General features: G+C 44.9%; 3 protein-coding genes across 3 annotated transcripts; 1 reads left to right on the top strand and 2 right to left on the bottom strand.

Moving 5' to 3' along the window:
* Positions 1-42,920: 42,920 nt before the first annotated feature.
* On the bottom strand, positions 42,921-45,336 carry LOC123428379 (small glutamine-rich tetratricopeptide repeat-containing protein 2). Its single transcript, XM_045112577.1, has 5 exons — positions 44,839-45,336; positions 44,680-44,729; positions 44,464-44,551; positions 43,291-43,407; positions 42,921-43,200 (listed from the first exon to the last, which is right to left on the bottom strand). Exons 1-5 carry the CDS (start codon positions 45,271-45,273, stop codon positions 43,144-43,146), a joined length of 747 nt encoding a protein of 248 aa, XP_044968512.1. The 5' UTR covers positions 45,274-45,336; the 3' UTR covers positions 42,921-43,143.
* Positions 45,337-45,447: 111 nt separating this feature from the next.
* On the top strand, positions 45,448-47,438 carry LOC123428380 (ubiquinone biosynthesis protein COQ4 homolog, mitochondrial). Its single transcript, XM_045112578.1, has 3 exons — positions 45,448-45,542; positions 45,912-46,095; positions 46,726-47,438. Exons 2-3 carry the CDS (start codon positions 45,916-45,918, stop codon positions 47,230-47,232), a joined length of 687 nt encoding a protein of 228 aa, XP_044968513.1. The 5' UTR covers positions 45,448-45,542; positions 45,912-45,915; the 3' UTR covers positions 47,233-47,438.
* Positions 47,439-47,613: 175 nt separating this feature from the next.
* LOC123428377 (vacuolar protein sorting-associated protein 41 homolog) lies at positions 47,614-54,924 on the bottom strand. Its single transcript, XM_045112576.1, has 19 exons — positions 54,492-54,924; positions 53,567-53,836; positions 53,300-53,479; positions 52,625-52,888; positions 52,418-52,550; positions 52,237-52,327; positions 51,977-52,079; positions 51,331-51,434; positions 51,121-51,214; positions 50,343-50,498; positions 50,190-50,252; positions 50,005-50,070; positions 49,590-49,790; positions 49,379-49,456; positions 49,176-49,295; positions 48,989-49,069; positions 48,820-48,905; positions 48,415-48,496; positions 47,614-48,333 (listed from the first exon to the last, which is right to left on the bottom strand). The coding sequence occupies exons 1-19, from the start codon at positions 54,750-54,752 to the stop codon at positions 47,935-47,937; spliced, it is 2,832 nt and encodes a 943-aa protein (XP_044968511.1). The 5' UTR covers positions 54,753-54,924; the 3' UTR covers positions 47,614-47,934.
* Positions 54,925-72,089: the final 17,165 nt, after the last annotated feature.

The following is a 72,089-nucleotide window of genomic DNA, read 5'->3' as shown; positions in this document are numbered from 1 at the left end:
AAACTAGCATGACAGAAATTCCCGTGTGTCCTCGGGAGCGTTTTTCCTCCTATAAAACTTTGTTCAGGCTTGTCCCTTGCTGCAAAAGGGATTGGGACACTTGGTGCACCGCTGCTACTACTTGTTACTTGTTACTTTTTGCTCGCTACGTTTCACCTCGCTACACAATCACTTGTTACCGCTACTTTCAGTGCTTGTAGTTATTACCTTGCTGAAATCCGTTTATCAGAGCCTTCTGCTCCTCGTTGGGTTCGACACTCTTACTTATCGAAAGGACTACGATTGATCCCCTATACTTGTGAGTCATCAACCGACGCTCCAGAAGATTCCCCTTTTATTCTGTTGTGTGACTTATTTGTCTGTCGCATTCATCATCGCATCATTCGCATCATCAGCATTGCATCGGCACTCTGTTGCCGCCAGTTTTCAGAACTTGCATCCGTTAGTAGTTGCCGGTTCTCTTCGTTGACCGTTTTGAGCCCAAACACACTCGCGCGCACTCGCGACATCGTTTAAATATTTGTTTTTAAAATTGTCCAGGAAATATGCTCGAATTGGGTCGAAAATTGGCGTGCGGTCTTATTTTTATGTAGGTAGGCCGCCTGCCAATTTTCGTCGCAATCAGAGTCCGTTTGATAGCCGAGCGGTCGACCGTAGTGGCACCGTCACTGGGTTATCGTCGGACATTTTCGGTGTTTTAAATCTCTGTCGCCGGGTCGCACCATTTCCCTCTCGTCTTAAACCAACACCCACTCTACACGGCCCAACCAGCACACCGTGCCAACCCTGCGACCGGGGACGTCCGATCGCGATCGCGCGGTCGAAATGGGCCTTGAAAACCCCAAACCCTAGCCAACTCTGCTATAAATGGGCATTCCCACGTCCAAATCGGGCAGCCCCAGGCCTGCCTCGGGATCCATGCACCCCCTCAAACCCTAGCGCTGACTCTCCTCCTCCCTCAGCTGCCAGGCCCATCCGGGCCCATATCCGGCCCTCCCCGGGCCCGGGTCACCTCGCCGCCAGTCGCCCGAACCTTCCGCCCGAAGCTCCTGCCCGACCCCTTGTCCAGTCGGTTGCTACGGCGACAGAAATCTTTTGTTGTCTCTTGAGCTTGCTTTGGTTTTTGCCTTGAAGAGGAAAGGGCGATGCAGCACAGGAGCAGTAAGCATTTCCCTCAGTTTGAGAACCAAGGTATCAATCCAGTAAGAGAATCGCGTCAAGTCGAGAGTAATCTTGATATCATTAGCACAAGAAAACTTCACAACACAAAACTTAAACAGAAACTCGTAATATCATTAGCACAAGAAAACAAACTACCACCTTCTTAGGTACTGTAGCAATCTTGATTTCTATTTATATTGGTGTTAGATTACTGTATTCTCACTTTTCCATGGCTAATACCCCCCCGATACTATCTATAGTTTCATCAAAAGAAGCAACCAACTCAACAAAAACAAAATCTGTCAAAAACAGACCAGTCTGTAGCAATCTGTATACTTCGTATACTTCTGGTACCTCAAAAATTCTGAACAATTATGACTGCCTGGGCAAAAGGCATATCAACCAGCAACAAAAAGAATCAACTCAAAAGCTCTTTGTGAATAAAAACGAAAAATAATCTCGTGAGCGAAAAGTTTCTCTCTTTTTCCAGCAGGATCAATCAACCATCACCAAGACTGGTCATAAAGGTTTTGCTTGGCCCAAACATAAAAAGAAACACAAAATACACTATCATAACAGAATTATGATGGTGTGGACGCAACAAAACAGAAAGAAAAAATAAATTCATTGGGTTGCCTCCCAACAAGCGCTATTGTTTAACGCCCTTAGCTAGGCATAAAGCGATAGAATCACGTATCGTCATATTTGGTGCTCAAACCATAAGTAGCGTGATCACTCATGATCTTCAGGTCTTCATATTTCTTACTAGATGATTCACCACTACTTTTAGGAACAAAAACAGAGTTGGTGACTTTATTGTGGGCAAAATTTGGAGTATTCTGCACAGCAGCAAAAGCGGAAACCAAGTTGGTTATAACATCCTCTAGTTTGCCAATCCTAGCGGAGTCATGACCTAGTTTTTCGTTAACTATGGGTTCCTTCTCCTTTAAATTTTTCAAAACCATTCCCACCTTGGATCCGTACTGAGTGATTTGATTGTGGATCTTTTTATCCAAATTCTCAATAAGTTCGATCGTAGCAACTTTATTTTCAATGACATCCAGCCTACGCATCACATGTTCCAGAGTTAAGGTAGTTCCATTAACCATGAGTGGGGGTGAGCCTACCAAATTTATTCCAGCTCCGTAAGAATCAACGGTATGGCTACCCAAGAAATTTCCGCCTACGATGGTGTCAAGAATATATCTATTCCAAGGAGAAATACCCACATACAAACTGTGAAGTAGGACGGTAGTGGATTGCTTATGAGTAGATCTACTCTGAGCATTGCAAATCCTATACCAAGCGTCCTTTAAGTTTTCTTCCTCAATTTGTTTGAAATTGAGAACTTCGTTCTCGGGAGTATCGTTCGAAGTGGTGGATCTAGCCATGAGGACAGATAGACTATCCCACACAAACGAACAGAAAGCAAGCGAGAGAAAAGGGTGAACGAAAAAGGCAAATGAAGAAAAGGGCAATTTTTTTTGTAAATTTTTGTTTTTCAGAAGTGGGGGAGAGGAAAATGATAGACAAAAAAATAAATGCAGAGATGAGTTTGCGACACTTGCTTGGATGAGTTCTTGACTTGATCCTCCCCGGCAACGGCGCCAGAAACCATTCTGCTATGGCGACAGAAATCTTCTGTCGTCTCTTGAGCTTACGTTGGTTTTTCCCTTGAAGAGGAAAGGGCGATGCAGCACAGGAGCAGTAAGTATTTCCCTCAGTTTGAGAACCAAGGTATCAATCCAGTAGGAGAATCGCGTCAAGTCCAGAGTACCTGCACAAACACAAAAGAGCTTGCACCTAACACTATAAAGGGTTGTCAATCCCTTCAAGATTGATTGCAAAGGTGAGATCTGAAGGCGGAAAGTGCAACGAAGTAAAAGTGTAAGGCTGAAAATATGGTGTGAAGTAGACCCGGGGGCCATAGTGTTCACTAGAGGCTTCTCTCAAAATAGCAAATATTACGGTGGGTGAACAAATTACTGTCGAGCAATTGATAGAACCGCGCAAAGTCATGACGATATCTAAGGCAATGATCATACATATAGGCATCACGTCCGAGACAAGTAGACCGATACTTTATGCATCTACTACTATTACTCCACACATCGACCGCTATCCAGCATGCATCTAATGTATTGAGTTCATGACGAACAGAGTAACGCCTTAAGCAGGATGACATGATGTATAGGGATAAACTCAAACAAATGATGAAAACCCCATCTTTTTACCCTGAGGGAAACATAACGATGCGTGCCTCGCTACCCCTTCTGTCACTGGGTGAGGTCACTGCACGGTATGAACCCAAAATCAAGCACTTCTCCCATTGCAAGAATCATATATCAAGTTGGCCAAACAAAACCCACAACTCGAAGAGAATTACAAGGATATGAAATCATGCATAAGAGAGATCAGAAGAAACTCAAATAAGATTCATAGATAATCTGATCATAAATCCACAATTCATCGGATCTCGACAAACATACCGCAAAGTATGATTACATCGGATAGATCTCCATGAAGATCATGGAGAACTTTGTATTGAAGATCCAAGAGAGAGAAGAAGCCATCTAGCTACTAGCTACAGACCTGTTGGTCTATGGTGAACTACTCATGCATCATCGCAGAGGTCATGGTGTTGATGAAGAAGCCCTCCGTATCCGAATCCCCCCTCCGGCAGGGCACCAGAACGTGCCCCAGATGGGATCTTGCGGAGACAGAAGGTTGCGGCGGCGGAAAAGTATTTTCGTGGATCTCTCGCGCAGTTTTGGATTTGTCGGGAATTTATAGGCAGAAGAGGTAGGGCAGACGAGCCACATGGGGACCACAAGCCGGCTAGGCACGGGCCCCCTAGACGCGTCTAGGGGGCTTGTGGCCTCCCCTGGTGGCCTCTGCCTTGGTTCTCACGTCCCCTGCGTATCTTCTGTTCTAGAAAAAATCTTTTCGGAAGTTTTATTCCGTTTGGACACCGTTTAGAACTCTCCTCTGAAAAGGGTCAAAAACACGAAAAAAACAGGAATTGGCACTTGGCACTGAGTTAATTGTTGGGGAACGTCGCATGGGAAACAAAAAATTTCCTATGCACACGCAATACCTATCATGGTGATGTTCATCTACGAGACGAGATTTACGATCTACGTACCCTTGTAGATTGCACAGCAGAAGCGTTAAGAAACGAGGTTGATGTAGTGGAACGTCCGCACGTCCCTCGATCCGCCCCGCGAATCGTCCCGCGATCCGTCCCACTATCCGTCCCGCGATCTGTCCCACGAACCATCTTGCGATCCGTTGCACAAACCGTCTTGCGATCCATCTCACGATCCGTTCCGATCTAGTGCCGAACAGACGGCACCTCCGCGTTCAGCACACGTACTTCTCGACGATGATCTCGGCCTTCTTGATCCAGCAAGAGAGACGGAGAGGTAGATGAGTTCTCCAGCAGCGTGACGGTGCTCCGGAGGTTGGTGATGATCTATCTGAGCAGGGCTCCGCCCGAGCTCCCCAGAAATACGATCTAGAGGAAAAACCGTGGAGGTATGTGGTCGGGCTGCCGTGGCAAAAGTTGTGTCTCAAAAACCCTCAATACGTCTAGTATATATAGGAGGGATGGAGGGGAGGAGGCAGCCTCAAACACTCAAGGTTTGGCCGAAATTGGAGGTGGAGGAGTCCTACTCCAATCCTACTTGGAGTAGGATTCCACCTTCCCACTTGGAAACTCTTTCCACCTTGTGTTTTTTCCTTCTCAAACCTTATGGGCCTTAGTGGGAACTTATTCCAGCCCACTAGGGGCTGGTTTATCTCTTCCCATAGCCCATGAGACCCCTTGGGGCGTGACACCCCTCCCGATGGTCCCCGACACCCCTCCCGGCACTCCCGGTACACTACCGATGAGCCCGAAACTTTTCCGGTGACCAAAACAGGACTTCCTATATATCAATCTTTACCTACGGACCATTCCGGAGCTCCTCGTGACGTCTTGGATCTCATCTGGGACTCTGAACAACTTTCGGTTACCAATCATATAACTCAAATACGCATAAAACATCGTCGAACCTTAAGTGTGCAGACCCTGCGGGTTCGAGAACTATGTAGACATGACCCGAGAGACTCCTCGGTCAATATCCAATAGCGGGACCTGGATGCCCATATTGGATCCTACGTATTCTCCGAAGATCTTATCGGTTAAACCTCAGTGTCAAGGATTCATATAATCCCGTATGTCATTCCCTTTGTCCTTCGGTATGTTACTTGCCCGAGATTCGATCGTCGGTATCTGCGTACCTATTTCAATCTCGTTTATCGACAAGTCTATTTACTTGTTTCGTAATACAAAATCCCGTGACTTACACTAAGTCACATTGCTTGCAAGGCTTGTGTGTGATGTTGTATTACCGAGTGGGCCCCGAGATACCTCTGTTGGGGAACGTCGCATGGGAAACAAAAATTTTCCTACGCGCACGAAGACCTATCATGGTGATGTCCATCTACGAGAGGGGATGAGTGATCTACGTGCCCTTGTAGACCGTACAGCAGAAGCGTTAGAGAACGCGGTTGATGTAGTGGAACGTCCTCACGTCCCTCGATCCGCCCCGCGAACAATCCCGCGATCAGTCCCACGATCTAGTACCGAACGGACGGCACCTCCGCGTTCAGCACACGTACAGCTCGACGATGATCTCTGCCTTCTTGATCCAGCAAGAGAGACGGAGAGGTAGAAGAGTTCTACGGCAGCGTGACGGCGCTCCGGAGGTTGGTGATGACCTTGTCTCAGCAGGGCTCCGCCCGAGCTCCGCAGAAACGCGATCTAGAGGAAAAACCGTGGAGGTATGTGGTCGGGCTGCCGTGGAAAAGTCGTCTCAAATCAGCCCTAAAACCTCCGTATATATAGGTGGGAGGGAGGGGGCCTTGCCTTGGGGCTCAAGGAGCCCCAAGGGGGTCGGCCGAGTCCAAGGGGGAGGACTCTCCCCCCCCCCCAAACCGAGTTGGACTAGGTTTGGTGGGAGGGAGTCCCCCTCCCTTCCCACCTCCTCCTCTTTTTTTTTCTCTCTTGATTTTCTTCTCCTTGGCGCATAGGGCACTTGTGGGCTGTCCCACCAGCCCACTAAGGGCTGGTGTGTCTCCCCCAAGGCCTATGGGCTTCCCCGGGGTGGGTTGCCCCACCCCCCCCCCCCCCCCGGTGAACTCCCGGAACCCATTCGTCATTCCCGGTACATTCCCGGTAACTCCGAAAACCTTCCGGTAATCAAATGAGGTCATCCTATATATCAATCTTCGTTTCCGGACCTTTCCGGAAACCCTCGTGACGTCCGTGATCTCATCCGGGACTCCGAACAACATTCGGTAACCAACCATATAACTCTAATACGCATAAAACAACGTCGAACCTTAAGTGTGCAGACCCTGCGGGTTCGAGAACTATGTAGACATGACCCGAGAGACTCCTCGATCAATATCCAATAGCGGGACCTGGATGCCCATATTGGATCCTACATATTCTACGAAGATCTTATCGTTTGAACCTCAGTGCCAAGGATTCGTATAATCCCGTATGTCATTCCCTTTGTCCTTCGGTATGCTACTTGCCCGAGATTCGATCGTCAGTATCCGCATACCTATTTCAATCTCGTTTACCGGCAAGTCTCTTTACTCGTTCTGTAATACAAGATCCCGCAACTTACACTAAGTTACATTGCTTGCAAGGCTTGTGTGTGATGTTGTATTACCGAGTGGGCCCCGAAATAGCTCTCCGTCACACGGAGTGACAAATCCCAGTCTTGATCCATCCTAACTCAACGGGCACCTTCGGAGATACTTGTAGAGCATCTTTATAGTCACCCAGTTACGTTGTGACGTTTGATACACACAAGGCATTCCTCCGGTGCCAGTGAGTTATATGATCTCATGGTCATAGGAATAAATACTTGACACGCATAAAATAGTAGCAACAAAATGACACGATCAACATGCTACGTTTATTAGTTTGGGTCTAGTCCATCACATGATGCTCCTAATGATGTGATCCCGTTATCAAGTAACAATACTTGCCTATGGCCAGGAAACCTTGACCATCTTTGATCAACGAGCTAGGGGTGTTTTGTCTACTTATCCACACAAGTATTGTGTTTGCAATCAATACAATTATAGCATGGATAATAAACGATTATCATGAACAAAGAAATATAATAATAACTAATTTATTATTGCCTCTAGGGCATATTTCGAACATTAATAAGTTAGGCCCAAAAAATATATAAAAGGCATACAAAACATCCAAAGTTTGACAAGATAATAGCATGGAACCATCAAAAATTATAGATACGTTGGAGACATATGAGGGGCCGCGCCTCCCGGGCTTGTGACTCCCTCGTGGCTCTTCTGGCCTTCTTCCAAAGCTTCGGGGGTCTCTTTTGGTCCAAAAAAATCATCACGAAAGTTTTATTCCATTTGGACTCCGTTTGAAAAAGGGTCAAAAACACGGGAAAAAACAGAAACTGGCACTTGGCACTGAGTTAATAGGTTAGTCCCAAAAAAGATATAAAATAGCATATTCATGCATATAAAACATCCAAAGTTGTAAAGATAATAGCATGGAACCATCCAAAATTATAGATGCGTTTGAGACGTATCAAGCATCCCCAAGCTTAACTCCTGCTCGTCCTCGAGTAGGGAAGTGATAAAGACCGAATTTTTGATGTGGAATGCTACCTAACATATTTGTACTTTGTAACTTCTTTCTTGTGGCATGAATGTTCAGATCCGTAAGATTCAAAACAATAGTTTACTATTGACATGAAAATAATAATACTTGAAGCATACTAGCAAAGTAATCATGAACTTTTGAAATAACAAGGCCAAAGAAAGTTATCCCTAGAAAATCATATAGTCTGGCTATGCTCTATCATCCCCACACAATGAATTTAAATCATGCACAACCCCTATATTGGCCAAGTAATTATTTCTGCACTCTTACTTTCTAAAACTTTTTCAACTCTCACGCAATACATGAGCGTGAGCCGTGGATATAGCACTATATGTGGAATAGAGTGTGGTGGAGGTTGTGAGGCAAAAAGGAGGAGATGGTCACATTGACTCGGCGTATCAATGGGCTATGGAGATGCCCATCAATAGATATCAATGTGAATGAGTAGGAATTGCCAAGCAACGGATGCACAAGAGCTATACGTGTGTGAAAGCTCAAAAGGAAAACTAGTGTGTGTGCACCCAACTTGCTTGCTCACGAAGACCTAGGTTAATTTGAGGAAGCCCATCATTGGAATATAAGAGCCAAGTTATATAATGAATATTCCCACTAGTATATGGAAGTGTCAAAACAAGGGACTCTCTATCATGAAGAACATGGTGCTATTTTGAAGCACAAGTGTGGAAAAGGATAGTAGCATTGTCCCTTCTCTCTTTTTCTCTCATTTTTTTTGTTTGGGCTCTTTGGCCTCTTTATTTTTTGCTGGTCATCTTTGGCCTCTTTTTTTCCCCTCACATGGGACAATGCTCTAACAATGATGATCATCACACTTTTATTTACTTACAACTCAATACTGAACAATGATGACTCTAGAGGAAATGCCTCCGGCAGTGTACCGGGATGTGCAACGATCTAGCTTAGCGTATGACGTTGAAACATCTTGCTAGCTATCTCACCATCATGTAATGGCAATATTAAAGTGACGGCACATGTCATGAGACGGAACGGTGGGGGTTGCATGGCAATATATCTCGGAATGGCTATAAAAATGCCATAATAGGTAGGTATGGTGGTTGTTTGGAGGAAGGTATATGGTGGGTTTGATTAGTAATCGAAACAAAGTGCTAAACGCATACTCCTAGGGGAAGGGTTGGTAGGTGTTAACCATCGTGCGATCCCGACCGCCACACAAAGGATGACAATCAATAAATCAATTATGCTCCGACTTCCTAACATAGCGGTTCACCATACGTGCGTGCTACGGGAATCATTAACCTCAACACAAGTATTTCTAGATTCACAACACCCTACTAACATAACTCTAATATTACCATATCCATATCTCAAAACTAATTGTGAGGAATCAAACTTGTCTTACTAATCAATGCACTTGAATATGGAAGTTTTTATTATATCCTCTTTGGATGCCTATCATATTTGGAACTAATTTCATAGCACACGCCAATTACTAAGTTACTTAGAGAGAGCACTCTCAAAAAGATATAAGTGAAGATCGAGAGTTTTTATTTCTACAAAATATGACACCGCCGTGCTCTAAAAAGATATAAGTGAAGTACTAGAGCAAAAGGCAAACTACTCCAAAAGATATAAGTGAAGCTCTATGAGTAGTTGAATAATTATTTGGCTATGTGAAGACTCTCCCAACTAAGAATTTCAGATCCTAAGTACCTTATTCTAACAAAATAAAATGACGCTCCAAGCAAAACACATATCATATGGTGAATAAAAATATAGCCCCAAGTAAAGTTACCGATGGATTGAAGACGAAAGAGGGGATGCCTTCCCAGGGCATCCCCAAGCTTGGGCTCTTTGGTGTCCTTGAATATGGCTTTGGGGTGCCCTGGGCATCCCCAAGCTTAGGCTCTTGCCACTCCTTGTTCCATAGTTCATGGAAACTCTACCCAAAACTTGAAAACTTCACAACACAAAACTTAACGGAACTTCGTGAGATGGGTTAGTATGATAACGAGCAAATCAATCACTTGGGCACTGCCAAAACAAGACTCATAATTATTTTCACACAATGCCTATTGTATATTATCATTTCCACAATTTATATCACTTAATATAATCCATGGAAACACTAAAATAAGCAAACTATGCATTGAAAACAGAATCTGTCAAAAACAGAATAGTCTGTAATGATATGAACAATGACCATACTTCTGCACCTCCAAAAATTATGAAAAATTATGAAAATTAGGGCAATTTATATAACAATCAGAAGAAAAACGAATCAACCTAAAATCACTCTCTGGATAGGAAAGAAACATAATTTCGTGAGCGCAAAGTTTCTGTCTTTTTCAGCATGATTGAACAACTATCACCAAAACCAATCATAAAGGTTCTACTTGCCACAAACACAAAATAAAACACAATCCTAACAGAATTATGATAGTGTGGACAAAACAAAGCAGAAAGCAAAAAGCAAAAATAAATTCATTGGGTTGCCTCCCAACAAGCGCTATTGTTTAACGCCCTTAGCTAGGCATGATGATTTCAATGATGCTCACATAAAAGATAAAGATTGAAACATAATGGAAGCATCATGGAGCATATGGCTAGCACATTTAAGTCTAACCCACTTCCTATGCATAGGGATTTTGTGATCAAACAACTTATTGGAGCAAGAATCAACTAGCATAGGAAGGTAAAACAAGCATATGATCCTCTCTCATAATATTTTTCAGTAGCATCATGAATAAATTCAACAATATAACCAGCACCTAAAGCATTCCTTTCATGATCTACGAGCATAGAAATTTTACTACTCTCCACATAAGGAAATTTATTCTCATCAATAGTAGTGGGAGTATCGTAAAAGACTTCAACACTACAAATTATTTCCACATTAAAAGAGTAATGTTCAGTGAAAGGATACTCAAGAGTATGACAAGTTTTATCACCCCTCTTCTTTATAGCATAAGTATCATCACAATAATCATCGTAGATAGGGGGCATGCTTTCATCATAATAATTTTGATCATTCAAAGTGGGGGAACTAAAAAGATCATCTTCATCAAACATAGCATCCCCAAGCTTGTGGCTTTGCATATCATTAGCATCATGGGTATTCAAAGAATTCATACTAACAACATTGCAATCATGCTCATAATTCACATATTTTATGCCAAGCATTCTATGTAATTATTCTTCTAGCACTTGAGCACAATTTTCCTTCCCATCATTTTCACGAAAGACATGAAAAAGATGAAGCATATGTGGCCAACTCAATTCCATTTTTTTTGTAGTTTTCTAGTGAAAGAACAAGAAACAAAAAGATTCGATTGCAAGATCTAAAGATATACCTTCAAGCGCTAACCTCCCCGGCAACGGCACCAGAAAAGAGCTTGATGTCTACTACGCAACCTTCTCCTTGTAGACGTTGTTGGGCCTCCAAGTACAGAGGTTTGTAGGACAGTAGCAATTTTCCCTCAAGTGGGTGACCTAAGGTTTATCAATCCGCGAGAGGCGTAGGATGAAGATGGTCTCTCTCAAGCAACCCTGCAACCAAATAACAAAGAGTCTCTTGTGTCCCCAACACACCCAATACAATGGTAAGTTGTATAGGTGCACTAGTTCGGCAAAGAGATGGTGATACAAGTGCAAAATGGATAGTAGATATAGGTTTTTGTAATCTGAAATTACAAAATCAGCAAGGTAACTAATAGTAAAAGCGAGCACGAATGGTATTGCAATGCGTGGAAACAAGGCCTAGGGTTCATACTTTCACTAGTGAAGTTCTCTCAACAAAGATAACATAATTGGATCATATAACTAGCCCTCAACATGCAACAAAGAGTCACTCCAAAGTCACTAATAGAGGAGAACAAATGAAGAGAATTTTGTCGGGTACGAAACCACAACAAAGTTATTCTTTCTGATCAATCTATTCAAGAGTCCGTAGTAAAATAACACGAAGTTATTCTTTCCGTTCCATCCATCATAGAGTTCGTACTAGAATAACACCTTAAGACACATATCAACCAAGACCCTAATGTCACCTTGATACTCCATTGTCACCTCAAGTATCCGTGGGCATGATTATACGATATGCATCACACAATCTCAGAATCATCTATTCAACCAACACATAGAAATTCAAAGAGTGCCCCAAAGTTTCTACCGGAGAGTCAAAACATGTGCCAACCCATATGCATAGGTTCCTGATGTCACGAAACCCGCAAGTTGATCACCAAAACATACATCAAGTACTCACATGAATATCCCATTGTCACCACAGATAGACACGCGCAAGACATACATCAAGTGTTCTTAAAGACTCAATCCGATAAGATAACTCCAAAGGGAAAACTCAATTCATTACAAGAAGGGAGAGGGGGGAGAACATCATAAGATCCAACTATAGTAGCAAAGCCCGCGGTACATCGAGATCATGACATCTCAAGAATACGAGAGAGAGAGATCAAACACATAGCTACTAGTACATACCCTCAGCCCCAAGGGCGAACTGCTCCCTCCTCGTCATGGAGATCGCCGGGATGATGAAGATGGCCACCGGAGATGGATTCCGCCTCCGGCAGGGTGCCGGAACGGGCTCCAGATTGGTTTTTGGTGGCTACAGATTCTTGCGGCGGCGGAACTCCCGATCTAGGTTTCTTTTTGGGGGTTTCTGAATTTATAGGAATTTATGGCGATGGAATTACGTCGGTTAGGCCCACGAGGAGGTCACAAGACTGGTAGGTGCGGCCTAGGGGGGTGCCTCCCGGGCTTGTGACTCCCTCGTGGCTCTTCTGGCCTTCTTCCAAAGCTTCGGGGGTCTCTTTTGGTCCAGAAAAAATCATTGCGAAAGTTTTATTCCATTTGGACTCCGTCTAAAAAAGGGTCAAAAACACGGGAAAAAACAGAAACTGGCACTTGGCACTGAGTTAATAGGTTAGTTACAAAAAAGATATAAAATAGCTAACTCACGCATATAAAACATCTAAAGTTGACAAGATAATAGCATGGAACCATCAAAAATTATAGATACGTTGGAGACGTATCAACCCCAACCCCTCTATTTTACACGCGTGCGCTGTTTAGTTATTTTGCGCAGCTGCGTGATTCGACTCGATAGGAGATTAGGCCCGTTAGCTTTATTTATTTTAGGTTTCGGATTTATTAATTTCAGAAAATCGGCATATTTTTAAACGCGTGTAGGTTTTAGTTCGTGCGTCGGATCGCGACAAGTTATATATGTAACTTGGCTATAATTTCGCGTATATTAATATTTTCCAACTCTCATGCATATTTAAAGTTGTTTAGTGTATTGTTTGCCTCGGTTTGCGTGTCAACGTGTTAGAAATAGTTTACCTCGTAGTTAATTAATTGTAGCTCCGTTGGAGATGAGCCATATATGTAAATGGATCAGAACGACGTGTAGTTTCACGTGAATCAATTTGTTTTACCATTTAACAAAAATAAAATATTATTACGATAAATTTAGACAGAATTAGAATTTAACGCATGAGGTCATTTCGGAGATGCTATATGGCGTTTCTGCCCTCATTTAAAATGCCTAGATAGGTAGATTATTTAAGCTTCACCTCTTGCCATGTTTAGCAAAATTTAATATTGCCGTAGAAATAAATGGATGCGAACTAAATAATTAAACATGGAGTTTCGTCAATATGCAACTCGTTGCATATTGAGCTTCACTTAATGTGTAGCCTTTGATTGTGGGAATTGCCATGCCATGCCTTGCATATTTAAAACTGATCATGCATCATATGTGAAGTGCATCGTGTCGTGCATGTGCCTTGGTGAATATCGTGTGTTGATTCTTGTCCCAATTTGCTTCGTCTCGATAGAGTTCCGCAAGCGTGTCGGAATGTGATGATCCGTTCGACTACGTCGGTTCGTCTGCTTCCGGAGTTCGTTCTTCTTCCAAGTGGGATCTGAGGCAAGATGATCATTTCCCCAGATATCATTACTATCATTGCCATGCTAGTTGTCTTGGTTCTTTCGCTATGTCTCGCTGCTTACCATATATTAAATATCATCCTCTCAACATTGCCATGAAAACCTTCAACCTGTTCATAACCTAGCAAACCACTGACTGACTGTGTTACCGCTTGCTTAACCATTGGATAGCGTTGCTAGTTGCAGGTGCAGTTGTTTCCATGTGTTAACATGGGTTCCTTGTTATATCACCTATTAATGCTAATTAATTTAATGCACCTATATATACTTGGTAAAAGGTGGAAGGCTCGGCCTTCTAGCCTGGTGTTTTGTTTCACCTTTGTCGCCTTAGTTTCGGCTACCGGTGTTATGTTCCATAAATGACCGCTCCTAACTTGCTTGGGGTTGTTATGGGGACCCCCTAGATACTCGTTTTGGTATAAAGCTCGGGCAAGTCCCAACATTGGTACTATATTTCCCCAACATAATAATTCTTTTAATACTGAAAAACATAGGGCGTCATGAACCCGATGAGTAATTCAACATAATACAGGGAGGGCCAGTGCTGATGGTGCTGGTCCAAAATAGAGCACTTTGTGGGGCCAACCCAGGGCAACTTGGGTGATTTCTATCAGGCCACCGTACGCGTCGCTTATTCGTCGTGTCATGAGAACGAGATACGTGGCTCCTATCAGGATCGTCGACACGCCGGGCGGCCTTGCTGGAGTTGTTTTACCTTTCTCGAGCGTCTTGTGCGAGGGATTCCGAGGAAGCTTTGGGTTATCTCGAGGTTGAGGTTTTCCAATAGGAACCCGAGAAGATCACGGGTTTCCCTGATCGAGGTCATTCCGTCACAGCGTGTGCTAGTTTGTGATGGACTAGTTGGAGCACCCCTGGAGGGTTAAATCTTTCGAAAAGTCATGCCCACGGTTATGTGGCAATGTGGAAACTTTGTTTAATATCCGGTTCTAGATAAATTTAAGTTAAATTAATTATAACTTGCCAACTGAGTGCGTAACCGTGTATGTCTCTTTCGTGAGCTCCTTCTCCGATCGAGGACACACTGGGGTTATGTATGACGTAAGTAGGTGTTCAGGATCTTTCATTTGATCACGAGTAGTTCAGGTGCGCTATGCGTAGATCAACCCCTCTTTTATTCTTGTACTCGTAAGTTAGCCACCTCACATAAATGCTTAGTCGCATGCTGCAGCCTCACCATTTAACCATACATCACCCATTAAGCTTTGCTAGTCTTGATACCTTTGGAAATGAGATTGTTGAGTCCTCTGTGGCTCACAAATTACTACAAAACCATTTGCAGGTACAGGTAAAGGGTTACTTGATGGGAGCGCGTTGATTGTTCATTTGGAGTTTCTTCTTCTTCATCATCAATCTAGGATGGGTTCTAGGCTGGCAGCCTGGGATAGCAAGGATGGACGTTGTTATTTTATCGTTTGTTTTCGTCCGTAGTCGGACCCTGCTCTTCTTCATGATGATTGTATATATTGTACTGATGTGACTCTGATGTAGCTTGTGGCGAGTGTAAGCCAACTCTTTATACTCATCTGTTCAGTACATGTACTTGTAACGATATACATTCTTGTGAAACTACGAGATGCGTTTCTATCCCTGTTGAGGCCCCCGCGTTAAAATAAGGATAGGACCGCATCTTGGCCATTAAATATGCTATTCATGGAGTGCTATTTTTTTTTCTTTGCTGTTTGAATAAAATATCAAGATCTAAAAATATTTACTGATAAAGAGTCCTCATATAGATACTTAATTGTTTGACTACTCATTGCTCTTCACTTATATCTTTTGAGAGTAGTTTGATGTTTACACTTGTGCTTCTCTTATATCCTAATAGTAAAACGTTGAATGAATTGAATATCATAAATGTGAAATTAAATATATGATTCATATGCTTATCCCATGGGGAGTAGTGACTTCATATACTAGGAGTATAAGCGGTAAAATTTATTGAAAGTTTGCAAACATAACACTGGTCATTTAAACGATTCATGAAAGATGATTGAAGAAAGAGAGGTTTCACATATAGATATACTATCTTGGACATCTTCTATGATTGTGAGCCCCATTAATTATCTTCGAACTTGATCAAGTAGGAGACGTTGGACAAGGAAGATAACTTAATGGTTATGTTTGTTTATATTCACATAGCAGTTATATTGTGATGGATCCTCTAACATGTAGTGCTTGTTTAGAACCTTTTGCTAGCCAAAACTTCATACTAAGTAGAGATACTACTTGTGCATCCAAATCCTTGAACCTAGTTTCTTGCCATGAGAGTCCACCATATCTACCAATGGATTGAATAATATCCTTCAAGTAAGTTTTCATCGGTGCAAAAAGCAATAAAAATTGCTCCTAAATATGTATGATCTTTTATTGGAAGGGAAAATAAGCTTTGTACAAACTTGAGATGGTGAAGAAATAAAAGCGACGGACTGCATAATGAAGGTTGCCATAACAAGGGGCAATATAAAGTGGCGTTCCTTTTCATTAACAGGTTGGACATCCAAAAATAAAAAGTGCATGACAACCCGTGCTTCCCTCTGCGAAGGGCCTATCTTTTACTTTTCATGTCGAGTCAACTTCTTATTCCAATCTATTAATTCCTTAGTTGGCAAGCATCATGTGGTGGGGAAAAGATCCATACACACATATCCAATTGAATATAGGTGATCATGATTCATTATTTGTTGACATTGTCCCCGAGATAAATAAGTTGGGAGGCAAAACTTTAAGCCCCTATCTTCCTTGTGTTTGACTGAAACAGTTTGTTCTAAAAATATACTTTGAATGTCAGCAATCATGGAAGACTAAATGATAGTTGAGTATGTGGAATTTGCTGAACCAAAGCTCTTACATAGACCCTTCCTGAAAATAAGATGAATTGCAATTCTTTGATGACTGAAATTATATTTTGCTATTTTTTGAAAAAGTTTATGGTCTATACTTTAACATGTGAATAACTTGCTACTCGATCTTGAGAAGTTTTAAGAGAAATACTTGTTGGTTATGATGCTAGTAAAATGGCTGAAATTATCCTTGATCAATATTATACATTATGCTAGCATTCACATTTCGTAAATTATTTGTTTTATCATTGACCTACTCGAGGACGGGTAGGAATTAAGCTTGGGGATGCTGATACGTCTCCAACGTATCGATAATTTATGAAATATTCATGCCATATTTGCCTATGTCTATAATAACTTTATATGGTATTGATGCACTTTATATGATTTATTTAGAACTAACCCGGACTGACGGAGTTTTCAGCAGAATTACCGTGGTGTTGTTTTTTGTGCAGAAAACAAAAATTCTCGGAATCGTCCGAAACGTATTTATGATTTTTTCTGAAATATATGAGCAACGTTGGAGAGAAGAACCACCAGAGGAGGGTTGCCACGGAGGCACAAGCCAACAGGGTGCGGCCTGGGCCTTGGCGGCGCCCTGATGGCTTGTGGGGCCCACGTGGTTCCCTTGCACGTGATTCCAACGCTGAAATATCATATAAATCTCAGAAACTCCAGAAATAAAGAGGGAACTTTTGCTCCGCCGCCGCAACTCTCTGTATCACCGAAAAACCAATCTGGAGCGATTCCAATACCCTGCCGGAGAGGGAAAAACCATCACCGGTGGCCATCTTCATCATCCCGGCGGAGGCCATGACGAGGAGGGAGTAGTTCACCCTCGAGGCTGAGGTTGTATACCAGTAGCTATGTGTTCAATCTCTCTCTCTCTCTCTCTCTCTCTCTCTCTCTCTCTCTCTCTCTCTCTCTCTCTCTCTCTCTCTCTCTCTCTCTCTCTCTCTCTCTCTCTCGTGTTCTTGAGATGGCACAATCTCAAGAACACGGGCTTTGTTAATAAAGTTGGGTCATAGGATGTATTTCCCTTACCATCTAGTTGTGATGAATTGAGTCTTTTCCTTTAAGATCTCGTCATGTTGGATTGAGCATATTGCTATGACATCACTTGCTATATGTTGAGGCATCAACTTGCGGGTTCCGGTGACCTTGGGTATCTATGCATAGGGGTTGATTGCAAGTTTTCATACCATGTTCTCCGATAGAAATCTTGGGGTGCTCCTTGCACATTCTTTGTGTTGGATTGAATATGATAGCTCTGAAATTGTTTGATGCATGTCGCACAATTTATCCACGGATACTTGAGGCAACATTGGAGTATCTAGGTGACAGTAGGGTCGATATATATGTATCATTGGTGTTATTATAGTACGAAATCTTGAATAGATTGAACGGAAAGGATAGCTTGATATTATCTTAGTACGAACTCTTGAATAGATTGATTGGAAAGAATAACTTTGAGGTGGTTCTGCTACCTACACCAATTTCATCTTATTGTTCTCCACTAGATAGGAACTTTGGAGTGATTCTTTGTTGCACGTCGAGGGATCCAACTATGTTAGCATTGTTGAGAGATTGCACTAGTGAAAGTATGTACCCTAGGCCTTATTTCCATGCATCAATACAACGTTTTTCTCGCTGTTTGCCACTTGTTACCTTGTTGTTTTTATATTTTCACATTACAAAAACCTATATCTACCATCCATATTGCACTTGTATCACCATCTCTTCGCCGAACTAGTGCACCTATACAATTTACCATTGTATTGGGTGTGTTGGGGACACAAAAGATTTCTTGTATTTGATTGCAGGGTTGCTTGAGAGAGACCATCTTCATCCTACACCTCTCAAGGATTGACAAATCTTAGGTCATACACTTGAGGAAAAATTGCTACTGTCCTACAAAACTCTATGCTTGGAGGCCCAACACGAGTCTACAAGAATAAAGTTGTGTAGTAGACATCACCGAACTATAAAGAAGGTTCTCCAAAAACAACCCTTTCAAGAAGGAAACAATGCACAAGCATTATCATTGCGTGATCAAATATCGTAGGTTTTCACCATGGAGAAAGACCGCGTTCCCAAAAACAACGCCTTCAACAAGGCCACTGCCAGGCAGAACCAATAAAGGCCAGACCTTAGGTTTTCACCTTGGAAATCAGGACTCGGTACTCAAAGGAGCACCACCAACCAGGAAGTCCTCCAATGCTACTGCCCCACTTGCTGGGGCTGCTACTAAAAGTCATGCACCACCAGGCTCACATGAACTCGTGCCCGATCAGGACGGAAACATCTCCGGCAAGCCAAGTCTAGACAGCTACGTGTGAAGCAAAGTCTCCATCGCAACGAAGACCACATCGTCGCCACTTGCAGGTCCTCCAATCACGCCATGGCATTCTCCGCATCTGTTGATCCCTTGGAACTCTTGATACAGACATGTCCCAAGGTGTCATAAAAAGTAGAGCTTTGCAATACCCAATGAAGCTGTTGATGCTAATGTTGCGGCTGTACAAGACCGGTCCCTATGCAATCAAGGTGTTCAAAGAGCATACACGCTGGTCCTCATTTTCCTTTGAAAGAGAAGTCTGGAACTCGTCGATGGATAGATCAAAGAGGAGCCGCAGACCGGAGGCCACGCAGATCGTCGATGTCTCGCACCAAAGCGATCTGGCTAGCTGATGCTGGGCTAGGCCTATTAGGCTACTCCGCACTCAGCCTCTTTGGCCGGGATTACACAGCGAAGTCCAGGTTAGGGCTCAGATCCGACCTCCCTTAAGCTGCTGCGGTGACCAACAGTCAGCGCCACACGAACCCTTCAACGAGAGGGCATGCAGACGACCATGGTCAGGGATGCGTCCTGGACAGGGGAGGTCACGGTGGAGCAGGGTTCGCAGTGCGGGGGGGCATTCCAGGGAGTCGCCGTCGGGAGCGCCCAGGGAGTTGGCACCAACAGGATCTTGCAGAGTCACGGCGGAAGAGGCCGCCCGCGAGCAGCACCGACTACCGGACCACGAGACCGCCGCGTCATCTAACCGCGAGATCCGCCCCGCCGCCAACTCACTAGGGCAGGCACAGCTTCGCTGGCACGCCCTTCGATGACAGCGCGAGGGGGGAGGATGGGGATAGGACGCGTGGTGACGGGGGCTAGGGTTTCCCGTGCCGCCAGAGGAGGGCGACGCGGGGGATGGGCGGGTACCGAGCACACGAGGAGATTAATTAGATAACATGACAACAACATATAGTTTGGATTGCTTACTACGTAAGTAGTACTAGCAAAAGGGCCCGTGCGTTGCAACGGGAGAAAAAAATACCACACGCTTTTAATATTTTTCTAATCATTTTGATTTATTAAAATAATAAGCTAACTAACTAATGTAGTCAGTCCTATCCTATTTTGTTGAGAAATCAACCCATCCATTGTTAATTCCACCATGATGAGAAATTGAACGGGACAAGCAAAGCAAAACAAAGAGGCTACGTGAATTGATCAATGGACTGTTATCTTATTTCACTCATGGGGTAGAGAATGTGGGATCAGATGACAAACTGAAGGTGGTGTTCCATTCTTTGTCTCTACAACAATATAATCTTACATTCAATACATTCATTCATCAACAAACAAATCCCCACAAAACAAAATTTCTTGTCGGTGCTTGGCACACGATTGGAGGCATGGGGAGTGGATCTCACCAGATGATGAGTTCCTGCCAGAGGAGGGGATACGATGAGGGGAGCAAGGGTTAGGCGCCTCTATCTGGCCATAAGGAGTCGCCGTTGCCGCGCCATAACATCGGAGTTCCCCGTGTGAGCCATGGAGGCCCGCCTACACCTGCAAGTACTTCACTCCGCCGCGCCGTCGCCGTTCTGCATCGAGCACACGCATCATCCTCAGTCACTGTAGCTGTCGCGTTGATTTGATCCAGAAGCTGTGCTCGAGCGCCGAAACAGGGGCAGCAAGCGGGCAGAGGTACGGCCGCGGAGGCGGGTGGGTTGAGATCGACAACAGTGGTGGTTGAGGTCGGCCGCGGCGGCGAGTGGTGTGGCAGCGGCCTGGGCACACGCTAGGGTGGACCAGGGTCGACGCGATGCGCTCGAGCGCCGCAACAGGGGCAGTGAGCGGGGAGAGGTACGGCTGCGGAGGCGGGTGGGTTGAGATCGGCAGCGGTGGCGGTTGAGGTCGGCCGCGACGGCGAGTGGTGTGGCGGCGGCCTGGGCACATGCAAGGGTGGCTCAGGGTCGACGGGAGGAGGCGATGCGTACGTGTATAATTGTTGCAGCGAATCGTTTTTTCTTTTTGCGTTGCAGATAAATGATGAAGCGCTGGTTGAATAACAAAAATTACAGGGGCTTTTTTATAAAAATGCCGCGGTGGGTTTTCCGACGAAAGCAATAGCCTCTTTATTATTAGGTATAGATACGGTTCCATCGATGACGCTATTACAATTATGGAAACTATTTATTAATGGCCACGTACTTGCTTGTAAGCGCATATGGTTTCAAGACAGAACCAAAAATGTATTGTACTAGTAAATATGTCCGTGCGTTGCAACGGAAAAAAGAAAAATATCACATTTACCTAACTTGATAAGTACGGCTCAAGAGCCTTGTCCACTTCCATGTCCTCTATTTTAATACCGTGTCTCAGCATGTTGCCACTTATCCTCCTTCATCCAGCTTAACCGAGAGTAGTTATGATGTTTAATTCATCATAATGCATCCGAATATTCCCAACAGAATGATCTCGGTCAGCGTACGACAAACTTGTAGACACTCGATCTTCTATTCCCAACCCTAGCTGCCACCACTATCGAAGATCTAAAATGCCCTTTGAGCATGAACTGAACGCAACTCGGACGGTTAGGTTCTTGCGGTGGAATTAACCCATCCGGATTCATGTCCTAGGATTGGCATTGAAGCACACGTTATTCTGGATTTATTTCAAACTTTGTTCATTGAGTGGGAGATGACGTTTCCATCGACTATAAGGTGTATGTGGTGACTTGGTCAATTTTAAGATGTTGTGTTAGCTCAGTATGTTCAATAAGCTCATAGGATATGGTGTACGTGTACGCGTTCATTGCTACAATTATATGTGTGTGTATGCAAGCATCTCCAAATGATATTAATTAACGGAAAAAAATCCCCCGCTTTATATTATAAAGCATCAACCAGAGCATACAAAACATCACAACACACACAAACTCACACATGTTCAGCACGCACGCAAGCCAGCCAGCTGGCAGCCGGCAGGGCCAAAGTATAACTGAAAAAATAGTAGGAAGTCATGCTGGGGAGCAACACAGGAATCTTCAAATGATTTTTACACAATTAATATGGCTAAGCCCTATCACAATATCCCTGCCCTATTACAACACACGGAGAAATAGGGCCTAAAATCGGATAGAACTAAGCCAGTACATTTATTATTTATATGCATACATGCATGCCATTTCATGCCAAGGCTGCTAGCAGCCGGTGGTTCTACGCGACCTGCGGGCGGTGCGGCTACACGCGTTGCGCACAAACCGATGAAGGGACGCGCCACCGGTCGGCGAGCACGACCACTTCGTTTCCGGGCATCCGGCCACCGGCATCGTCGACCCACACTTATCCCCGAGATGGCGTCGCCACGCATCCATGCAGCCCCGCAGTCCGCAGTCCGCTCGGGGCACCACAGACCACTGTGCGTACGCACGGCATGGGCTCCAAGCCTCCAAGCGGCGTGTGAAAGCGAGACGGCAGTCGGCCCGAATCGACCGGCATGCACAGCGACCGAGCAAACGGCCGCCGGCCACGAGTGCAACGCGCAACCCACCGCCGCGCCGCCCGGTCACCGCGCTTCACGCGCTCGCCGCCGCCACAGTCCGTCCATGGAGGATCCATGGAGCAGGGACGGGTCGAGGGAGAGGCGCTGCGCGGCGACAGGCACTGTGGCGCGCGCCTCGATGAGGTGCTGCAGCGCGTCCGACACTGTGATGCGGTCAGTTACGCTGGTCGCCGGCCAAGGACGTCCACCCCTTCCACCTTCTGTGCCACTGAGCGAAATTATTACATAACGTACGGACTAATTTGTAAAATCGAAACGTTTTTTTAAACCCACTTACATAGGGACTGCGGGTTGAATACTCAAAAGTGAAGGGACTTTTGTGCAAAAGTGACGACGACGTACAACGAAAGCACTGGCTGCTTTATTATTACTAGTACAAATGACCGTGCCGTTGCACCGGCCGAAATGTTAAATATAATTTTCTTCCTGTGTCATTGTGCAATATTATTTTAATCTAATTTCTGCAAGCTTTAGAAGTAAGGTTACACTGAGTATTTTTTTTAGCCATGAAATTTGATTTTACTGTGTCATTCTCAAACATTATAAAATAGGATCATTAGAATGTTCACAATTTTAAATAAGTCCGAATAAGTTTTTGTACAAATTATAAACAAATATTCATGAATGCGCTACTGTTGGAGCACGTAGACATGCTCGTTGAACATGATCATATAGTTCCGTATACTAACTTTGCAGTTGACGGTTGGATTGTTCTGTGGTAACACTAAGTGATAAATTTAAGGGAGAATTGGGCATGGAAGACGACGGAAGCTCGACTTCCATGAACCGGCTAGTGTCCCATGTCCTACTCTACCTTGCTAACGATCGGACGGACACTATGAAGGGCATATCTAGCCGTCCGACATGGACACGGCGGACCCGAACGAGCCACGCTTAATATTAGATTTATGTTGCATGTAATAATATAGATTTGAGGTTTCTAATTTAAAGTATCCGGTTGTAGAATTCGTTATTTGAGGCTTAATTGATCAACGTCCGCAGATGCGTCCGGACGTTTCCATGGACGTTTGAGAGGTCAGATTTGTTAAGTCCGGTTGTAGATGCTCTATAAGGCGGTACAATCAAATAATTATAATGAACTAATGCGAAAAGGAACATCTAGCAAATAACAATTTGTTGGAACGTCACGAACAATCGCATATAAATCCAACGGGATGAGCACCGAAGTATCCAGCAGCTTAAGTCCGTGTACATCTACCAACAACTATTGATCAAAAAATAGCAATAGGCACTAAATCTCCACCTAATTGCGCACTACGTGACCCTTATCCAAAACATCACCATTCCTCCTGCGGCTACAGAGAAGAGGAGACCAACGTTGATGTTGTTGGAAATATGCCCTAGAGGCAATAATAAATTAGTTATTATTATATTTCTTAGTTCATGATAATCGTTTATTATCCATGCTATAATTGTATTGATTGGGAACACAATACTTGTGTGGATACATAGACAAAACACTGTCCCTAGTAAGCCTCTAGTTGACTAGCTCGTTGATCAAAGATGGTCAAGGTTTCCTGGCCATAGGCAAGTGTTGTCACTTGATAACGGGATCACATCATTAGGAGAATCATGTGATGGACTAGACCCAAACTAATAGACGTAGCATGTTGATCGTGTCATTTTGTTGCTACTATTTTCTGCGTGTCAAGTATTTATTCCTATGACCATGAGATCATATAACTCACTGACACCGGAGGAATGCTTTGTGTGTATCAAACGTCGCAACGTAACTGGGTGACTATAAAGATGCTCTACAGGTATCTCCGAAGGTGTTGGTTGAGTTAGTATGGATCAAGACTGGGATTTGTCACTCCGTGTGACGGAGAGGTATCTCGGGGCCCACTCGGTAATACAACATCACACACAAGCCTTGCAAGCAATGTAACTTAGTGTAAGTTGCGGGATCTTGTATTACGGAACGAGTAAAGAGACTTGCCGGTAAACGAGATTGAAATAGGTATACGGATACTGACGATCGAATCTCGGGCAAGTAACATACCGAAGGACAAAGGGAATGACATACGGGATTATACGAATCCTTGGCACTGAGGTTCAAACGATAAGATCTTCGTAGAATATGTAGGATCCAATATGGGCATCCAGGTCCCGCTATTGGATATTGACCGAGGAGTCCCTCGGGTCATGTCTACATAGTTCTCGAACCCGCAGGGTCTGCACACTTAAGGTTCGACGTTGTTTTATGCGTATTTGAGTTATATGGTTGGTTACCGAATGTTGTTCGGAGTCCCGGATGAGATCACGGACGTCACGAGGGTTTCCGGAATGGTCCGGAAACGAAGATTGATATATAGGATGACCTCATTTGATTACCGGAAGGTTTTTGGAGTTACCGGGAATGTACCGGGAAATGACGAATGGGTTCCGGGAGTTCACCGGAAGGGGGCAACCCACTCCGGGGAAGCCCATAGGCTTTTGGGGGACACACCAGCCCTTAGTGGGCTGGTGGGACAGCCCCAAGGGAGCCTATGCGCCAAGATAAGAAAATCAAAAGAAAAGAAAAAAAAAAGGAGGGAAGAAGTGGGAAGGGAGGGGGACTCCTCCCACCAAACCAAGTCCAACTCGGTTTGGGGGGGGAGTCCTCCCCCCCTTGGCTCGGCCGACCCCTTGGGGATCCCTTGGACCCCAAGGCAAGGTCTCCCTCCCTCCTCCTATATATATGGGGCTTTTAGGGCAGATTTGAGACGACTTTCTCACGGCTGCCCGACCACATACCTCCATAGTTTTTCCTCTAGATCGTGTTTCTGCGGAGCTCGGGCGGAGCGCTGCTGAGACAAGATCATCACCAACCTCTGGAGCGCCGTCACGCTGCCGGAGAACTCTTCTACCTCTCCGTCTCTCTTGCTGGATCAAGAAGGCCGAGATCATCGTCGAGCTGTACGTGTGCTGAACGCGGAGGTGCCGTCCGTTCGGTACTAGATCGTGGGACTGATCGCGGGATTGTTCGCAGGGCGGATCGAGGGACGTGAGGACATTCCACTACATCAACCGCGTTCTCTAAACGCTTCTGCTGTGCGATCTACAAGGGTACGTAGATCACTCATCCCCTCTCGTAGATGGACATCACCATGATAGGTCTTCGTGCGCGTAGGAAAATTTTTGTTTCCCATGCGACGTTCCCCAACAGTGGCATCATGAGCTAGGTTCATGCGTAGATGTAATCTCGAGTAGAACACAAAAGTTTTTGTGGGCGGTGATGTGCGTTTTGCTGCCCTCATTAGTCTTTTCTTGATTCCGCGGTATTGTTGGATCGAAGCGGCTCGGACCGACATTACTCGTACGCTTACGAGAGACTGGTTTCATCGCTACGAGTAATCCGTTGCTCAAAGATGACCGGCGAGTGTCGGTTTCTCCAACTTTAGTTGAATCGGATTTGACCGAGGAGGTCCTTGGATGAGGTTAAATAGCAATTCATACATCTCCGTTGTGGTGTTTGCGTAAGTAAGATGCGATCCTACTAGATACCCATGGTCACCACGTAAAACAAGCAACAACAATTAGAGGACGTCTAACTTGTTTTTGCAGGGTATGCTTGTGATGTGATATGGCCAACGATGTGATGTGATATATTGGATGTATGAGATGATCATGTTGTAATAGTTAATATCGACTTGCACGTCGATGGTACGGCAACCGGCAGGAGCCATAGGGTTGTCTTTATACTAACATTTGTGCTTGCACATGCGTTTACTATTTTGCTAGGACGTAGCTTTAGTAGTAATAGCATGAGTAGCACGACAACCCCGATGGCGACACGTTGATGGATATCATGATGATGGAGATCATGGTGTGACGCCGGTGACAAGAAGATCGTGCCGGTGCTTTGGTGATGGAGATCATGGAGCACGTGATGATGGCCATATCATGTCACTTATGAATTGCATGTGATGTTAATCCTTTTATGCACCTTATTTTGCTTAGAACGACGGTAGCATTATGAGGTGATCTCTCACTAAAATTTCAAGACGAAATTGTGTTCTCCCCGACTGTGCACCATTGCGACAGATCTTCGTTTCGAGACACCACGTGATGATCGGGTGTGATAGACTCAACGTTCACATACAACGGGTGCAAAACAATTGCACACGCGGAACACTCGGGTTAAGCTTGACGAGCCTATCATGTGCAGACATGGCCTCGGAACACATGAGACCGAAAGGTCGAGCATGAATCGTATAGTTGATATGATTAGCATAGAGATGCTTACCACTGAAACTATTCTCGACTCACGTGATGATCGGACTTGAGATAGTGGATTTGGATCATGTACCACTCAAATGACTAGAGAGATGTACTTTTTGAGTGGGAGTTCTTAAGTAATATGATTAATTGAACTAATTGTCATGAACATAGTCTAATGGTCTTTATGAATTACGATGTAGCTTGCGCTATAGCTCTACTGTTTTTATATGTTCCTAGAGAAAATTTAGTTGAAAGTTGATAGTAGAAAACTTTGAAGAGGATTGTCCTCGTTGCTGCGCAGAAGGCTTATGTCCTTAATGCACCACTCGGTGTGCTGCACCTCGAGCGTCGTCTGTGGATGCTGTGAACATCCCACATACACGTTTTTGATGACTGCTCGATTGTTCAGTGCAAAATACTTAATGTCTTAGAAGCAAGGCGCCGAAAACGTTTTGAAACGTCACGGAACATAAGTGATGTTCTAAAGAGATGAAATTGTGATTTCATGCTTGTGCCCTTGTTAAGAGGTACGAGACCTCTGACAAGATTCTTTGTCCACAAAGTAAAGGAGAAAAGCTCAATCGTTGAGCGTGTGCTCACATTGTGAGAGTACGACAATCGCTTGAATCAAGTGGGAGTTAATCTTCCAGATGAGATAGTGATGGTTCTCCAAAGTCACTGCCACCAAGCTGTGAGAGCTTCGTGATGAACTATAACATATCAAGGATATATACAATGATCCTTGAGCGATTCGCGATGTTTGACACTGCGAAAGTAGAAATCAAGAAGGAGCATCAATAGTTGATGGTTAGTAAAACCACTACAAGAAAGGCAAGGGCTAGAAGGGATACTTCGTGAAACGGCAAAACAGTTGCTGCACTAATGAAGAGACCCAAGATTAACCCCAAACCCAAGACTAAGTGCTTTTGTAATGAGGGGAACAGTCACTGAGGCGGAGCAACTCTAGATACTTGGTAGATAAGAAGGCTGGCAAAAGTCAAAAGAAGTATATTTGATATACAAGATGTTGATGTGTACTTTACTAGTACTCCTAGTAGCACAAGGGTATTGGATACCGGTTCGGTTGCTAAGTGATTAGTAACACGAAATGATAGCTACGGCATAAACGGAGACTAGCTAAAGGCGAGGTGACGATACGTGTTGGAAGTGTTTCCAAGGTTGATATGATCAAAACGTCGCACGCTCCCTCTACCATCGGGATTGGTGTTAAACCTAAATAATTGTTATTTGGTGCTTGCGTTAAGCATGAACATGATTGGATCGTGTTTATTGCAATACAATTATTCGTTTAAAGAGAATAATGGTTACTCTATTTGCTTTAATAATCACCTTCAATGGTTTATTGAATCTCGATCGTAGTGTTACACATGTTCATGATATTGGTGCCAAAAGATACGAGGTAATGATGATAGTACCACTTACTTGTGGCACTGCCGCTTGAGTCATGTTGGTATAAATTGCATGAAGAGGCTCCATGATGATGGATCTTTATACTCACCTGATTTTGAATCACTAGTGACATGCAAATCATACCACATGAGCAAGGCCTTGTTTTCATTGAGATGAAACAAGATAGTAACTTGTTGGAAGTGATACATTTTGATGTATGCAGTCCAATGGGTGCTGAGGCACGTAGTGGATATCATTATGTTCTTACTTCAATGACGATTTGAGTAGATACAAGAGTATTTACTTAATGAATCACAAGTCTGAAATATTGAAAAGTTCAATTCTGTTTCCGGAGTGAAGTTCGTCGTAACAAGAGGATAAACTATCTACGATATGATCATAGAAATGAATATCTGAGTTACGAGTTTTGGTACGCAGTTAAGACAATGTGGAAATTGTTTTGCAGTTCATGCCACCTGGAACATCATAGTGAGATGATGTGTCTGAACGTCATAGCCACGCACTATTTGGTATGGTGCATGCTATGATGTCTCTTATCGAATTACCACTATCGTTTATGGGTTATGCATTAGAGACAACCGCACTCACTTTAAATAGGGCACCGCGTATTTCCGTTGAGATGACACAGTATAGACTGAGGTTTAGAGAAATCTAAACTGTCGTTTCTTGAAAGTTTGGGGCTTCGACACTTGTGTGAAAAAGTTTCAGTCTCATAAGCTCGAACCCAAAGCGGATAAATGCATCTTCATAGGATATCCAAAACAGTTGGGTACATCTCCTATCTCAGATCCGAAAGCAAAGTGTTTGTTTCTAGAAACGGATCCTTTCTCGAGGAAAGGTTTCTCTCGAAAGAATTGAGTGGGAGGGTAGTAGAACTTGATGAGGTTATTGAACCATCACTTCAACCAGTGTGTAGCAGGGCGCAGGAAGTTGTTCCTGTGGCGCCTACACCAATTGAAGTGGAAGCTGATGATGGTGATCATCAAGCATCGGATCAAGTTGCTACAAGCCTCGTGGGTTGACAAGGTCGCATACTACTATAGATTAGTACGGTAACCCTGTCCTGGAGGTCATGTTGTTGAGCAACAGTGAACCTACGAGTTATGGAGAAAGCGATGGTGGGCCCAGATTCCGACGAATGGCTGGAAGCCATGAAATCCGAGAGAGGATCCATGTGTGAAAACAAAGTGTAGACTTTGGTAGAACTACTTGATGGTCATAGGACTATTGAGTAAAATGGATCTATAAAATAAGACAGACGATGATGGTGATAAGTCACTATTAAGAAAAGCTCGACTTGTCGCAAAGATGTTTTCGACAAAGATCAAACAGTTGACTATGATGAGACTTTCTCACTCGTAGCGATGCTAAAAATCTGTTAGAATTATGTTAGTAATTGCTGCATTATTTATGAAATATTGCATGTAGGATGTCAAAACATTGTTTCCTCAACGGTTTCCTTGAGCAAACATTGTATGAGATACAACCATGAGGTTTTGTCGATCCTAAAGATACTAGCAAGTATGCAAGCTCCAGCGATCCTTAAATGGACTGGTGCAAGCATCTTGGAGTTGGAATATACACTTTGATGAGATGATCAAAGATTTTGGGTTTGTGCAAGGTTTATGAGAAACTTGTATTTCCAAAGAAGTGAGTGGGAGCACTATAGAATTTCTGATAAGTATATGTGGTTGACATATTGTGGATCAGAAGTAATGTAGAATTTCTATAAAATATACAAGGTTGTTTGAAAGGAGTTTTCAAAGGAATACCTGGATTGAGCTACTAGAACGTTGAGCATCAAAGATCTATGGAGATAGATCGAAAGCGCTTAATGGAAGTTTCAACAAGATGCATGCCTTGACAAAGTTTTTGAAGGAGTTCAAAATAGATCAGCAAAGAAGGAGTTCTTGGTTGAGTTGTGAGGTGTAAATTTGAGTAAGACTCAAAACCCGACCACGGCAGAATAAAGAGAATAGACGAAGGTCGTCTTCTATGCCTTAGCCGTAGAATCTAAAGTATGCCATGCTGCATACCGCACCTGATGTGTGCCTTGACTCAAAGTATGTTGAGAGGTACAGAGAGTGATCCATGATTGAATCACTAGCAGTGGTCAAAATTTATCCTTAGTAACAAATGGACTAAGGAATTTTTCTCGATTATGGAGGTGGTTAAAGAGTTTGTCGTAAAGGGTTATGTCAATGCAAGCTTTGACACTAATCCGGATAACTATGAGTAGTGAAACGGATTCGTATAGTAGAGTAGATATTTGGAGCATTTCCGAATAGCACGTAGTAGCAGCATCTATAAGATGACATAAAGATTTGTAAAGAACGCACGGATCTGAAAGTTTCAGAACCGTTGACTAAAACCTCTCTCACGAGCAAGACGTGATCAGACCCCATAACTATATGGGTGTTGGATTCGTTGGAATCACATGATGATGTGAACTAGATTATTGACTCTAGTGCAAGTGGGAGACTGTTGGAAATATGCCCTAGAGGCAATAATAAATTAGTTATTATTATATTTCTTAGTTCATGATAATCGTTTATTATCCATGCTATAATTGTATTGATTGGAAACACAATACTTGTGTGGATACATAGACAAAACACTGTCCCTAGTAAGCCTCTAGTTGACTAGCTCGTTGATCAAAGATGGTCAAGGTTTCCTGGCCATAGGCAAGTGTTGTCACTTGATAACGGGATCACATCATTAGGAGAATCATGTGATGGACTAGACCCAAACTAATAGACGTAGCATGTTGATCGTGTCATTTTGTTGCTACTATTTTCTGCGTGTCAAGTATTTATTCCTATGACCATGAGATCATATAACTCACTGACACCGGAGGAATGCTTTGTGTGTATCAAACGTCGCAACGTAACTGGGTGACTATAAAGATGCTCTACAGGTATCTCCGAAGGTGTTGGTTGAGTTAGTATGGATCAAGACTGGGATTTGTCACTCCGTGTGACGGAGAGGTATCTCGGGGCCCACTCGGTAATACAACATCACACACAAGCCTTGCAAGCAATGTAACTTAGTGGAAGTTGCGGGATCTTGTATTACGGAACGAGTAAAGAGACTTGCCGGTAAACGAGATTGAAATAGGTATACGGATACTGACGATCGAATCTCGGGCAAGTAACATACCGAAGGACAAAGGGAATGACATACGGGATTATACGAATCCTTGGCACTGAGGTTCAAACGATAAGATCTTCGTAGAATATGTAGGATCCAATATGGGCATCTAGGTCCCGCTATTGGATATTGACCGAGGAGTCCCTCGGGTCATGTCTACATAGTTCTCGAACCCGCAGGGTCTGCACACTTAAGGTTCGACGTTGTTTTATACGTATTTGAGTTATATGGTTGGTTACCGAATGTTGTTCGGAGTCCCGGATGAGATCACGGACGTCACGAGGGTTTCCGGAATGGTCCGGAAACGAAGATTGATATATAGGATGACCTCATTTGATTACCGGAAGGTTTTCGGAGTTACCGGGAATGTACCGGGAAATGACGAATGGGTTCCGGGAGTTCACCGGAAGGGGGCAACCCACTCCGGGGAAGCCCATAGGCTTTTGGGGGACACACCAGCCCTTAGTGGGCTGGTGGGACAGCCCCAAGGGAGCCTATGCGCCAAGATAAGAAAATCAAAAGAAAAGAAAAAAAAAGGAGGGAAGAAGTGGGAAGGGAGGGGGACTCCTCCCACCAAACCAAGTCCAACTCGGTTTGGGGGGGGAGTCCTCCCCCCCTTGGCTCGGCCGACCCCTTGGGGATCCCTTGGACCCCAAGGCAAGGTCTCCCTCCCTCCTCCTATATATATGGGGCTTTTAGGGCAGATTTGAGACGACTTTCTCACGGCTGCCCGACCACTTACCTCCATAGTTTTTCCTCTAGATCGTGTTTCTGCGGAGCTCGGGCGGAGCCCTGCTGAGACAAGATCATCACCAACCTCCGGAGCGCCGTCACGCTGCCGGAGAACTCTTCTACCTCTCCGTCTCTCTTGCTGGATCAAGAAGGCCGAGATCATCGTCGAGCTGTACGTGTGCTGAACGCGGAGGTGCCGTCCGTTCGGTACTAGATCGTGGGACTGATCGCGGGATTGTTCGCGGGGCGGATCGAGGGACGTGAGGACGTTCCACTACATCAACCGCGTTCTCTAAACGCTTCTGCTGTGCGATCTACAAGGGTACGTAGATCACTCATCCCCTCTCGTAGATGGACATCACCATGATAGGTCTTCGTGCGCGTAGGAAAATTTTTGTTTCCCATGCAACGTTCCCCAACAGATGCGTGGCTGTGCTCCTCACAACAGATGTTCGTGCTGCACCCACGAAGCACTCCAGTACTTAGTGCCCGGCCACGGTGGCAGCCACTGCCAGGATCCGTCCATCCGTGCATCCCCACCCCACCACGCGGGCAGACCCCCATTGCACAAGCATGGCGGGGCGGCCTGCTCGAAGCCTCCATCGATGTGCGCCTCTGCTGGGAGCTCGGTCGGGGGCTAGTGGGCCAGGCCATGGGTACCACCGTCTGGGAGGAGCAGCATCGGGGCCAAGCCGGTGTCCGGTAGCACTTCCCCCGCGGTGTGCGCTGAAGGCCACGGTTGCACCATGGACGCCGCCTCCATTGCAGGCTGGTGCGTTGTAGAACGCTGCCTTGCCGGCAATGGGCCATCGCACCGTGGAGCGAATTGAGTGACCACGCCGGCAGGAGCCGAGAAGGACGCAGTCGCGAGCTCTGTCGTCCGTCGTCGCCTCCTCAAAAGGAGCTGCCTTCATGCTCTGTTCCGCAGGCGTTGCCGCTTCTCTAACTCGTCTCATACTGGCAAGATTCTACCCTCTCCCCATCTCTCAACATGCGAACTCTGGATCCGGCGCCCCCAACCTTGACAGCCTTCCATGCGCCTCTCAAAGCCTCCTTCGCCCGGATCCGTCTGTTGGCAGCCATCAATCACCATTCTCCGGGATCAAAGCCGATGTGCCATCCAGATTGTTGCGTCGTTGTTCTGAAGGTCCGGCTCCGACGACCGCCCCTCTCCGGCTCACACACACACTCTCTCTCTCTTTCTCTTTCTCTCAGTCCCCCCTTCCTCGGGCCGACTCTCTCGGCCTCTCTCTCCACTGCCCTCAGCCTCCGGCCATCCCCTCCACCTCCGGCCTACCCGCTCCCCTGTAAGCGCACAACGCCCACTGGCCTCCTCGTCGGCCTCCTGCAACACGCTCGCCGACGAGCCAAGCTGAAGTTATTCCCCTTCCACCTTCTCTACCACCGGAGAAGATAGAACAAAGGAGTGCGAATCGAATTCTCACAAGATGCAGTGGTTAATTTGCAAAACTGAAACGTTTTCTCAGATACCACTTAAAGAGGGACCGCGGGTTGAATACCTAAAACCTTAGGGGCCTTTCTGCAAAACGGCATGCGATTGCGACGACGGACGACAAAAGCGTTAGTTGCTTTATTATTAGGGGAGATTAAGGGACTTCCTCCGTCCCAAAATAAATATTATTTATCTGGTAAAATATTTATATTAATTTAGTACTAAATCTGTGATACTTATTTTAAAACGGAAGGAGTATATAACAAGTTGATAAAAGGGGCGAGCAAACACTTTGATTAGCTTGTGTGAAGTGAACGGTATGTTTGAAGGTCTTTTTTCCTTGAAAATGAATCGTACGAAGATATTTATGATGCTATTAGCTACCGTGGATTAGGACCGGTGATTAGTTCTCACCCACTGAGACGATACTCGATTGATCTCCACGCACACCACACAAGCTTTGAGGCCGTGCTTTTCTACGGCTCATCGTGCACATTACACAAATGGTCCTCCTATGTGCAAAGCTTGCACCCAACCGCAGTTCACACATGTGAGAGGACAAAGTTACTGTTCACGCTGACGTGTTAGTGTCACACGCCAAGTACAGTATCCGTGCGGGTTGCCATCCTTGTAGGACGCAGATATTTTTACCACCCTTGTAGGACGGCGCTATAGAATCTTATAGCAATTTTAACGGGGCGATCTAAATGGACATAAATTTTATTCGTTTTTTGTCTGTTCGGGTCATCTGCTCGCCTAGGGACATGGGGCGAACACAATGAATGGTGCATGCTCCCAACGCGGCAGACACAAAAGCGGATAAGTGCCGCCCATTCGTTCCTTGTCGCGCCGCCCATTCGCTTGCGCCGCCCCTCCGCTCGCCGTCGCGCCGCCTCGCCGGGGGCCTCTCTCCTCGCGCCCTCCAACCCCCATCGTGCCACCCCTTCACCTTTTGCACCGTCGACGTTTCTTGCCGGTGCCGAAATCGGGGGCCTCATGAACTCCCGCGCCAGCGCCGGTTGCACCAGCGAGGGATGTGGTGGCCTGCCGATGGCCTCTCTCCTCGCGCTCTTCGACCCCCTTCGGGTGGCCCCTCCGCCCCATTGCGCCATCACCGGATCTTGCCGGTGCCAAAGTCGGGGGCTCGCTCCGCCACGGGCTCCAGCTCCCCGTGAACTCAAGCGCCAGAGCCGGTTGCTCCAACAAGAGATGTGGCGGCCTGCGCCGGTGGCCTCTCTCCTCGCGCCTTCCGACCCCCTGCACACCGCCCCTCCGCCCCTCGCGCCGTCGCCGGATCTTGCCAAGGCCGAAGTCGGGGGCTCGCTCCGCAGCGGGCTCCAGCTCCCCATGAGCTGCAACGCCATCGCCGGTTGCTCCAGCGAGGGATGTGGCGGCCTGCGCTGATGGCCTCTCTCCTCGTTGCGGCGGTTGTGGAGGTCGATGCCCAACTCATGTGCAGTCACTGAGATGTGGGACCAGGGTGGACATGAGAAGACGACAACGGTCGATGAAAGCGTCCGCTTCTGTCCGCTTCGTACCCATTTGTTCCCATATTTGGGTCAAGCTTGGGTCGGAGAGGACAATAAACGGACAACAGGCGAACATGCGCGTCCGTTTGGGTAATCCCGTTGGACCATATTTTGTGTCTGGGCAAGCTAAACGAACAAAATTGGTCGCTCCGTTGGAGTTGTTCTTATGGCTCACACAATGGCTCACTACCCGTGTAGTATATAGATTCAGTAGTGCGTTTAATTTTACCCACACAATGGCTCACTACCCGTGTAGTATGTAGCATCAGTAGTGCGTTAATTTCACCCACACAATGGCTCACTACGAGTGTAGTACGTAGCATCAGTAGTGTGTTAATTTCGTCCAGTAGTAGAAATAAGGGCTTTCGACCCAGCTCGAAAAACACATTAGTTCCGGTTTCTTTACAAACCGGGACTAATGTTAGTATTAGTCCCGGTTCAAGCGGCAAAGGCGTCGGTCGGGCATTAGTCCCGGTTCAAATGGGACCTTTAGTCCCGGTTCGTGTCTCGAACCGGGACTAAAGGGTTTGGAGGATTTAGTCCCGGTTCGTGTCTTGGACCTTTAGTCCCGGTTCGTGTCTTGGACCTTTAGTCCCGGTTCGTGTCTCGAACCGGGACTAAAGAGTTTGGAGGATTTAGTCCCGGTTGGTGTCTTGAACCGGGACTAAAGGGTAGACCTTTAGTCCCGGTTCGTGACACGAACCAGGACTAAAGGTGTTCAGATTTTTTTTTCTGTTTTTAAATTCTTGTTTGTAGTTTCTGTTTTAAATTGCTTATATCTTTTAGGATATTTGATGTTTTTTATTGATTCTTTTTGCATTAGATTCGAAATTTTGTCTAGTTTCTGTTTGTGCCATTAGTTTTCAAATTTGAATGGTTTAAATTTGAATTTGTTTAAATTTGCTTCAAACCCAGTTTTTGAATAACTTCAGTTTACAAATAGTTTTTAATTTAATTCTTTTTGCTCCCACTCATGTGTTAGATTGTTGTCACAGTAAGATTTATTTAGTTATTTTTAGAATAATTTAAATTAGGATTTTAATTAAAGAAATATTGTTTTGCTTATATAGTTGTTTTAGTCATTTAATTGTTGTTTTTTATTATTTTTAGTTAGTTTATTCTGTAGATTTTAACATGTTGTAGTATGGTGCATATTTAATGCACAAAAAAATCTACAGTTCAATTAATTTTTAAAAAAATGCCTTTGTAGCAGATGGGTTTTCATCTGAAACCTTGATACTTTGAGTTTTGTAGAAAATAAACAAAAATGATAAAATCTTCAAAAAATAAACAAAAATGATAAAATCTTCAAAAAATAAAATCCTTTGAGATGTTGTTAGGTTTTAGTGTCTAGTCGGTATAGAAATTTTGAGATATGAATTTTGACCGTTTTTGAAAAAAAGGAAAAAAAAACGGCCATAACTTTTGCATACGACGTTAAAAAAATTAATATATCAAAAAAACTAGAAAAAATTGGTACTCGATTTCACCCGGGCTTGCCCGGTGAAGTTTTCTCACATGCTCAAAATTCCAAATGGAAAAAAAGTTATTTCAAAAAGAAGTTTTTTCCAAAAAAAAAAGAAAAATAATTTTATTTAAAAATATTAGGTTGTTTTCATTGAAATTCACTATTATTGTTACTTATTAAGTTTATTTTAATAATTGTTTGTAATTCAAAAAATTAAATCATGTGACATGACATCAAGACCCAAGTTGTTTAGGATTGATAGCTTACTATTGTCAGGAAAACAACAAGTGCACACTTGGCGATAGAACCAGAAAGTTAAGCGTGCTCGGGCTGAAGCAGTGAAAGGATGGGTGATCGGTCGGGAAGTTAGACAATTTGAAATGAGTGATCCACGCTAGAGCAGTGAGGATGGGTGATTAGAGATTAAATTGTCAAATAATTCAAAGATTAGAAAATTGGAATAAAACATATTAAAAAAATCTACCTTTTTGAGTAAAAAAAAAAGCTAAAAAAAAAAAAAAAAACAGACGGATCCTTTAGTCCCGGTTCGTAAGTAGAACGACTAAAGGTTAGACATTTAGTCCCGTCCCTTTAGTCCCGGTTGGTGAACCGGGACTAAAGGCCGTGTCCCCACTAATGGTCCACACAATTACTCACTACGAGTGTAGTACATAGCATCAGTAGTAGTGGGTGCATCATTAGCGTGTTAATTTCATCCATACAATGGCTCACTACCCGTGTAATACGTAGCATCAGTAGCTAATGGCTCACTACACGTGTAGTAGCATCCACTAGTAGCTAGTGCACCTAGGTTAGGTTGATAGATAGATCATGTCGACGCGTGTGCAGAAAACATGCAATGCACTTTGCGATTGTATTCTAAGGGATCGCTTGGAATCGATGTATTTAATACATCCGTATTTGTTTTACAAGTGTATGTTACTGGTCATGAATGATTTCCAGCAGAAAATTATAACGATGGATCATGATCTGTATATTTTACAGATGTAAAAGGGTTGAAAATGACAATCCAATCAAGGCCTTAGGTAAATTATAATGATTTCTGACCTCTTGGAACCCCTTGCTGCTTACCGTGAACGCCACCCAACGACAACCAACGCGCGGGAGGCGGGAGGGAGGGAGCAGAGGCAACGGCGCGCCGGAGGCAAGGGCACGACGTCGCTTGCTTTGCCCGGCAGAGAGACGTTTCTCTTCCCATCGCAACCCAACGGTCTGGTGCTGTGGTCTGCTGGAGCGTCAGACGTGTTACTTCCGGCCGCGTTTAGCTGTTCGTGTGACCCGCTGCCCGGACACATGATATTGCCAGAATCAACAACGGGGTCATTATAATTTATACGCCTGAAATTTGGGGCTTCGTTGATGCAGACCAGACCGACCATTTCGTCTGATGTTCACACAACAGCAGGGAGAAGGTACGTCCGTGTGGGAACTCTGATAGCGTGTGCCGTTGGTTGAATTGCACCAGCCTGACAAGTTCATTTCAATGGTCATCGCTTCTGAGAAGAGACAAGAAATGGTCAGAGTTTCAATAAAACTAAGGATAGGCACGTACTGAAGCATTGTGCATGTAAAATATGGGCGCCCGTTTCACATGTAAATAACCAACCAACCAACCAACCTGAGTCATTCCTTTTCATATTCTGCGCATCAAACAGATAGAAAATCAGTTAAACATCACCGTCAGGACAGCCAAGGATCCATGTTTCTTCTCATGATCCTGCATGTGCTAAACAATCAGATACTCCCCCCTTAAAAAAATATAAGAGCATTTAAATTATTAAAATAATACTCTAAACACTTTTATATTTTTTTTACAGATGGAGTATCTTTTAACGTCCTGCAGTACTGAAAAGGCTCTACTACTCTCTTATTTAATGAATGAAGTAAATATTTTGCCTCCGTTTCGGAAAAAAAGCTCTAGAAACCTGTTGTCTCACGAAAGACCAAACCGAATTTTGTATATCTAGGCCGGTTTGGAATGCCAGCAAGATAGCAACTTGGCGCCGAATTGGTACGGTCAGCTCCGAGAGCACAACTGCTAGATTCATATAGCATACTTATATGTGAGCCATACGTGGACCCATAGGATTTGAACAGGAAAAAAATGAAGACCTGACTTTACTCAAAGCAGGAGTGCAAATGCATCTAAATGTGCTTGACATTGGGACATAAGATAAGAATAAAGCCTTTCGTCAACAACGACATAAGAAACGGCAGAAAATTCTCTGAGAAATAGGAATTCGGGTGCAATGTTAGAGTTATTTAGGAAATACTTGCTGCTAAATTTGTTAAAAGCACCCCGTTGATATAATGATATGTCGTCCACGCCGTTGACACTTCCCTCTGATCAATCCACCTGTTGCCGCATTTCACCCCAAGCTTTCTAACAGTCTTGCGGCCATTCTAGGATGCCCAGTTGCCATGTTTCCTCAGTTTTACCTTGGCTTGCCTCTCTCCACTTGTAAGCTCAACCTTGCACACTTTTTCTTTATCATTAACAAGATTGACAGGCGTTTAGCCGGCTGGCGGGGCCTGCTCCTGTTTTTGGCCGGAAGGGCAATCCTTGTTCCGTTTGTCCTCCGTGCCCTTCCAATCTATGCTATGGGTGTTTTTCTTCTTCCCGCAGGCACCATCCACGATCAAGAAACGTTGTAGGGCCTTCTTCTAGACGGGACAGGACACGTTCGCCGGGGGCAACTGCAAGGTGGCTTGGGACATTGTGTGCGCTCCTTTCATCAATGGGGCCCTGGGCTTCCTCTCTCTCACTCAAATGAACCTTTGCCTTCTCCTTAAGCACATCTCGAAATTGCACGACATTCAAACAACGAGAGAACCCTCCTACCTTGTCACCAAGTACGGTTGATCGAGCACCCATGATGTGGGCACGCAGCATCATCAACATACCCCTATTTGGCGCGATATCATGAAAGGACTAGAGTTCTTTCGCTCAACGACCATGGTGCAACTAAGCAACGGAGCCACTACCTCTTTCTGTCTCGACCTTTGGCTCCCTCAATACACCCAAACAATGGCTCACCTTTTTCATGCATTGTTTTCCCACACTAATAGCATCCCCACCTCTGCGGCGCGTGCCATGACTTTGAGCGATCTAACCCTGGACCTGGCCCCATGACTATCCCATGCGGCTGAATACGAGCTAACTCGATTGCACAATGTTCTAGCCTCGGTAAGTGTGAAGTTGCATGTAGCTGACAAGAGGATTTCAAGGGAGGCACGCAAACCGCTTACCTCCAAGCTGGCATACCATGCGATTTGGAAGGCGCGGCCCATCGACAACATCGCCCTTGCCATCTGGAGAAACTACGCCCCGATAAATGCAGAATCTTTTTATGGCTTGTCAATAAGGACCATCTATTCACGAACGTGAGGCGGTTCCGATGGGGCATCACCATTTCTGCCGCATGCCCGTTCTGTAGCCAATGTGAAACCATCGATCACCTTCTCTTCGAGTGCCGACAGCTCGCTCCGCTTTGGGCGGAGTTAGACAGTATTTGTCAAACTACGTCTCAGGGGATCTTGCATGCCTGGGACGGCGACTACAACAACAAAACACGTTCAACAGTTCTGCTGGCAGTTCTATGAAATATTTGGAAACGTCAAAATGCGAAGGTTTTCCGAGATCTACACCTCGAGCTCCACACTATTGTTAGTGCTGCTCCTGATGATCATCGACTATGGTCCCATCGATGTAAGAATGCCCACAATGAAATTATGCTCTGAGACTGGGGCTCCATGTTGTTCCAGCTTGTCAGGAGAATACAGTCCCTCTTCGCTTTGTAATTTTATTTTTTCTTTCTTCTATCTCTACTCCCCTTGTATTTCTGGTGTCCCGTGCTGTAACATCTTTGACGGTTGATAAATAAAGGTTCAGGCAGACGTAAGTCCGCCGTTGTCGCGTAAAAAAAACTGTGCATGCTTTATGGACGGGGCTATGTGCTAAGGACTCCTCTATTAAAACACCAGCTTGAGGGAATGACCTTTTGGTATGGCTTCTATTACGTATGCTAATATCTCAAACATACTCCAATGTGACAAGTTTTTTTAGTACCAGATGATTCTCCAAGCTTAGGGCTGAATGTGCATGGACGACAGACAAACAACCAGTAGTGCGTTAGTTTCATCCACACACTCACAACCCGATCAAGTTGTTGCCAGCTAATGGCTCTCTATCGGCGTAGTAGCATCTACTTCCTCTCTGTTTGTAAATACTGTTAAAAAGTACTACATTTATGAAGAGAGGTAGTATTAGCTAGCGCACCTAGGTAGATGGATCACAGTATCATCTCAAAATGATGTGCCGGCTTAGTCACTTGAAGGTGTTCATAGAGATAGGGGATGCGTGCATGTGTTTATATGGGTGAGTATACGCTCGTGTATGTGAGCGATTTGATTGTACTCTGCTTAAAAACAGATGAATCAGAGCATCTCCAGCCACGCCCTCCCAAGCGGCTATTATAGCGTTGACGGCGAAAAAATTCCGCCGGGGCAACCCGAGGGGGCCGAAAAAATGCCTCCTCGGAGGCGCAACAGCTAGAGATGCTCTCATGTCGACACGTGTGCAGAAAACAAGCAATGCACTTTGCCACAGTATTATAATGATTTCGAATCTCTTGTAATCCTTTGGCTGCTTAGAGCATCTATAATCGGCTTTGGCAAATCCGTCTCATTATATGCATGTGGGCGCGGCCGTGCGCATCCGCGAACAGCGCCCATCAATCCTTTTATCCTTTATATGTTACATCGCATATTCACATATCTCAAAAGCAATCCTCAAATTCTGCAATTCATGCACATCAATCATCTAATACAAATTGTTCAAATTTAATAGTTTGAAACAAAGCAAATGAAAACACAGTTTAACAAACCAGACTTGCAAAAATGAAAGCAATGTCCGATCGAGAAGGGGTGTTTGTCGGATCACTGGTCGGACGCGGTCATCCATGCCTCCTGCTCGTCCAGCTTGTCCTGCACCGCGTGGGCAGCCAGCTCCGCCTACATCCGGCCGCAGGCTCCGCCTGCCTGCTGGCCGCATGGTCCGCTACCGTAGTTGCCCTTTCCGCCTCCTATGACCTATGGTCGTTGATCTTCTTCTTCTTCTCCGCAAGCCACTTCTTCGCATGCTTATTCAAGAGGGTTTCGTCCGCCAACACGATCTTTGCATCATCTACGTCCCGTGCGAGTTGCAACCTCTCCTTCTCCAGCTCATTCTTTCCGATTTGGCTCAAAGATAATCTGAATAAAATCGATGCCGGTATGGTATAGCGAAACAGTAAAGGGGAGATTGATCACAAATGGGAAGCAATAAAGATTATAGGGAAAATCTAATGAGCTTCGTACCCACACATGCTCTCCGTGCAGCGGCCGCGCGCATGTGTTATACTAGCTATTTGTATTTTAAAAATGATTTATCTTTCAAACCGTTATACCAATTAATGATGGGAAAATCTAATGAGCTTCGTACGCACACATGCTCTCCCGTGCAGCGGCCGCGCGCATGTGTTATACTAGGTATTTGTATTTTAAAAATGATTTATCTTTCAAACCGTTATATCAATTAATGATCCGCTTTCACCACTGACTTTATCGCGACGAGATCTTTAAAACTAGATCACATGTTAACATGTTTCGATAATTTTAGTTTTCGTCAGTACTTGTCAGATTATTATGACTTACTTGTCATATTATTTGTTATATAGTTCTGACATTAAATTAACTTGGTTATCACATTCATGAATGAGTAAAAAACTTGGTTCATTATGCTTGTGCTGATTCAAGCATTAGCTTTTTTGTTATTAGTGCTTTAATACCCATTTTTTAGCTTCACAGAACATTGTAATACTTAAAAAGTATAAAATTATTGTCATGGTAACTATGTATAATTTTTGTGACAACTGTACATCCGTAAGATGACAACTATGATGACATAAATGTGGCAACTAGGAACGACGAAAAAAAATCAACGAAACATGTCAATATGGGATCTTATTTTGAAGGTTTTGTCGAGACGAACCTAACCGTGAAGGCGAATCTCCAATCAAATCATTAATTTGTGAGATAAAACATTTTTAAGATTGACAATAAATACGCATAAGATGTTGACTAGGACTCCAAAACGTTTTGCATGCATGCGCTGTCAAAATGCTCCTTTTCGTCATTGAGATGCGTGCAAGAGTACAAGTTTTTGCCGTTAGTACATTCCTGAACCTAAGAGTCGTATTTATATAATTTTTTAATCCAAAAACATGCCCTTAAACGCGATTTGCGCCTTGATCAGCCAGCCGCCGCACGGGAAGGCAGCCGTGCGGCGCCGCTACGTAGCGAGCTCCAAGATTATATAAAAAAAAAAAAGCAAGCACTAACCCAATAAAGAACTCCATAGCCTACATCTGAATTCCTTATATTTATTATTTCAAATATGATATATCGAGTTCAAAAGTACATGGACACAACAATGCTGGTCGTCAACATATCGTCTCTTCGTCTTCTTCTTCTTCTAATGAGTCAACGGAAGACTGTACACCGCATACCGATGAATCCACAAGCCATACAATCTTGCTGGATGAACCTTTTCATCTGATCTTAGAAGTGCGGTTTTCAGCGTGAACTATGGTGAACTACTACTGACAGTGACAAGCTTCTCCCGTAGCCTTTCCAAGCGGGCCTGGGACAAGGGAGTGTCAGAATAGAAAGTTGGCAGCGCTGAATCATGCAACTGCAATTGGAAACGTGAAATGTAACGTTCAACACTAACCTTGAAGGACTTGGAGCGACGAATAGATGGGTCGAGATCCAAGGCATGTGCATAAGCATCCTCTGAAGAATGGTACTCTCCCATTGCAAATAATGCATCCCCTCGCGACAAGTGAGACTGCATAGCAAATTAGCCATGATACATAAGGCCCAAGAGGTGTGCTTCGGTACAACCTTCCTTCCCCATAAAACGTATAAAGGAGAATGTATACCCACCTCGTATTGTACACTATAGGCCGTCATACGTATACTATATGAGGTGGATATATGTACGGCGGCCTATAGTGTACAATACGAGGTGGATATACATTCTCCTTTGTACGTTTTGTGGGGGAGGGGGGTTGTACCGAAGCAAAAGTGAAGGCCTAATGCTATGCCCACAAGACTCAATGCTTCAGAAGCAGGAAGGTTACAGACATCTTTACTTTATTAAGAAATCCAAGCATCAATCTATAATAAGTGTTTAATTGACGGCCATAAAAAAGAAGAGCATGGAAATATTAAGCATCCGGAGCGAAGCTATGCACAATGGTATTTTCAAAACAGTCTGCAAGATAGAGAGGAAAAAAAAGACAAGATACTCAATCAAATCTATGATGTCTCGAAGCTTTAAATGGAGCTTACTAACCTGGGTCTATGTTTACAATTGTGTTATCAGAATCACATTTGTGAGTACATAATGCAGGCTCACGGACGTAGGTATGAAATTGCAGTGCCTTTGATATCATACAGGTGGACATCATCTCACATTATAATTATATGCACAGATTGCTCATCATCAGATTCATCCCGTCCACAGAGGCACAGACATGACATGAGGAGGAAAGTGAAACTCGTTTCACATTAGCCTATATATATAATATACGATGATGTACAGGAAGGTTAAGCACTGCAACCGTGTAAATGTAATGACCTCACCTCGGTCCATATTTTGCAAATCGCTACTCTCGATTTTGTAAGCCATGGGCTCTTGGTTAAGCAAAGCATACAAAATGTTTTTTGCTTTTCATTTCACTTGACTGCCCTAGGTACCCATCCTGGCTTTCTTCAGCCAACGCAAAGCTATTTGAGCAGGTTTGTGAGAGAAAATTGCCACCCAAATTCGTAAACAATACGCCACGGCTAGCTAAGAATCCAGTATTATGAACAAGGCAAGGCAAGGAGTTGAGTTTACCTGAGGAAATCTGGGAGCTATCCTAATGGCTTCCTCGGCATCCGCGAGCGCGCCGGCGGTGTCCCCAATCGCTATCCTCGCCTTACACCTGCACAATTGCCAACAAGCATCACATGCCAAGCTCATCAGATGAGACTAGCACACATTTAATTTACACTGACAGGGACGACGCTAGCTAGTTCTCCAACCAAATTCAGCAGAGCAGAGCAGACCGACCTGCCTCCGTAGGCCAGATGCAGTCCACCGGGAGCACCCACTGCAATGCTCTGCAGCACACACGTACAGTACGATTCATGGTGATTTGATTTCTCCACCAGAATTAATTAATGCCACTTAAAAGCTGCATCTTTATGACGTTCTCAAGGGAGGGAGCACCTCGGTGAAGAGGGCCTCCGCGTCCGCGTCGGCGACGGCGGCCTCGGCCTTCTGCCGTAGGGCGAGCGCGGCGAGCCCCGCGGCGGCGTCGAACTCGGCGGCGCCGAGGAGGTGCTCCAGGAGCTGCGCGGCGCGGGCCGCCGTGCCCACGTGGCCGAACACGGCGTTGCCGCGGCCAGGGACGGAGGCGCCGACGTTGGGCCCGGACCCGCAGCGGCCCAGGCACCCGCAGGACGCCACGCCGACGCGCGGCGACGGCGGGGAGAGGCCCTCGAGCGCCGCGAGCACCTCGCGCCCGCCCTGCCGCGCGCACGTGCGGTTCGTGCAGACCCGTACCCGTACCTCCACCGCCTCCGCCGCAGCGCGCGGACCTCTCCGGCGCGGCGGCCGGATGGCGCAGCCGAGGGAGTGGGAACCCGCCACGGCCATCGCCATGTAGATGATGGAAGTGGAACGACGGCTTGGACAGTCTTCGAGCCTAGTTTATATTTACGATAAATATAGGGTTGCTTTTGCAATTTTGCACTGGTCGACGTGGCGCCTAGCCCGGCCGCTCGCAATTCTTGTTTTGCCAAAACACCCTCCCTCCCGTCCAGCCATAAACATAAACATTAACATAAACAACTCGGGACTCTCTCTCGACGCCGCCGTCTCCTCCTCCGGCCCGCGGCGACTCCTCTCGGCTCTCCTCTCCGTCCCGCAAGGTATCCATCCCTCTGCCCGCATTCCTCTCGGCTCTCGTCGGATCTTTTCTCTCCGTTGTTTGGCGGGATGTGGAGTGTCATGAGCTGTGCTCCTTGGCGCGATCCGTTCCGGTGCTTGCTCCGCTCCGCTCCGCCGCGACGCACGCGGTGCTCCTTGGCGCTTCTCAGCTCGGACCGTCGACCGCCTCCTGCCGGCTGCCCCGGTGTGGTGTTGACGCCCTCCCCCCCGCGTGCCCCCTAGCTGTTTGAGGAAACGCCTCCCCCACCAACTGTTTAAATTAACCATGTGGCTGCCGTAATCGCGTGGTGCTCTTGTAAAAAATCCATCCGACTGTGGACCTCTTATCTTCTGCATCTTGGTGTTTGCAGCGTCATGTTGGCGGCGCGTGTTAGCCTCAAGGGCTGGCAGCAGGCGGCGGTCGCGGTCGGCTCGGCGTTCGGGGCCTTGCTTGATCCTAAGAGAGCTGACCTGATTGCTGCGCTTGGGGAGACCACCGGGAAGCCGGCGTTCGAGCGTGTGCTCCAGCGCATGAACAACAGCGCCCAAGGCAGGGTAATCCCAATACTGTCGTCACCTCTCTTGTCATATATATATATCCTGTTTATATGGTTTCGGAGACTGGACATAATCCGCACAAGATTGGATATGAACACAGGGTTATATGAAGCATTTGTTCTAGGTTGGTTCCTTTTGTTGCTGTGTTGTTCACTGCATTCTGTTTACCATTTTGTTCTAGATACTTTCGGGACAACTTGAATATCCATCGTTATTACTGTCGGAGGCAACTGCATTCATGTGTCTTGCTGAAATAGATTGGTGTACATTGGCTCGTTGTAGCATATGTACTTTTCCTGTTAGTATTTGGTTTGTTTCGGACAGTGGACATAACCTACAAAGGATTTGGTAGAAATACAGGGTTTATATGAAGCATTTGTTGTACATTGGTTACTTTTTACTTTTTTTTATGTACTGTTCATTGGATTGAATTTCCAAGTTATTGTTCCTTTTTAGCTTGAGTCTAAGCTTCTATACCTTGGATATCCATTGTTATTGTTATCTGAGGTGCACTGTCTTTTACCACTTCGATGCAATTTGCATATATACATGGAAACTGAAGATACAGTTCTAACAATTTGTATATGGACTTCCTTCATGTCTAACTAAAATAGCTTGTTCCTACAGGAAATTCTTTTGGAGCGTCCTCGGGTTATATCCACGCAGGTTTCTCGCGCCTGGGACATGCCCGAGAACACGTTTGGTGCCGCCTATGCCCAGTTCATGGGATCAAGGAACTTCTCGCCGGACGACCGCCCACCAGTTCGCTTCATGGAGACCGACGACCTCGCCTTCGTAGCGACCCGTGCCCGTGAGGTGCACGACTTCTGGCACGTGCTGTTTGGCCTCCCAACCAACCTGATCGGTGAGACTGCCCTCAAGGTGATCGAGTTTGAGCAGATGTTCCTCCCGATGTGCATGTTCTCCGTCGTCGGGGGCTCCGCGAGGTTCAACGAGAAACAGAGGAAGCTGTTCTTCCAGCACTATTTCCCATGGGCGACCAAGGCGGGTGTCAGGGCCACTGATCTGATGTCCGTGTACTATGAGAAGCACTTCCATGAAGATCTGGGGGAGGTGAGGAAAAACTGGGGGATCGTCCCGTGCCCGGATCCCAAAACGAGCAGCAATGCTTAGACTTTAGGTCAGTGCATTTTGCATGAAAACGTCTGTATCTTGGTTTTTCAGCGTTGCTTGTGGCAGTTCCTCTTTCGTGGGTGATACCATGAATTGTACTTACTGGTGATATATTAGCAAGTAAATAGGGTACTTGGATGTTGCTTCTTAAGAGATCCTACAATGTTGGCCGCAAACCACTTATATGTGATTTATTCTCTTTGTTACTTGAACTTCTTATAGTTCTACATGTACCTTTGAATAGGCATACATACTGCAACTTCTCATAAGACTTGGGATGGAATGCCATGAACATAAAATGAAACTAGTTAAAGAAAAGTTGTTGAAGCAAAACTGTGTATTCAGTTACTCTTTAGCTTTGGAACACAGGGACACATGTTGTTTATACAAATAGAAAAGCCCAATATGCAACAATAAAATATAAGAATCTGGATTGCTCATCCCAGTTTCTCCAAAACAGTAAGTCTGCATTATCTGGCAAGCCTGGCATCATGGAAAAAAAGAAATGCCATTACAACCTTGCACAACTCAGGTGACGCGCCAAATTTACATAAAACTCATGCCGAGGACACAGCTCCCCCCTCAAAGAATCAACCTATTGTTGTTACATATATGTATCGACCCCAGAAGAGCGCAATAATTACAAGGCTCAAAACTTACAACACAACACATCAGAATATGGACAGCTCAATGAGGAATAACTTATGCGGCAGCTGTGGTGCACAGCACACAGCGCATTCTGGACTCGCCCGAGGGGGAACCCTCGTCGTCCTCCGAACCCTCGTCGCTGTCCCGGGCGTTGCTGTTTGATTTCATCGAGTCTAGCCCGCCTTCGAGGCAGGACTGATGATAGGCGTGGCAGCAATAGAACACGATGAACGACATGTCCTGGATGGACAGAGGGTCGAAGCACAGGCAGCATCGAGCGCCGCATCGAGTTCTGGATTTGATCTCTAGATTACGTAAACTCGACGATCTGTCGCCTGTTCGCGAAGATCCTTCATTGACTCTGGCTACTTGTGCCTCCTCGTCCATGCTTGCCATGCAGACTCCACGTCGGGCCTCATGGTAGTATTTGACCAAAAGATTAACACAATCGGCCTACAGAAGATGCGCTCGCAGAATCAGCAAATGTTTAAAGATTGATGGATGACAGATACACCAGGGGTGGAGACGGCTGACCTTTAGTATATCGTTGCATCCATGCCTCAGTGATGTCTCTGTTCGATAATCTGTCACTATTTTCACAAGGCGATCCCGCAATCTGCCAAAGCATGAATAATCCGTAAAAACTTGAACCAGGAATAGAAAGGGTTAAGATGTGTCTTGTCAGTTTTTTAAGGGGATGGTAAGTCTACCAAGGGGCCATGGTAAATACTTTCACAAATCGTTGGTGAATTATGACAAAAGAAATTGGTTCTGTAAGGTTTTTGTCATGTACTCCCTTTGTATACAATTATAAGACGTTTTAGAGACTTGTGTCAAGTCTCTAAAACGTCTTATATTTGTATACAGAGGGAGTATAAATATTTCCTAGGATCAATCTTGTGGTCTTTGGACGAAATATAGACTTTCAGGGGAACATACTTGGGTATTTCTAGCCCATCTGGAACCAAACTGACAATGTACAGAGGGTCAAGATTGCCGACAGTATGTTCCAACAGCATCCCAACCTGCTCAACAGTCACAACAAATAATGTAAGACACGTAATGGTATCAGTCTCATAACGATTAAACAGAAATCTCATTCGATTACCATTTCAGGCTTTTGGAGGCACTGTCTTATCAGTTCGTCCCATAATTCATCATCATGTTGCTCCGTAACAAATTCAACGGCCTGCATACAGTTCAAAAACTATGTTATTCTGATCCAAGCCCATAGACTCAAGCTGGGTAACACAGCATAAGATATCATCAGAAAACAGGGATAGCCAGGTTAGGACCTCCTGTATGTCTTCCAGTTTGTTTATAATTGTAGAAAGCGCTTCCTTAGCATTTCCCATACGACCAAGAACAAAAACTTGCTCCTTGACAAATTCTTTTTGTGCAAATATTTCATATGCCTGAAATACCACACGCCATTGTTAACTGTTAACTACAATGAATGAATGACGAATTATACTATTTAGTATTAAGAGACTAGGACCTTGTCAAGCCTGTAATGCTGGCTGGTACGAAGGAAGGGTAGTAACATCCTTGGCTCATAATCCGCATAAAGCTCCACCTACAGCACAGATAGTTTGAAGTTACTAGTTCGTGTGAAAACACAAGATAGAAGGTACAAAAATAGGGGAAACGGGAAGAATGAGCAGGTAGACAATATATAGGGATATTATGTCCAATGAGAATCTACATACCTGCATATCATGATAATCCTTTCCAGCATGTATGTCTACCTCAAACAAAGCATGCAAATACTGATGCAACAGATATTTTTTGTCGCAGCTTTTACTCGCATGCAACAATTGCTCCACGACTTCATACGGGGGAATGATATCACGATGTTGGATCAATAGGTGGACTGCTCTTTTACTATCCAATAACATAAGATTGACAACCTGCAGAACGTAAAGGACAATAAATAAGTGGAGGGTGTGAAAAACTCTGCCTTACTATGCTAAGTCTTGTAGAATGTAATTACATACAAGGAACTCAAATTAGACCACAAACTAGGCTTTACGGCCACATTAAATTCCACAAAATTCAGTCATGAATACAAAGTAAAATGCTTGTGATAATTTTATTATCCAATTGAGAATCCTTGCACCATACCTTATCATGAATGGCATCATGCAAATTGTGCTTCTCGATAAACTCAAATACTTCAGGCTTCAGCAACTGAACAAAATGACGTTTTAGCAATGCAAACATGCGCTAGAAACAAAACTGCAGCAAGTGCTCCTTTTATGACTCAAATGTAGAATGGAGGTCTTAATTACAATCTAGGATGTACTTACTTCAGCGAAGAGAAAAAGGCCCTTTTCATACTGACCGTTGATCACGTATAGCTCAGCTAAAGCCTACAATGCAGACAAGATCAAGATACAACCTCTAGCTCAAATAAATAAATTACAGCCTCTCGACATCCAGTAAACAATGTTCTGACCCACCTCTTTTAATGAGTTAGTCATCGATGAGGAATTGAGCTGTGGCTCAATAGCAGATATAACTGGTGAGGCAGAGTATAATGTAGGTGGCCAACTTTTTATTGTAGTCAACAGAAGTTCGTGGAAGGTCCCATTGGTAGTTAAAGCTACAAGAGCAACCTACATAGACCAAATTAGAATATCATTACAAATAGATAGGTTCGGAAAGAACAAGCAAAAAACTGTCAGAAGCAGAGAAGAGCTGGGCCGAACACAGGATAGTGTTTTTCTGGAGCTGTTACTTGTATATACAGTACAGGGCAAGTTGGTTGCTAATGCTGAACCGACCATGCAGCTCTAGCAGCTGCCAGTACATGCAAAAGGCAAATTGACTACTAGCTGCCTAGCTGCATATACACTATCTAAGGGCTCCTTTAATTCATAGGATAGGAACTATGGAGGATTCCTATGCTCTGCCCATATAAATCGTACGAAATTGCAAAACAAAGGAATTGGAAGCGTAGGATTTTTTTCCAAGAGCATGGACTTTATGCAAAATTTCCTACGGAAGAGAAAAGGGAAATTTCCATAGGAATGATTCCTAAGGATTGCATTCATATGAATCAAACAACATCTATAGGAAAAACTCCATAGAATCACAATCCTGTGAAAATCCTGCAAGAATCCTATGAATCAAAGTAGCCCTAAGGAAGCTCTAGCCTCTAGCTGACCTGTACTACTACTCCCTAGCTAAGTAAAATATAATACAAGGATTACAGCTAACAAAAAGTAGTACAGGTACCTCATAAGCAGTATCACTCAGCTGTGGATTCTCTATGGGTATGTAAGGGATCAACACAGGAAGCTGGCGGAGATGAGCAAAGTGAAAGACCCACCTATGGCAGGTAAGTTATCGTTATTACATGTAAAAAACATGTATGATTAACACAGATAGTGCCCATGGAAAACTCCTTCTCTGGATGAGAAATGTGCGTCTACATAATTTTCTCACCTCTCCCACGCTGAAGGAGATCCTCGCAGTAACTTTGGGCAGAGTTGTGCTGCTTCAGCATATTTTCTTTCAATTATCAAGTGATCAAGGTATCTTGTGCCCACCTGTTAAAAAATTAAATGAACAAACTTTAATAATAATTCAACACCTTCCTTGTGTAGTTAGATCTCCTTTTCATAGTTGGAGCCACCCTTCCTAAAGCTGTCCCACATATGATAGACCAATCGCATGGTTGGACGTAACACACTTCTAACTTGCTGAAATGAGTTGAAAAGAAGAATGCATGCATAGATGGGATTTAATAAGAGAACAGGTATTTAAGTGTTTCATCAATCACTCCCAATGTTATGGTCACCTTAGCTCATGACACTCAAAGGTAAAAAGATTTTCTAAAAGATTGTCTAAAGATGGAATATTTTGAATAGAAGCACATATTGCTCGGCAGCAGAGGTTTCATTATTATCAGATGAGATGAGTAAGTTGTAAATGAAGTCAACAACACAGTGAACCCCAAATAACGTAATACTGGCTCCTTAAAGGTGCCCATTTCTAGGTTCCTAAACAAACAAAGCTTCCTCATCATCAGACAGATAATGCTGATGCACCGTACTCCATTTACTAATCAAACTTGACACTGCTATTTTACCTCATCAAGAAGCTCAGTTCTCCCTTGTCCTGCTTCAACTGCAGCCAATGCCTTTTCATGCCAACCATGTTGTAGAAGCCACGCAATATGGTCTTCGGTATCTCTAATTAGAAGGGACGTAAAATCAGAGAAAAATGCTAATGAAGATCACCACAATTTCAGAAAAAATAACGCTGTACAAAAAACTGTTGCCTTGTTTAATTAGCAATTGTAGAACATGGGGCTAATATGAGCTCTAGTTCTGCAACATATTAACGAACCTTGGCTTTGCTACCACAATATCCTTAGGAGAAACGATGTAATACAGAGGTTCATCGCCAGCAGCCCATTGTCCACCTGCATTGCTGCTTCCTGGATCACAAAACAAGGGTTCCTTCATTATAGAAGTTCCAGTGAAGAATGAAGAAATGCTCCTTTACTGTAAAGCAAAGTCCACCAAACCTGAGAAAGGGGCGTGAGCGAGAGTGTAATCCTTTGCCTTATAGTGCTCATAACCATGAATAGGCAGAGCGTCAGTAGTAAGAACATCATTTTTCCATGATACAAGATGTATTTCTGGACGCTGCGCTGTTCCCTACAAAATGTTCAGAACATGATGTAAATATATCAATGTGGGAAAAGGTAGTGAGGACAAACAGTGGTGTTTACCTGACGTGAAGAAACAGAAGTATTGTTTTTTTTATCTCTCTCATCCTCTTCAGGGATATAAGCAAGCATGACTAAAAGATCGCCAAATGGAGCAATCCCAGATATGTGGTAGCCTGTTTGGAAAGAGCCCACAATATCAACATACTTCTCAGAACTTGCTGCGGAAACACTCCTTTGCATTCCATTGAGTCCTTGAGATAAATCGGTTCGAATTGCAGCAATCTTGACACTTGTTCCCCACCCAATAACTAAAACTGTATCATCCTACATGTGGAAATATCAATCAGTATGCAAGCATGTATGTACAGTTTCCATTTGATCTGTCCTGCAAGTCATGTGCTGAACGCCAAGGTGCATATATCCTTATAACTCATAAAACAAAGCATGTACACTCCTAAACATAAAAAACAGTATGTTCCACCCATTCAGAAACTAATGTGCACCATATGTTATTCCTCTTGTTTTGGTCAACATCTTTTGTCTTACACTGTGTGACTCAGATTAAGGAGGAAGGAAACTATGGCCCCTTATTGCGCACAAATCAGCAAAAAAATACATGTTTTTTTTTCCTTTTGCAGCCTAAGTAGTACTTCTCTGCTAACCGGGTTGGGATGTTCAAACTGAGCTGATTGAAATAAACAATAGTATATCTTTTTCAATCAAAATATCATTTACCTGCCAGACCAAGTGAGGAAGTAAAACTTCCGGCCGAGGAATTCCTTTTGGTTTCTCTATGAATGCAATTCCTCTGTCCGTCTTCATATCATGCACTTTCACCCCTGCATCATTAGCCCAGGCAAGAAGATCTGTCCTCCACTTCATAGAATGGATTGGTCCTTCACCCTCACGCAGAACCTATAAGATAAGTATACAAGATAACGGCCATTAGAGCTCATTGATCCATTATTATATCATATTTAATCCTGGGAATGGAAAGTGCACCTTTTTGTTATAGCCTGATACCCAGCGACTCTTTGTCAGCACAAGTACTTGACCTGCTAGACCACCTGTAGCAAATCTATTGTTGCTCCGGGAATACTGAGGGTCCAAAGCAATTGCTTTCATGGGGCGATGGTACTCAAACTTGAGTTTATCATCAGTGAAGAGGTTGCTTATGACTACTGTGCCGTCATCTGAGCAGCTTCCTATATATTCACGATCTTCAAAACTGATGTCATTAACGGTTGCTGTGTGAGCCTTGATTTCCTTTGACTACAGAAGCATGATGAAACAAATGGACGACGACAGATTAGTACCAGCATAAAGGATACTGCATTTGTAGAGACAGAAAAAATATACATAACGCAGGCTTCGCTTCACATATCGCATACCATTTTTTTTCCCTATATGATTTTCACGAACCCTTTCTTTTGGCAGAAACGATGAAGCTATATTCAGGCTTACGGCAACATGATCATTACTACTAGCAATGGATTCAACCAATAATGATGTTGTTGTTTTTTTCAGATAACAAGCCATGGTGAGGCTAGCAGCAGCTGTATTTCTGAAAAGGTGCAGAAGCTTATGATGCAGCAGACAGTTACAACTCTTTTTATTTAGCTCATTTAATTAATCATGTCGACTCTGCCTCAAAGGATAGAATTTGAGCATGTGTCATGACAAGTAAAGTAGTAATCCCTCAAAATTCCGCTATCAGTATCCATAAATCTCCGTGGGAAAAGCTTATAGTCGCCCCCCTCAAAATCCCACTTTTGTAACGTGTGTCTATCGCGCAATTGGCTAGTGGTTTTGCAGCAGCAGCAGGCCAATGGTAGGAGCGCATATGTAGATTCAATTAAGAGAGCGGGGCGATCCAATGGCAGGAACAGCCCCCAATTCCGTGTCTACAAGGATGTGGTGGCCGTACCTGGTTGCCCTGGAAGTCGAGGATGTGGAGGGTGCCGTCGTGGGTGCCGAGCAGGACGGCGCGGTCGGTGACGGCGATGGCGGCGGCGGCGTCGGTGGAGAGGATCGCCGGCACGCTCCCGCCCAGGCGCTGGTACTTGAGCCGCGGCTCCTCCTCCGGCTCCCCCTCCTCCTCGTCCTCCTCCTCCTCGTCCTCCGGCCCGTACTCCCCGTCCCCGTTCACAAGCGACGGGTGGTGGGCGCGCCGCGCGGCGGACGACATCCTCCTTCCCCTCCTCCTCGCCGCGCGGGGAGAGAAGAGAGATCACGGCGACGGCGGCGAGATCCCTCCTCCAGGGCGGAATTCGGGAAATGTGAGGGTCGAAACCGTAAAAGGTGTTACGGCTCGTGTTTGGTTTGGCGTCCGTCTATGGGCTTGTCGTTACGGCCTTGACTTCCATAATCCGAGACCAAAATAGACGACTCGGGCGCGGGTCGGGCTCAAGCCGGTGTTATACCAGTGGATCAGGTCAAAAAAAAAAAACTCAGGCCTTGGGTTGGTACTAGTGTATTTTAGGAAATTAGTGGGCATTATTTCGGTTAAACTCTTAAATCTTCACATATCCCATAACACCATTTGGTTCTAGTGTATTTGACATGTTTCATCTTCACATTTTTTCACAAATCCTTAAATTCTAGTGCATTTTTCTCAATACCCAATACACTACCTGAATTAGAGATAAATGGGGATTTGAAGGGATTGGTTGAAGTTGGGGTTTCACCCAAACCCTGTGGGGATTATCCCCACCAATCTCCTTAAAAAATCTAGTATCAAATAAGACCTCAGCGGTGATTTATTTGAGCGAGACAAGAAAAACAGCTCGAGCGATGGATCGACTTAAATAGAGGCTAGGATTTACCCCATGATATATGAAGGTTAGCAATATCAAAATTCAAACAGAAAAAAAAAATAGAGGCTAGGATTCAGAATGTGAGGAGTGTTGTCAGGAATGGCGAGCTATGCCTCCTGAGTGTATCATGAACGTAACAACACACGAGATCTAAGTTTTATACTCCCTTCATTTCAAAATAAATGTCTTAACTTTACATTAGTACTAGTATAAAATTATATATACTAAGTTTGAGACATTTATTTTGAAACGAATGAAGTATTTAAGTAATGAATGTTCTCCCTAAAAAGGGATGGTAGTTGTGTCGTGCTCACACTCATCGTGAATTAATGTTAGTTGGATGGATCCTATTTATGTGTAAGAGTGGAGTGCCGTCGTGGATGCCGGGCTCCAAAGGATTCGGATCGGATGATGCTAAAGTTTTTGACAAGACCAAGACAATGATTTTGTTCTAGTTTTTGCAGGTAGTGGAGGAGGGCGGAGGGGCGAGATAATGGAGCAAGAGCAAGAGGTTAGAGCGGGAGATAAATGAGAGGCGACGGAGCAAGAGCGAGAGTGACTGCGTTGGTGAGACAGAGGAGTGAAGGTCGTAAGAGTAACTTATTGCAAATACCAGATCTGAGGGTTATTAGAGACAATGGCGGATCCACCAACAGCACGATCGTCTTGTGTATGCAGCGGCAGTGTTGTGTGCTACCCCTGCCTAGTGACAGGTGGGTACGGCGCGGTCAAGCTTCACCGTCTGGCAATCCTCAATCTATGGGCCCGTCCTGCAATTGCTTAGAGAGCTGTTATCCCTATCTTATTTATCTAGCTGTACCAAAAGTGAAGGAAGTTTTTTTTTTGCGAGAAGAAGTGAAGAAGGTCGTGTGATATTGGTAAAATAATTTAGAATGTTCTATAAATAAAGGCTCGAGATGAACTCGTATTTGAATTAAATAATCCATCAATCGGTTAGGATTCAACCAACAGTACAAGACCCAACATCGTCGACAAAGCACAAAGAAACACCAATGACCGAAAAAACAAGGGTGTTGAGAATATGGCTTACAACATAAGCCACACTAGTAGCACCTAAAGACCCAAGAGGGGAAAGCACTTCTTAAGGTGTCGCCCAACAAGCTCGAACAATGAGAGAAGGAAGAAAGAGATCCAAAGAAAATCTAGCCACCTAAAGTAGCATTTCATCGAATGTCTGAGAATCGAGAAGATACCACACCCCCTTCTCCCTCGCCGATGGGTCATAGGTAGGGCTCCAAACGAGCCGAGTTTGAGCGAGTTGAACTAAGTTCAGCTCAACTTATACTAAAATTCGAGTGAACTCAAACTGAGCAAAGCCGAAGGTCGTGTCATATAAAGTGGCTCATGCTCAGCTTATAACGATCTCGAGCTAGATTCAAACTAAATAAGATGGTTTTCTTAATAATCCAAGACAAAATAGGTCACAACACAATATAAGAAACTATTATAAAATATCATTCCAACCAACACGATGACAATGTAAAAAAAATCAAGTGAGTTTAACTTGTTCTCTCTCAACTGAATACATACCCCCCCCCTCCTTTTTTTTGCGGTTAACTGAATATATACCTAATAGAAAGATATCATGGCAAACCAACCTGTGATTGGATAGTTAGAGGTAGGGGTGGGCACTATAAAACCAAGAACCGAAAAACCAAACCGAACTGAACCATATTAACCGATTTGTTGGTTTATTTGGAGGTTTGATTTTTGGTTCGGTGGGAAATTTTAAGGTTGTTCGGTGTCTTTTTTTTGTTCGGTTTTTTGTGCCCAAAAAACGAATAAACCGAACAAACCGATATGTGGGATACTCCATGTAATACCTTGTTTCCGAAAGTGCAACAGTATGGAGGCATGACACATTTCCATACTTACTAGTTTGATTGATCGAATAAACCATAGAATGATATTAAGGTTGCTAGAACTTGTGATTATCTTTTTGCATATTATACAATCCAAATCAGTGCTCTCGAGTCATTACACTTATACTGACAAGTGCATGAATTTTGGTTCTTCGGTTAACCGAATAAACTGAACTGATATATTATGGTTAATATGGTTCGGTTTCTAATTTCTGAATGATTATTTCGGTTTCTATTCCTCCAAAACCAAAATTATATAGAACCGAATAAACAGAACCGTATTAACCATATAAACCGAACGCCCAGCCCTAGTTAGAGGGACAGTGATATCCCAAACCCACCAGGGTTTAAATCTTGGTGCTTGCATTATTCCTGAATTTATTTCAGAATTTCCGGCGATATGCTTTGAGTTGGAGGAGACGTTTTCCATCAACAACGAGGCGTCTATAATGACTTTGTAAATCTCAAGATGATATGTCGACTCAGTCTCTCGAAAGTGCTCATAGGGATAGAGTATACGTTTGTGCGTTCATAGGAACGAGTGTATGCGCGTGTATATAAACGCTTGTGTCTGTACTGTATTTAAAAAAAAGAGCAAGAGATGGTGGATGCACGTGAGAAGAAAATGAAGGTGTGCCTTCTCTTAAGGCCCTGTTTAGAATCACTCAGATTATATAATTCAGTTTTTATAATCTATTATGTCTTCAAACAGGACAGATTATGGTGTAGATTATAAAAACTAGATGAACAGATTATTAAAAACTCATAATCTACTCTACTCCAGCTAAAATCAGATTATGAATTGATAATGACCCATTACCCTTTTAAAGTTCGAGTTAATTACATTCCTACCACCGCCGTCCTCCTCTTTTAAAAAAACAGAAGACAGACAAGTCATTATGCAATATAAAATCTGGATTACAGTTTATATAATCTGACCTCCAAACATGTCGACTTAGATTATTTTTATAAACCAGATTATATAATCTATCTTCATAATCCAGATTATCATAATATATTATGGTTTCAAACAGGGCCTAAGTTTTAGCAAAAATAACTTGATATTTAACACACAGGACTGATAACCTACCATATTGGGGCCTAAAAATTGTACGTGCTAAATTAAGCTTCCATGCACGCTGGGATATTTACCAAAGGCTAAAAAAACTCCACATTTTGAAAATTTATTTAAGCGTGATTTGTGCAAATCCACGTTTTTTTTACTCAAGCAACCTCATGAAAAAAAAAGGAAAACCGGACGCACGCCAGAAAACGTTAACGCACAGCACGACGATTGGGTAACCGGCACCGTGGTTGATTATTCTAGCTCGTTCATGATGAATTCTGTTCCCATGATTGGTGCTGGATTATGTGGACCGGAAGCCCTGCTGCGTTCGGCTTCTTCCTCTTGGCCCCGGCCCCGGAACAACCTGCTCCACACGCCATCCGCCGCGTGGCCGTCCAACGCTTAAATACGGAGTACTAACGTGATCCGGGCGGCGCGGTCGCTGCTCGTGCTCGTGGCCACGGAGGAACGACCGCGTCTCGTCTCGTCTCGTCTCATGCCCCTGCCCGGGGTGTCAAGCAAGTGAGAGGCAGGGACGCGTCTCTGTCTCGCCATCACGAATCAACAAACCAAAAGGATATGTAAAAAGAAAAAGAAAAAGGTCCTAGCCCATCAGAGTTTAGTACTACATCGGGGCCGCCCGGCTGTGGCGGTTTAGAGTGCTCCGTACATTACGGAGGCGATCAGGGTTAGGGTTTGGCCTCGGTTTGGCTTGGCCGTCGTCGTAGGGGCCTGAATAACCTTCTGCAATCCCGTGAGAGTAGATCCCATCCACCTCAAAGCTTTTTGTGTGTGTGTTCTAGGATAGCACGGTCGTAAAACATCAAAAACCCTTGTTCGAATAGGCATTAGCGTGGAGGAAGGCGGTTGCAGGGATGATGCGGGGGCTGAAGCTGTCGGAGGAGGAACGTAGAGGAGTGAAGATCAAGGTGCCGATGAAGGAGAAGGGGAAGTCTTTGGCGGCGCAGGCGGTGGGGAAGGTACTGTCGGAGCGGCTGGCTCACCCAGATGCGATCCGGCTGTCGTTGGGGCGGGTGTGGTGTCCGATCAAGGGCACCGACTGCAAGGAGGTGGGTGAGAATCTGTTTGTGTTCACGTTCAATCAGGAATCGGGAAAGAGAAGGGCATTGGAGGATGGACCTTGGATGTTTGAGAAAGATCTGATGATGGTGGAGGACTACGGTCCGCGGAAGAAGTCGGAGGACTATGAGTTCAACGAGACACATATCTGGGTGAGGATCTTCAACCTCCCGTTGGGTATGATGAATGCAGAGTCGGCGGAGGAGATAGGAAATATTGTTGGCAACTTTGTGGAAGCGGATGTTGGAGCGGATGGGATAGCTATGGGTAAGTTCATGAGAGCGACAATAAGGATGAAACTCGATAAACCAATCATTTTACCTTGGATGATGAGGAGCACGAGTCTAGACAGAAACAGAAAAAAAAAATGAACATAGATGGCGCCAATGAAGGGGAGGATGGAGCGTGGTGCCGATTTGAGTATGAGTTCTTACCTGATTTTTGCTACATCTGTGGATTTGTGGGTCATGGTGAAAAGGCATGCAATATGAAGCTGGCCAAAGGAGAGAAGGCGCAATTTGTGGGATGGCTACGTGCGGACATGGGCCGTAGGAAGCTGTATGAGGAAGAGGAAGGCAACTGGAGGGGGAGAGGGAGAGGATCAGGAGGTGCAAGGCCTTATGGAACAAACCGATCTTATGAGAGATCGGTGAGTGGGAGCGATAGTCTCTCATGGCGTAAAGACGGCTCCAGGAGTACGAATGGGAAGCTCGTGGAAACAGAAAAGGGAGAGGAGGTCACTAGTCCATCTAAACAAAGAGTAGCGGAACAACGGGAGTTAGGGCACCCCAAGAAGCTCCTACTGGTAGGGCACATAGATGGAGTAGGAGTGGAGAACAGTCAGGAAGAGGGGGGAGGCAAACATGTTCCAGTGGAGATAGCTAACAATTCCTCTGTCGGGTGTATGAAGAAGAATCCTGCAAAGGTTCGTGGTAGCTCTGGTGACGTGCGGCTGGACTAGCTAACTTCAAATATGGAGGGGGAAAAGACGGGCGAGGAGACTGGAGTGCAGAACAAAGAAACTGGACAGAGGAGATTTAAAAGGATAGGGAGAGATAACAGGGAGTGTGCCAAAGGATACCAAAGTAATGGAAGATTGGCGGGGCTCAAGCGTGCCAAGGAGGGAAATGCAAAGAGGGAGGAGACAAAAAGAGGGAGGTTGGAGCTCAGCGAGGAGGGAGCAAGGGAGGAGGAGGACACCACTGACCCAATGTCAAATTTGAAGATATCGACCGGGTTGTTGGAGTAGCCCCGCCGGACGCAATGAAACTCGTAGGTTGGAACTGCCGGGGGCTCGGGAATGGCCCGACAGTTCAAGTCCTCCTTGATTTGGGGAGAACGGAGGATCCTGACATTATATTCTTGTCTGAAACAAAGCTGACAGAAAAGGAGCTGGAAAAGTTCAAATGGAAGCTAGGTCTAGGTGGAGTTCGGTGGGGAGAAGCAGGGGAATTGCACTATTCTGGAGGAGGGAGGTGAATATAAGTCTTAGGTCGTATGGCAGAAGACACATTGACGTGGATGTTAGGGAAGACAATGGTGCGATATGGAGGCTCACTGGGGTTTATGGTGAGTCGGAGACAGAACGCAAAACAGAAACTTGGCGCACTATTAGATTTCTTGGGCAGCAACACGAGGTTGGGAGACCATGGATGTGCTTCGGTGACTTCAACGAAATCCTTTTGGATGAGGAAAAGATAGGAGGGGGTCGTAGACCTCATGCGTGCATGGAGAGATTCCGCGAGGCCCTAGATAATACCGGCTTATGTGACATTAGGTATATTGGGGACAAATTCATGTGGAGGAATCACAATAAAGAGGTTCAATCTTACATATGTGAGAGACTGGATCGAGTCACAACAAATGCTGATTGGTGTGGGATGTTCCCAGGGTTCTCAGTAGTGCATGAACGACTGCGCCATTCGGATCATTGACCGTTTGATTGTCAGCATGGAGGGAGATGCCGGTAGAGGAGGAGGAGGAGGTGACCGGGGGTTCAGGTTTGAAGCATGGTGGCTGCAGGAAGAAGGGTGTGCCGAGGTCATTAAGGAGGCGTGGGAGGAAGGAAAGGCGGAGGGGTGTCATTAAGGAGGCGTGGGAGGAAGGAAAGGCGGAGGGGTGTAGTATTATGCAATCCATGCGGAAGGTGGCGAGTAAGATGCGTAGATGGCATAAGGAAGAGGTACGGGAATTGGCAGGAAGGTTAAAGAAAGCCCGAGTAGATCTGGAGAGGTGTATGTGTGCACCGGTTTCTGAATCAAAAATCTGGGAGGAGGGGAGACTACGGGGTGTGGTGCATGTTCTGGAGGAAAAGAAGAACACTAGAGCCAAGCAGAGATCCCATGTAGCTGTTGGGGAACGTCGCATGGGAAACAAAAAATTTCCTACGCGCACGAAGACCTATCATGGTGATGTTCATCTACGAGAGGGGATTTCCGATCTACGTACCCTTGTAGATCGCACAGCAGAAGCGTTAGTGAACGCGGTTGATGTAGTGGAACGTCCTCACGTCCCTCGATCAGCCCCGCGAACCGTCCCACGAACCGTCCCGCGATCCGTCCCACGATCTACTACCGAACGGACGGCACCTCCGCGTTCAGCACACGTACAGCTCGACGATGATCTCGGCCTTCTTGATCCAGCAAGAGAGACGAAGAGGTAGATGAGTTCTCCGGCAGCTTTACGGCGCTCCGGAGGTTGGTGGTGATCTGATCCCGGCAGGGCTCCGCCCGAGCTCCGTAGGAACGCGATCTAGAGGTAAAACCGTAGAGGTATGTGGTCGGGCTGCCTTTGAAAAGTTGTCTCAAATCAGCCCTAATTGCTCCATATATATAGGAGGAGGGAGGGGAGGCTTGCCTTGAGGCTCAAGGAGCCCCAAGGGCTGCGCACCAAGGGGAGGAGGAGTCCTCCTCCAATCCTAGTCTAACTAGGATTGGAAAGTGGAGTCCTTCTCTCCTTTCCCACCTCCTTTTTTTCTTTCTCTTTGATTTTCTATCCTTGGCGCATAGGGCCCTTTTGGGCTGTCCCACCAGCCCACCAAGGGCTGGTGCGCCACCCCCAAGGCCTATGGGCTTCCCCGGGGTGGGTTGCCCCCTCCCGGTGAACACCCGGAACCCATTCGTCATTCCCGGTACATTCCCGGTAACTCCAAAAACCTTCCGGTAATCAAATGAGGTCATCCTATATATCAATCTTCATTTCCGGACCATTCCGGAAACCCTCGCAACGTTCGTGATCTCATCCGGGACTCTGAACAACATTCGGTAACCAACCATATAACTCAAATACGCATAAAACAACGTCGAACCTTAAGTGTGCAGACCGTGCGGGTTCGAGAACTATGTAGACATGACCCGAGTGACTCCTCGGTCAATATCCAATAGCGGGACCTGGATGCCCATATTGGATCCCACATATTCTACGAAGATCTTATCGTTTGAACCTCAGTGCCAAGGATTCATATAATCTCGTATGTCATTCCCTTTGTCCTTCGGTATGTTACTTGCCCGAGATTCGATCGTCAGTATCCGCATACCTATTTCAATCTCGTTTACCGGCAAGTCTCTTTACTCGTTCCGTAATACAAGATCCCGCAACTTACACTAAGTTACATTGCTTGCAAGGCTTGTGTGTGATGTTGTATTACCGAGTGGGCCCCGAGATACCTCTCCGTCACACGGAGTGAAAAATCCCAGTCTCGATCCATACTAACTCAACGAACACCTTCGGAGATACCTGTAGAGCATCTTTATAGTCACCCAGTTACGTTGCGACGTTTGATACACACAAAGCATTCCTCTGATGTCAGTGAGTTATATGATCTGATGGTCATAGGAACAAATACTTGACACCCAGAAAACAGTAGCAACAAAATGACACGATCAACATGCTACGTCTATTAGTTTGGGTCTAGTCCATCACGTGATTCTTCTAATGACGTGATCCAGTTATCAAGCAACAACACCTTGTATATAATCAGAAGACCCTCACTATCTTTGATCAACTGGCTAGCCAACTAGAGGCTTGCTAGGGACAGTGTTTTGTCTATGTATCCACACATGTATATAAGTCTTCATTCAATACAATTATAGCATGGATAATAAACGATTATCTTGATACAGGAATTATAATAATAACTATATTTATTATTGCCTCTAGGGCGTAATTACAACAGTCTCCCACTTGCACTAGAGTCAATAATCTAGCCCTCACATCATCATGCGAATTACATTGTAATAAATCTAACACCCATACAGTTCTGGTGTTGATCATCCTTTGCCCGTGGAAGAGGTTTAGTCAACGGGTCTGCTACATTCAGATCCATGTGCACTTTGCATATATTTACGTCCTCCCCTTCAACATAGTCGCGGATGAGGTTGAAGCGTCGTTTGATGTGTCTAGTCTTCTTGTGAAACCGTGGTTCCTTTGCTAAGGCAATGGCACCCATGTTGTCACAGAACAAGGTTATTGGATTGAGTGCACTTGGCACCACTCCAAGATCCATCATGAACTGCTTCATCCAGACACCCTCCTTAGCCGCCTCCGAGGCAGCCATGTACTCCACTTCACATGTAGAATCAGCTACGACGCTTTGCTTGGAACTGCACCAGCTTACTGCACCCCCATTAAGAATAAATACGTATCCGGTCTGCGACTTAGAGTCGTCCGGATCTGTGTCAAAGCTTGCATCGACGTAACCCTTTACGGCGAGCTCTTCGTCACCTCCATACACGAGAACCATCTCCTTAGTCCTTTTCAGGTACTTCAGGATATTCTTGACCGCTGTCCAGTGATCCAATCCTGGATTACTCTGGAACCTGCCTGCCATACTTATGGCCAAGCTAACGTCCGGTCTAGTGCACAGCATTGCATACATGATAGATCCTATGGCTGAAGCATAGGGGACGGTGCTCATATGCTCTCTATCTTTATCAGTTGCTGGGCACTGAGTCTTACTCAATCTCGTACCTTGTAAAACTGGTAAGAACCCTTTCCTGGACTGTTCCATTTTGAACCTTTTCAAAACTTTATCAAGGTATGTGCTTTGTGAAAGTCCTATCAGGCGTTTCGATCTATCCCTGTAGATCTTAATGCCTAGAATGTAAGCAGCTTCTCCTAGGTCCTTCGTAGAGAAACTTTTATTCAAGTAATCCTTTATGCTCTCCAAAAACTCTACATTGTTTCCAATCAGCAATATGTCATCTACATATAATATTAGAAACGCCACAGAGCTCCCACTCACTTTCTTGTAAATACAAGATTCTCCAACCACTTGTATAAACCCAAATGCTTTGATCACCTCATCAAAGCGTTTGTTCCAACTCTGAGATGCTTGCACCAGTCCATAAATGGATCGCTGGAGCTTGCACACCTTGTTAGCATTCTTAGGATCGACAAAACCTTCGGGTTGCATCATATACAACTCTTCCTTAAGGAAACCGTTAAGGAACGCCGTTTTGACATCCATCTGCCAGATTTCATAATCGAAAAATGCAACTATTGCTAACATGATTCTGACGGACTTAAGCATCGCTACGGGTGAGAATGTCTCATCGTAGTCAACTCCTTGAACTTGTGAAAAACCCTTTGCCACAAGTCGAGCTTTATAAACGGTCACATTGCCGTCAGCATCCATCTTCTTCTTAAAGATCCATTTGTTCTGAATAGCCTTGCGGCCCTCAGGTAGTACTTCCAAAGTCCACACTTTGTTTACATACATGGATCCTATCTCGGACTTCATGGCCTCCAGCCATTTGTTGGAATCTGGGCCACCATTGCTTCTTCATAGTTTGCAGGTTCATTGTTGTCTAACAACATGATTGACAAAATGGGATTACCGTACCACTCTGGAGCAGCACATGGTCTCGTCGACCTGCGTGGTTCGATAGGAACTTGAACCGGAGTTTCATGATCATCATCATTAACTTCCTCCTCAACCGGCGTCGCAACGACACGGGTTTCCCCTTGCCCTGCGCCACCATCTAGAAGGATGAGAGGTTCGACAACCTCATCAAGTTCTATCTTCCTCCCACTCAATTCTCTCGAGAGAAACTCCTTCTCGAGAAAAGCTCCGTTTTTAGCAACAAACACTTTGCCCTCGGATTTGAGATAGAAGTGTTGGAATTATGCCCTAGAGGCAATAAAATAAATGTATAGTTATTATTATAATTCCTGTATCAAGATAATAGTTTATTATCCATGCTATAATTGTATTGAATGAAGACTCATTTACATGTGTGGATACATAGACAAAACACCGTCCCTAGCATGCCTCTAGTTGGCTAGCCAGTTGATCGATGATAGTCAGTGTCTTCTGATTATGAACAAGGTGTTGTTGCTTGATAACTGGATCACGTCATTGGGAGAATCACGTGATGGACTAGACCCAAACTAATAGACGTAGCATGTTGATCGTGTCATTTTATTGCTACTGTTTTCTGCGTGTCAAGTATTTATTCCTATGACCATGAGATCATATAACTCACTGACACCGGAGGAATGCTTTGTGTGTATCAAACGTCGCAACGTAACTGGGTGACTATAAAGATGCTCTACAGGTATCTCCGAAGGTGTTAGTTGAGTTAGTATGGATCAAGACTGGGATTTGTCACTCCGTATGACGGAGAGGTATCTCGGGGCCCACTCGGTAATACAACATCACACACAAGCCTTGCAAGCAATGTAACTTAGTGTAAGTTGCGGGATCTTGTATTACGGAACGAGTAAAGAGACTTGCCGGTAAACGAGATTGAAATAGGTATGCGGATACTGACGATCGAATCTCGGGCAAGTAACATACCGAAGGACAAAGGGAATGACATACGGGATTATACGAATCCTTGGCACTGAGGTTCAAACGATAAGATCTTCATAGAATATGTAAGATCCAATATGGGCATCCAGGTCCCGCTATTGGATATTGACCGAGGAGTCTCTCGGGTCATGTCTACATAGTTCTCGAACCCGAAGGGTCTGCAGACTTAAGGTTCGACGTTGTTTTATGCGTATTTGAGTTATATGGTTGGTTACCGAATGTTGTTCGGAGTCCCGGATGAGATCACGGACGTCACGAGGGTTTCCGGAATGGTCCGGAAACGAAGATTGATATATAGGATGACCTCATTTGATTACCGGAAGGTTTTCGGAGTTACCGGGAATGTACCGGGAATGACGAATGGGTTCCGGGAGTTCACCGGGGGGGGGGGGCAACCCACCCCGGGGAAGCTCATAGGCTTTGGGGAGACACACCAGCCCTTAGTGGGCTGGTGGGACAGCCCCAAGGGGGCCTATGCGCCAAGAATAAAGAATCAAAGGAAAAGAGAAAAAAAAAGAGGGAGGAAGTGGGAAGGGAGGGGGACTCCTCCCACCAAACCAAGTCCAACTCGATTTGGGGGGGTGATGGGGAACGTCGCGTGGGAAACAAAAATTTTCCTACGCGCACGAAGACCTATCATGGTGATTTCCATCTACGAGAGGGGATGAGTGATCTACGTACCCTTGTAGATCGTACAGCAGAAGCGTTAGAGAACGCGGTTGATGTAGTGGAACGTCCTCACGTCCCTCGATCCGCCCCGCGAACAATCCCGCGATCAGTCCCACGATCTAGTACCGAACGGACGGCACCTCCGCGTTCAGCACACGTACAGCTCGACGATGATCTCGGCCTTCTTGATCCAGCAAGAGAGACGGAGAGGTAGAAGAGTTCTCCGGCAGCGTGACGGCGCTCCGGAGGTTGGTGATGATCTTGTCTCAGCAGGGCTCCGCCCGAGCTCCGCAGAAACACGATCTAGAGGAAAAACTATGGAGGTATGTGGTCGGGCAGCCGTGAGAAAGTCGTCTCAAATCTGCCCTAAAAGCCCCATATATATAGGAGGAGGGAGGGGGACCTTGCCTTGGGGTCCAAGGGACTCCCAAGGGGTCGGCCGAGCCAAGGGGGGGAGGACTCCCCCCCCAAACCGAGTTGGACTTGGTTTGGTGGGAGGAGTCCCCCTCCCTTCCCACTTCTTCCCTCTTTTTTTTTCTTTTCCTTTGATTTTCTTATCTTGGCGCATAGGCTCCCTTGGGGCTGTCCCACCAGCCCACTAAGGGCTGGTGTGTCCCCCAAAAGCCTATGGGCTTCCCCGGAGTGGGTTGGCCCCCTTCGGTGAACTCCCGGAACCCATTCGTCATTCCCGGTACATTCCCGGCAACTCCGAAAACCTTCCGGTAATCAAATGAGGTCATCCTATATATCAATCTTCATTTCCGGACCATTCCGGAAACCCTCGTGACGTCCGTGATCTCATCCGGGACTCCGAACAACATTCGGTAACCAACCATATAACTCAAATACGCAAAAAACAACGTCGAACCTTAAGTGTGCAGACCCTGCGGGTTCGAGAACTATGTAGACATGACCCGAGAGACTCCTCGGTCAATATCCAATAGCGGGACCTGGATGCCCATATTGGATCCTACATATTCTACGAAGATCTTTATCGTTTGAACCTCAGTGCCAAGGATTTGTATAATCCCGTATGTCATTCCCTTTGTCCTTCTGTATGTTACTTGCCCGAGATTCGATCGTCAGTATCCGTATACCTATTTCAATCTCGTTTACCGGCAAGTCTCTTTACTCGTTCCGTAATACAAGATCCCGCAACTTACACTAAGTTACATTGCTTGCAAGGCTTGTGTGTGATGTTGTATTACCGAGTGGGCCCCGAGATACCTCTCCGTCACACGGAGTGACAAATCCCAGTCTTGATCCATACTAACTCAACTAACACCTTCGGAGATACCTGTAGAGCATCTTTATAGTCACCCAGTTACGTTGCGACGTTTGATACACATAAAGCATTCCTCCGGTGTCAGTGAGTTATATGATCTCATGGTCATAGGAATAAATACTTGACACGCAGAAAACAGTAGCAAGGAAATGACACGATCAACATGCTACGTCTATTAGTTTGGGTCTAGTCCATCACGTGATTCTCCTAATGACGTGATCCAGTTATCAAGCAACAACACCTTGTTCATAATCAGAAGACACTGACTATCATCGATCAACTGGCTAGCCAACTAGAGGCATGCTAGGGACGGTGTTTTGTCTATGTATCCACACATGTAAATGAGTCTTCATTCAATACAATTATAGCATGGATAATAAACTATTATCTTGATACAGGAATTATAATAATAACCATACATTTATTATTGCCTCTAGGGCATAATTCCAACAGTCTCCCACTTGCACTAGAGTCAATAATCTAGCCCTCACATCACCATGTGAATTACATTGTAATAAATCTAACACCCATACAGTTCTGGTGTCGATCATGTTTTGGCCGTGGAAGAGGTTTAGTCAGCGGGTCTGCTACATTCAGATCCGTGTGCACTTTGCATATATTTACGTCCTCCTCCTCGACGTAGTCGCGGATGAGGTTGAAGCGTCGTTTGATGTGTCTGGTCTTCTTGTGAAACCTCGGTTCCTTTGCTAAGGCAATGGCACCAGTGTTGTCACAGAACAAGGTTATTGGATCCAGTGCACTTGGCACCACTCCAAGATCCGTCATGAACTGCTTCATCCAGACACCCTCCTTAGCCGCCTCCGAGGCAGCCATGTACTCTGCTTCACATGTAGAATCTGCTACGACGCTTTGCTTGGAACTGCACCAGCTTACTGCACCCCCATTAAGAATAAATACGTATCCGGTTTGCGACTTAGAGTCGTCCGGATCTGTGTCAAAGCTTGCATCGACGTAACCTTTTACGACGAGCTCTTCGTCACCTCCATACACGAGAAACATCTCCTTAGTCCTTTTCAGGTACTTCAGGATATTCTTGACCGCCGTCCAGTGATCCACTCCTGGATTACTCTAGAACCTACCTGCCATACTTATGGCCAGGCTAACATCCGGTCTAGTGCACAGCATTGCATACATGATAGAGCCTATGGCTGAAGCATAGGGGACGGAGCGCATATGCTCTCTATCTTCATCAGTTGCTGGGCACTGAGTCTTACTCAATCTCGTACCTTGTAACACTGGCAAGAACCCTTTCTTGGACTGTTCCATTTTGAACCTCTTCAAAACTTTATCAAGGTATGTGCTTTGTGAAAGTCCTATCAGGCGTTTTGATCTATCCCTATAGATCTTAATGCCTAGAATGTAAGCAGCTTCTCCTAGGTCCTTCATAGAGAAACTTTTATTCAAGTAACCTTTTATGCTCTCCAAAAGCTCTACGTCGTTTCCAATCAGTAATATGTCATCCACATATAATATTAGAAACGCCACAGAGCTCCCACTCACTTTCTTGTAAATACAAGATTCTCCAACCACTTGTATAAACCCAAATGCTTTGATCACCTCATCAAAGCGTTTGTTCCAACTCCGAGATGCTTGCACCAGTCCATAAATGGATCGCTGGAGCTTGCATACCTTGTCAGCATTTTTAGGATCGACAAAACCTTCGGGTTGCATCATATACAACTCTTCCTTAAGGAAACCGTTAAGGAACGCCGTTTTGACATCCATCTGCCAGATTTCATAATCGAAAAATGCAGCTATTGCTAACATGATTCTGACGGACTTAAGCATCGCTACGGGTGAGAAGGTCTCATCGTAGTCAACTCCTGGAACTTGTGAAAAACCCTTTGCCACAAGTCGAGCTTTATTAACGGTCACATTACCGTCAGCGTCCGTCTTCTTCTTAAAGATCCATTTGTTCTGAATAGCCTTGCGGCCTTCAAGTAGTATCTCCAAAGTCCACACTTTGTTCTCATACATGGATCCTATCTCGGATTTCATGGCTTCTAGCCATTTGTTGGAATCTGGGCCCACCATTGCTTCTTCATAATTTGCAGGTTCATTGTTGTCTAACAACATGATTGACAAGACGGGATTACCGTACCACTCTGGAGCAGCGCGTGATCTCGTCGACCTGCGTGGTTCAACAGAAACTTGAACTGGAGTTTCATGATTATCATCATTAACTTCCTCCTCAACCGGCGTCGCAACGACAGAGGTTTCCCCTTGCCCTGCGCCACCATCCAGAGGGATGAGAGGTTCGACAACCTCGTCAAGTTCTATCTTCCTCCCACTCAATTCTCTCGAGAGAAACTCCTTCTCGAGAAAAGTTCCGTTTTTAGCAACAAACACTTTGCCCTCGGATTTGAGATAGAAGCTGTACCCAACTGTCTCCCTTGGGTAACCTATGAAGACGCACTTTTCCGCTTTGGGTTCCAGCTTTTCAGGCTGAAGCTTTTTGACATAAGCATCACATCCCCAAACTTTAAGAAACGACAACTTTGGGCTTTTGCCATACCACAGTTCGTATGGTGTCGTCTCAACGGATTTTGATGGTGCCCTATTTAAAGTGAATGCAGCTGTTTCTAATGCATAACCCCAAAATGATAACGGCAAATCAGTAAGAGACATCATAGATGGCACCATCTCTAACAAAGTACGATTACGACGTTCGGACACACCATTACGCTGTGGTGTTCCAGGCGGTGTTAACTGCGAAACAATTCCACATTGTCTTAAGTGAGTACCAAACTCGAAACTCAGATATTCACCCCCACGATCAGACCGTAGGAACTTGATCTTCTTGTTACGATGATTTTCTACTTCACTCTGAAATTGCTTGAACTTTTCAAATGTTTCAGACTTGTGCTTCATCAAGTATACATAACCATATCTACTTAAATCGTCAGTGAAGGTGAGAAAATAACGATATCCACCGCGTGCCTCCACGCTCATCGGACCACACACATCGGTATGTATGATTTCCAACAAGTCACTTGCATGCTCCATTGTTCCGGAGAACGGAGTTTTAGTCATCTTGCCCATGAGGCATGGTTCGCACGTGTCAAGTGAATCAAAGTCAAGTGACTCCAAAAGTCCATCAGCATGGATTTTCTTCATGCGCTTTACACCAATATGACCCAAGCGGCAGTGCCACAAAAATATGGCGCTATCATTGTTTACTCTAACTCTTTTGGTCTCAATGTTATGTATATGTGTATCGCTATCGAGATTCAATATGAACAATCCTCTCACATTCGGTGCATGACCATAAAAGATGTTACTCATAGAAATAGAACAACCATTATTCTCAGACTTAAAAGAGTAACCGTCTCGCAATAAACAAGATCCAGATATAATGTTCATGCTCAACGCAGGCACTAAATAACAATGATTTAAGTTCATCACTAATCCCGATGGTAGTTTAAGTGACACGGTGCCGACGGCGATTGCATCAACCTTGGAACCGTTTCCTACGCGCATCGTCACTTCGTCTTTCGCCAGCCTTCGTCTATTCCGCAGTTCCTGCTTCGAGTTGCAAATGTGAGCAACAGAACCGGTATCGAATACCCAGGCACTACTACGAGAGCCGGTTAAGTACACATCAATAACATGTATATCAAATATACCTGATTTTTCTTTGCCCGCCTTCTTATCTGCCAGATACTTGGGGCAATTGCGCTTCTAGTGACCCATACCCTTGCAATAGAAGCACTCTGTTTCAGGCTTAGGTCCAGCCTTGGGTTTCTTCGGCGGATTGGCAACAGGCTTGCCGCTCTTCTTCGAATTGCCCTTCTTGCCTTTGCTGTTTCTCTTGAAACTAGTGGTCTTGCTCACCATCAACACTTGATGCTCTTTACGGAGTTCAGACTCTGCGACTTTCAGCATCGCAAA

Source organism: Hordeum vulgare, chromosome 2H, assembly GCF_904849725.1.
Source record: "Hordeum vulgare subsp. vulgare chromosome 2H, MorexV3_pseudomolecules_assembly, whole genome shotgun sequence".
In the NCBI taxonomy this organism is placed as follows: domain Eukaryota; kingdom Viridiplantae; phylum Streptophyta; class Magnoliopsida; order Poales; family Poaceae; genus Hordeum; species Hordeum vulgare.
This window is presented reverse-complemented; position numbering and strand designations above follow the sequence as displayed.

Bases quoted from the DNA above. Each gene is read 5' to 3' on its own strand.
- LOC123428379 (XM_045112577.1), bottom strand. From the start codon at position 45,273: ATGGCGATGGCCGTGGCGGGTTCCCACTCCCTCGGCTGCGCCATCCGG. The intron at 44,730-44,838 runs GTGCTCCCTCCC...TGTGTGCTGCAG, and splicing joins CGGAGGCCCTCTTCACCGAG to AGCATTGCAGTGGGTGCTCC. The intron at 43,201-43,290 runs GTTAGTGTTGAA...CCCTTGTCCCAG, and splicing joins GTCGCTCCAAGTCCTTCAAG to GCCCGCTTGGAAAGGCTACG.
- LOC123428377 (XM_045112576.1), bottom strand. From the start codon at position 54,752: ATGTCGTCCGCCGCGCGGCGCGCCCACCACCCGTCGCTTGTGAACGGG. The intron at 52,080-52,236 runs GTTCGTTAATAT...CCTTCTAATTAG, and splicing joins ATTGTGGTAGCAAAGCCAAG to AGATACCGAAGACCATATTG. The intron at 50,071-50,189 runs GTAAGTACATCC...CATTTTGTTCAG, and splicing joins GCCTTTTTCTCTTCGCTGAA to TTGCTGAAGCCTGAAGTATT.
- LOC123428380 (XM_045112578.1), top strand. From the start codon at position 45,916: ATGTTGGCGGCGCGTGTTAGCCTCAAGGGCTGGCAGCAGGCGGCGGTC. The intron at 46,096-46,725 runs GTAATCCCAATA...TTGTTCCTACAG, and splicing joins ACAACAGCGCCCAAGGCAGG to GAAATTCTTTTGGAGCGTCC.